Genomic DNA, 72,089 nt, shown 5'->3' with positions numbered 1-72,089 from the left:
TTCCAGGGATGGGGCAGCCACAGCTTCTCTGGGCAACCTGTGCCAGGGCCTAACCACCCTCACAGAGAAGAATTCTTTCCCAATATCCCATCTAACCCCACTCTCTGTCAGAGTGAAGCCATTCCCCCTTATTCTGTCACTCTAGGCCGTTGTTAATAGTCTCTCTCCATTGTTCCTGTAGCCCCTTCAGGTCCTCGAAGGCCACAATTAGGTCACCCCAGAGCCTTCTCTTCTCCAGGCTAAAAAATACCAATTCTCTCAGCCTTTCCTCACAGCAGAGCTGCTCTATCCCTCTGTTTACCTTGGTGCCTCCTCTGGACTTGCTCCAGCAGCTCTATGTCCTTTCTAAAGGAAGGACAGACTTTTAGCTTTTTAAGCAACAGTGGAAAACTTGCATTTGAAGTGCTGGTGGTGTGAGAAAGGTTTTTGTAAGTGGAATATCTGAGGGAAGAAATGTATAGCAAATTCAGCAATTAATACATACACTTAGAAGCCTGAATTTGAGACCTTTGCATTCCAAAGACTGTTTCCCCTTGACAACCATTAGATTGTGTTTCATACTATCACGTAAAGTGAGGGAGCAAAAGCTCAACAATCAACAACATGTACCCCAATGAAAAATGGCACATTACTACTCCAGTTAAATGCTTACAAATTGATGCTGTTTTACAAAAACCATGAAACAAAGAGAAATAGGTACCTTCTCTCCCCTTCTGAATGCAGGAATGATACTTCTCATGCTTTTCCCAACTTAAAACAGCAGATAGGACAAGCAATAGCAAAAACACAGATCCCCCAGTGTATTTTGCATTGAGTATCTCAAGATCACTAGAATTTCTGTCAAGAATTAAGCAAAAAAATTCTAATTATTTACAAGACAAAATAAAAATTAAGACCCCCTCCTTAACTATCAGATGTTGTCTTGGGCATGAGATGATTGTTTGGCACACCTTTGAAAGATACTTTGAAAGAAAAACCAGTAAAACTAAACTATTAAATATGTTAACATTAAAAACTGAAGTAAAAGGAAAATTATTAAAAAACACAAATATTAAAGCACAAAAAGACCATACTATATGCTAATGTTTAGAGATCACTGAAGCTGTATGTTTACAGATAGCATGCTATATTAACAATTTACAGTAGTTAGATAAAGGCCATAAACAACTAACTTCTGGGGTAATCTGAACATGTTGAAGTAAACTACTATCAAATCAACAAGGAAGGTACTATTATGAAAGCAGAAAATATATTCATAATTGCAGCTATGAGTGCAGAAATGCAGATGGGAATGTTAACAATACAGATAGCAAAAGATAGACATTTATCTGATAATGTAGTTTGTGATATACTTTATCTATTGAGCACGAAGTGTGAAATGCTGTGAGGGAGCTGATAGTATGAGATATGATTAATCAACATCAAGAAAATCATCTGCTGTATAAAAAAAAGCACCACTAAAACATTATATAAAGTGTGGGAATAAATAAACAGGGTTGAATTCGGATTGCTGTTGTATGGGAAGTTAAATAAAGCTGAAGGAAAAGAAGGTTAATAAACATAGATCAAAGCAAAGTTACAGCTTTATTGATGAAGATAATCTTAGCAAGAAGACCAAAACCACTGTGACAATGAAAACTGATATTTAGCATAACTGACAGTTTAACATTACTTTTCTCCTGCTAGGATGTAATCCATGCACCCTACTAGAGAAAATCAATTACTCTCAGAACCATGTATTTGTGGCTCAGAAAAGATGCTGCTTAAAAGAAAAATTGAGTAATCTGAATCCCTCTTACTTTATCATCTGAGCATGGCACAGCAGAAAGATTCAACTGCACAACTAATCATATATATAATCCCATTGTATCATTTGTGGCTATACATAAATTACATGTATATTGTGGCCCATTTCAAAATATATCTACTCTTTGAAATAGACTGTAAGTGTCAGAAACTTTGCTGATATCACTCTGACATGAAGTGGGGTACTTCTTTCACAAGATTTGAGGGATGCAAGAAAATAAGCCTACAAATACTTGCTTTTACTCATCTCACTCTTTTTAGTGAAAGAATTGCTGTACTTCAGTGAAAGATTTGCAAGCACTTCACAACATATTTTAAATCTAATTTAACTCAAATCACAGCTTTTTAACACCAGAGTAGTCCCTCTGCTTTCAGTGGGAGGGGATTCCTCACAGACTGGCTTCCAAACCTGGAACAGATGAATTTCAGACTTGGCACACAGTGGAAGCAAGTTCACCTTTGGAAACTTCAGGACATTGACACAACAGTAATTGCTGGAATTTGGGGAATTCATCAGTGTGCAGTCATGAAGCTGTTGGATGCCACGTTATATAGCAAGAAAGAATTTATGACCAGCTTAGAGGCTCTTTTTGGGGTCTTACCCAAAACTGCAAGCCTTTAAACCTGAATAACTGAGCACAGACATTGAAATGTTGTAGAGCAATGTGGTACCTAAAGGCTGGTGAAAACACTTGAGTTCAACTTCTTGAACACTGTGGAATTCAAAAAACAAAAAAACTAACTAACTATTCCAAATCAAGCTTAAAGAAATTAAAGTGTTAATTCCCTACCAAATCAGGGAAAATTGCTGATTTTCCAGGGTAGTGATTGCAGGCTCCTGGTAGGTTTGAAGTAAGAAGTGTCACAAGGGGCTTTTATAACTACAAAAGGAAAAAGGGAAAAGGTGAAGTTAAATTTACTCAGATAAAGTCGTGTGGTTTTCATTTGAAAGGGGGAAATCAGAGGAATTCTATAATTCATGGGGGGAAAAAGTATTGGAAGAAAGGATTTCAACACTGAAAATTTTACAGAAAGCTGAAGAGGGTACAACAGAAATGCTTTGTCTGTGCTCAGAAAACAGTAAGGATGGAAGATGCTTTTAAGGATTTAAAGAATCTTAAAAGTGTAAGTCACCAGGATTAGGTTCACTTAGCCCTCCTGTAACACTGCAGATACAGAGGCAACATGTTTACGTCAATTTTATTCTAATATAGAAGGGATAGAACTTATATAGGTGAGAATTATGTTTAGATAACTAAAGCTGGGATGACACAGTGGTATAATTTAAATACCAGTGTACAGGCCGAGGACACAGCACAGCTGCTACCATATTCTGTTAAGTCATTGACATGGTTTCTGATGCAGTTTTGATGCAAAAAATCCAACACTCTCAAAAGTTCCTGAGCATGAGGTAGTCCCATTACATGATATGAGCTCAGGCACAACTTGTGAGAGAAGAAATTTTAATTGTATGAATGAGATCTGTGCAGGTTGTCCATTTTGAACAGAGAAAAAGACTTGACCTGTTTTATCCATTAGTAGACGTGGAGCCAGTAAATCCCACATAGAGAGAATTAATGTTCTCTAAGAGCTGGGTATAATGAACCCTGCTTCCTAAGGGTAGAGGTACTGTAGCTGATTGATTTTCATGTCTAAGCAGTTGCAAAGTAGTGCTGAAGTTTTACTCTTGAGTTGTGCAAATATAAAACCTCCTTTTCTCTCATTTCCAACAGTGCATGAGCTCAGCTTTCTTCACAGCTCAGGTATTTGCAGTCCATCTCCTCTCGTCTCATTCCTATTTCTGTAAATATTAAAAAAATATAATAACATGTTAGACCTCTATTATCTGTAAAAATATGAAGACTCAAAAGTTATTATTGAAGGGGAGATACTGATAAGCAGACAGTGATTAATAATTGTGAAAAAACCAACCCAAATAGGAAAAGCAGAAATAGGAAAATAGGGGAGAATATGATATATGTTGTTCCTTTGACAATATAATAACAAAATTATCTCTGCTTGTCACCTCTCTGAAATCCATGCTGATAAACTTCTTTCACAACTGCTAGTATGTGTTTGCAAGTTATATAGTTTCCAAACGCTTCCAATCTCAATTTAAGATCCTTAAGACATTTTAACAGTAATATAGTCTTCCTTGAATATTTCTGAAAAGCAGCCACAAGAATAATTTAAAAACAACAGTACAGATCAGCACTACTCTTAAATTCCATCCATATGAATTTATTGAAATGCTAAACTAACCATCCTCTGCATAAGGATATTTTAGGTAGCTTTCAGGTTACTTTTCAATCAGTTTTGCCAGTTAGTCTGGAATAATTGAGGATGTGAATTCAAAGGAATTACATTTATTTTTACATATATATATATGACAATGTTCCCTTCAGAGTTTGTAGAAAGGACAAAAAGATTCAAGGTGTATATTTTCTTTAATATTCTCCATGTGGTCATAACAGTCTGCCATTATTTTAAACATTATTAGGTAAGACTTTTAGAATACTATTACATTTTTGCCAAGAAAAGATGATTTTTTTTCTTTCTTTTTTAAGTGCTTCATAGGGTCTGCATTAATTTAAGTACTTCTACAGGCTCAATGATTGTGAAGGTAGGGCAAATATAAGGACAATTTTTGTGCATTGGTAGATTTTATTTGTTCACACAGGCACACTTATGGCATGAAAATACATGGATCTTCAGAAGCACAGTCTTACAAATGTTTTTTTTCTTGAAGGTTGTCTTTCAGGATTTCAGTTGTGAAATTCCTGGCCCTGAGACAAGATTTTAAAACCAATACCACAGCGTGTTCCATGCATGTGCTCAGTGATGCTTCCAGCTGGTGAGGTCCTGTGGGCCAGGATGAACATGTAGGTAACAAAAAATGAAGTGGAAGAGCTGCCATCACAGATGAGGTTAAACACAGGGCAGAGTGTACATCTGAGATAACACACAAGTTTGTTTTTTTAAACTCCACTCTGACACCTTCACATTGACAGCTTGAGAAGAAGGTTGCTGTTTGCTCAAGAGTGTTTTCCCAGAATGAAATGAATGATGGAACAGAAACACATTATGGTTTAAAAAAAAGGGAATAATGCAATATTTTACTAATTAAACTGTATTTACAGAAAGTGTAGCTCTTGCTTTGAGATCTGAATAGTCACATTTTCTCTCAGAAGTGCTATCCCATTTCTTCTTAAAAGAAGTGCTGCAAAAGACCAGCTTTGGTGTAAAATGTATTTTTCCATAAGGCTGCAAAACACTACAGGAAGAACAATTAAAGTGAGTAGGCTTCATTAATTACAGAGTCTGATATTGCAGTAAAATGGCTGCATTTAGTGACAAATTATGCCTTGTTTTTCCTCCATCTCATGCCTGTTGCAGACATAAACACATATCGCCTTTCTTGCTTGTTCTGGGAGGCAGATACAGACTCATTAAGGCTCTTTCTTACCTCTAGGAGAAAATGGATTAGGCTTACATCTTCAATCAGAATTTAATATATGCAATGCTTCCTGCATTATTTTTCTTTGTGTGTGAAATAGGATCTTTGTTGGACCTCTCTACTTATTTCTCATTACAGGAATGTAAAGGACTTCACACACAGACTGCAACTCCTTAAGCTTGTGCAGATCAAGACCTATAGGATTAATAAGGGGATTTAAGGAATACACTATTACTGTTGATCGTATCTTCTATTTCCATATACCACATGAATGAAGCATAATGAGGACAAGCAGTAAACTTGCTGCTATACTTGGTATTCTGTGTTTTATAAGAGCTAGTTCTGAGATAAACCTGAACTGTGACCAGGGCTGCCAAGCTGTGAGTAGAGATGTCAGAAGAAACTTCATATTTTTTTTGCCTTGAACAAGAATTAATCACTCTCAAAGCTCTTGATGTGAGTTAGAAAGCATGGATGACATCAAATAGAATATTATTTACATACACGTGAAATTTTAGAAGTGTGATCTGGGCAAGAAACCAGGTGTCTGTATGCAGAACAGCATGAAATTCAGTTTTCACGTGCACAAAAAACATGAATTCAGAAGTAAATGTGTTAAATCCTCAGTATACAAATAAAAGCTTAGTACATACTGGGGAAAATCTTCCAATTCTTTATAAAAGTTGTATTAAAGTCAAGTCTTTTCATTATTACCATTATCAATACCAGGTAATAGCTTATGAACAGCTGAAGTTACATGTAAGAAAATGCTTACTTTTGAATGGTAAAAAGAGAATGAAAAATATAAATTAAGAGCATTTTTTAATGACTTCCCTGCTAATTTAAGATTGAAATGTGATCTTGTTACAGCTAAATGCACTTTTAAAACAAGTATTTCAGTACACAAAATTGAAAATCACCATCGATGTCGTTCCTTTAGTTTCGCCTCTTTTTAAAAATAAGTTTTTCTTACATTTCAAATTTTGATTTTTAAGATTTTAATTTTTTTATGTTTTATTTTTTGAAACATACTTCAAAGTACAAACATCCTGTAAATCCATTATCTGATAAATTTATCATTTCAAGCCAACAAATCCAGGAAAATTAAAGCATGTTGTTATTTTGAAGAGAAAAACTGTAGAACAAAGTGTAGAAGCTTACACATATTTTGATAATCCTCTGATAACTTCACACTAAATAGTACATGAATCAAAAGCTTTGCTTTTTGCAAGTTTTATTCTGAAGGACTACATTTTAAAAAAAAATATTTCTTTTTGTTTGACTCTTTTGCAATACTTTTAGGTATTTGAAAATCAAATAGCTTCAGATATTATGGAGGAAAAGCTTGTAGAACCACATATGATCTATTGGTGGTACAGGCTGGGGTTGGTGCTTTCTATTCCTGGAAATAAATCCAGTAATTTCTCAAGTCAGTGTCATGAAATCTTGAGTGTTCAGAATCTGCTCAATTTTGCTGGCATTTTCAGGGACAAGAATTGAGCAAAATACTATAAACTGATTGTACATTTAGTGAAAAAATGGCAGCAAAGTCTAATCTGTTATGCTACTGAGAAGAAAAAAATGCAGCCTTTTTGCTACTTATAATGATATTTTCTAATATTAACATTTTATGCAAACAAAATGAGTTCTATTAAATTCTTCATACAACATTGCATTCTGTTCTGGAAATGTTTTACCACAGTCTAATTTCCACTGCCCTTCACCAGATCTACAATTATTTACCATGTAAAATTAAATCTATTGTCCCAGAAAATAATTTCTTTAAAGAATTTACAGTCTATACCATTTCTTCTTAAAAGAACAAGACAGCCTTTTTTCTTTGTTTGAAACTGAAAAGTGTTATCGAAGAGTTATTAGAAAGAACATGGCCTTCCAGAACATACTGTGCTAATTAACCTTCAATACTTTGATTTTTTGCTGTCCATAGTGTAAAATATTTCATTTTGTGATGCTGAACATTGTGGAATAGTTAGATCAGTGATCAGGGTAATTTCAATCAAGAGAAGTGATATTCAATCAGACTTCTGATTTTGGATTTTAGAGCAAATGCCAGTGAAAACAAATCTTTTGTGAAAATATTTTATCAAACTAATTAAAGATTTGTAATGAAGTTTTGTGTGATGGCACAATTACATATGAAAGACATAGGACTTAGATATATCAAAATTTATGTTTCCCCAAGTCTTGAAATATTTTTTAAGGCTTTCTTTTATCATATACAATTTACATAAATTTTTTTCTAGGATAGGTCTCAAAATTTAACTTCATGTGAGGAATTACCATGAATAACCTGTATTGATTGTAATAAAGTTCAAAAGAATTGGGTAGTACATTTTTTAAGCAGTTTTTTATAAATAGTCTGCAGGAAAACATAAGACTGTTAAGCACTGAGTATAAAAATAGCTGATGGCAAGAAGTTGAAGAAACAGGACATAGATTTGAAATAAATTGTGTATTATATGCATTTTATCACAAATATCTACCATTTTAACAGTCCACCTAAACTGCAATGCATTCTGGATTGTTGAATATTTTTGAACACATTTTTTTTTCCATGGGACACTGAAAAAATGACCTGGTGTTGGAATGGATCTGAATCGTCCACCAATAGACAATGTCATTTAGTTTGCTTAGAAAAGTTCAAATGCTGAAATAATATAGCCTCAAAAATATTTTGTTTTAAAAACAGTTTAAAATTAATTCTTATATTGATAAATCTTCCTAAGAATGAGGAAAAATAGTAAGTTGGCTTTTCTCAGTTTTAGAAGGAGTTTCCTTATAGTCCCACATAATTTCATGTTTTCATTAGAGAATATGATAAGAGCTTTTTATCTGAAATTGTTATTTTTTAGTAGCTGTATTGAAGAGAGGTCCAAAGTGTAGAGGGAAAAAAAAAAAGACTTGAACAATAAGAGTTTACAGGTTTGCAGAGTTGATATGGTTTGAAGGTGGCTCCCTGCCAAGTCTCTAAACCTCACCACAAGAAGTCCCCCACCACCCCCCAAAACCAGGGAGAAGAGAAAAAAACCAAGAGAATCAAAACGAGAGAGACAGGTAAAGCAATATATATAAATATATTTACACTTATATTAGTTATATACAATTGAAATATATATACAATTTCACAAGGAAAAGGGAAGGGGAAAGGGAAAAAAAAGGAACAAAGCCAAAATAAAATATATATATCCCAACCAGTAGCCCAAGATCTAGCAACTAAAAGAATTAGAAAAAGAATGTCTTACTACTCTCCTTGGGACAACAGAAAGTCGCTCTGGAACGATTACCGGCAGCCTCTGTCTCCCAAGGTCGGCAAGACCTTACCAGGCCTCACTCCCCAACACGACAGACTCAACGGCAGGGAAACTCACACCTCCAAGCTGCCGGAAGGAAAGAGGCCCAAAGGCCGTTCCTCCTTTCTTCTTATACCCTGTCTTACGTAAAAATCGTAGGGAATACCAGGTAAACCTGGGCACTTCCTTAGTTACAAACTGGTCACCAAGGAAGGCCTAGACTAAACTACCACAAGAGTTTTAGTAGATGACAATCTCAGATGTAGCATTCTTTCTCCTGGCAGAGACAGGGAAAGATCATGTAGACATTTCTGCCCACAGTGGTGTGTAGTGCAGCATAATAATTAGCTTATTGTGGGGTTAACAATTTTTCTTCTAAAATACCTGCTCCCTTAAATTAGAAAGATAGCAGAAACCTGCGCAGAAAATTCCTTTTCAGTATCCTCCTCTCCATGGTAAATCAGCATACAATCTCCTTCCTGTTGGCTTCTGTATTTCAAGTTCCAATGAAAGGAAGTTTTAGTGAGGATAGCAGCAGTACAAATAATCTGTCTTCACAAATTGGCAATTTTAATTAAATGATTACAAAATATATTATTTCTTAATAGTTTGTGAGATTTCAACCTCAATTGGTTGGAAAAATGAAGTAAAAAAAAATGCTAATAATGCTAATAATGTTAATGCTAATAATACTACTAAAAATAAATAGCCTCAACTCACTAATACATGGCATTTGGATCATCCAGTCCCACCCCTGCCATGGGCAGCAACACCTCCCACTAGCCCAAGTTGCTCCAAGCCCTGTCCAGCCTGGCCTTGGACATTTCCAGGGATGGGGCAGCCACAGCTTCTCTGGGAAACCTGTGCCAGAGCCGCACCACCCTTACAGCCAATATGCTTTTGGTAGCCAGAATTTTCCTGAGAAAATAAACCTTCCTGATGAGCTTTCAAATACTTCAACAACATCTAGCTGACATTAACCAGTATACAATTTTCCTCTGAATTCCTATAAATAAACTCAACATGTTTAATAAAGAAGGAAAATTGCATATTTGTCTTGCAGGTTGGGATATTGGAAGGAATGGCAAACCTTCATTTTATAAATCCTGTTAACCTGGGGAAATCAGACCATATTCTTCAATTTTCAGCAAAACCACAGGAAAACTGTCTATACAGCCCTAAATTACCATCTTCTGGGAAAAAAAAAAAACCAACGAAAAAACCAAACCCAAAAGAAAACAAAGCAAAAAATAACAGAAGGGCTAAAGGAAGAAACAGGTGACTGCATGTGGGGATGTATATTTATCTATATGCATATTTATTTATGTGCATCCGCAGGCAATGCTTTATTTACAATTCTTTTGCAGGCAGAGATCTTTTTGCACCTGTTGTCCATCCCTTACTCATAAACAAAAATTAATATTTTGGGGAATAGCAGAGAATCACAGAATGTTTTGTGTTGGGAGGACCTGAAGAACATCCAGTTGCACCACCTGCCATGGGCAGGGGCACCTTTCCCTAGAGCAGCCCTTTGTGACACATCCGGTGCGGCCACTGTGACCTGGCTGGTGATGGTGGCTGAGAAAGTTCTGATGTCACAAAGGCCTCTGCCCGGGCTCCACGGGAGGCAGAAGCAGCCCAGGAAAGGGAGAGGCAAAAAACAAGGGAAGGAAGGAGGGGGAAAAAAAAAGAAAAAGAAGGAAAAAAAGAAAAAGGAAAAGGAAAAGGAAAAGGAAAAGAAAAAGAAAAAGAAAAAGAAAAAGAAAAAGAAAAAGAAAAAGAAAAAGAAAAAGAAAAAGAAAAAGAAAAAGAAAAAGAAAAAGAAAAAGAAAAAGAAAAAGAAAAAGAAAAAGAAAAAGAAAAAGAAGAAAAAGAAAAAGAAAAAGAAAAAGAAAAAGAAAAAGAAAAAGAAAAAGAAAAAGAAAAAGAAAAAGAAAAAGAAAAAGAAAAAGAAAAAGAAAAAGAAAAAGAAAAGAAAAAGAAAAAGAAAAAGAAAAAGAAAAAGAAAAAGAAAAAGAAAAAGAAAAAGAAAAAGAAAAAGAAAAAGAAAAAGAAAAAGAAAAAGAAAAAGAAAAAGAAAAAGAAAAAGAAAAAGAAAAAGAAAAAGAAAAAGAAAAAGAAAAAGAAAAAGAAAAAGAAAAAGAAAAAGAAAAAGAAAAAGAAGAAAAAGAAAAAGAAAAAGAAAAAGAAAAAGAAAAAGAAAAAGAAAAAGAAAAAGAAAAAGAAAAAGAAAAAGAAAAAGAAAAAGAAAAAGAAAAAGAAAAAGAAAAAGAAAAAGAAAAAGAAAAAGAAAAAGAAAAAGAAAAAGAAAAAGAAAAAGAAAAAGAAAAAGAAAAAGAAAGAAAAAGAAAAAGAAAAAAAAGAAAAAGAAAAAGAAAAAGAAAAAGAAAAAGAAAAAGAAAAAGAAAAAGAAAAAGAAAAAGAAAAAGAAAAAGAAAAAGAAAAAGAAAAAGAAAAAGAAAAAGAAAAAGAAAAAGAAAAAGAAAAAGAAAAAGAAAAAGAAAAAGAAAAAGGAAAAGAAAAAGAAAAAGAAAAAGAAAAAGAAAAAGAAAAAGAAAAAGAAAAAGAAAAAGAAAAAAGAGGAAAAATAAAAAGTAAACAAAAAGTAAAAAAAGAAAAAGAAAGGGGGAAGAAGAAAAAGTTAAAAAGATAAGTGTTAAATTCACAAAAAATCTATCTCTAAGAGAAAATGTAGTTTTTAAACACTGAAGATGTTTTGCCATAAAAGTGTCAGTTCCTACTTCTTAGACTGCACATATTTATTACACAGTGTAACTTACTAACAGTATGATTTATGGGAAATAGTTCACAATTCAGAATTTATGCGGGATGTTTCAAATTCTGGATGTCTCTGATGAGATAAGCCTTCTTAAAAGCCTTGCTTTACGTGTGTGACTGCTCAGGATTTCCTGAAAATCCATCTGCAGAACTGCAACCCTTTCCTCTCTTCAAAAAATACTACTAAGACCACTGCATTTGCAGTACTTAAAATGTTATTTTGCCAATAGAACTGGACCTGAGTAAAATACATTTATCAAAACTGGTAGCTATTTGGTTTAAAAAAACCTACCAGTTAATGTCACTGTGATGTATTAATTTTCTCCACAGTGGTTAATGAGGGCACGTAGAACAGTAGAGCCTGGGCTTATGACTGTAAAAGAGAGAAAAATATTCTAATTGGGTAAAAAAATATAGACTTATACATCATCAAAGTATTATTTCTATTCGGCTTCACTGTTCACTAACATAACCTCAGCAAATTAGGCCAAACTTCATACCTCCCTAGTAGAAGAAGCTTCAAAGTAACAACTCTATTTGGAAAAAAAAGTTTTGAATAAGTAAAAGGCTGCAAGTAGATAATAAGTTATATTCCTAAAAACGGCAGTATCTTTTATGAGGTACCTGTTCAGCAATTAGCACTGGTGCAAAAGCCTTCATGAATGGCTTTGGGAGCTTCTACATTAGAAATATCAAAACAATTCATTAATTACTAATGGTTAATGAATGCATTTCAAAAGGTTCTAATAAGTGAAGAAATCATGCCTCTTGTTACACACCCCAGATTTCCCAGATGAGTTTTGGATAAGCCCAGAACAAACAGAAACTGAAGGACAAGGATGGACCTAAAGCTCAACCCACCACTGTGTTTAGTGCCTCAGTCTCACCAAATTCCCAACCAAGGCACTTCAGCCTCACGTGTCTTTTTTGAACACACTTGTCTCTAAGTTCAAACCCAAGTTTTTGTAGTTAAGCAAGTCCCACCTATTAAAAATATCTGGCACGTAAATATTTTAAGGGTCTAAGTGAAGGCTTTCAATAGCACAGATACTCTTTCACTCTAGTTTACCCTTTCTGTTTTCCTCTTATTTGTCCCTTTTATCTCAATTTTCCTTCTATCCATCTCCACTCATTTAGCCCCTGAATGCCTCATCTTCCATCATTCAAAATCCCTTTTACCTCCTCTTTCAAGAAGGCTATAACTGGAATAGAACATTTACACATTGCTTTGGAGTTCTTGTAGAAAAATGTATGAACTTCTGACTGCCCAAGACAACAACTGGAAATGATGATGAACTTATGATTACAGAAGAAAAAGTTCTCTAAGGCTAAACAGCAATGGAATATTCAGCATTTCTAGCTTTAAAATATAATAAATCTGCATTTATTCTTTCTGATAGATTCTTTTGACGGAACAACAGTTTAGACTGACCTTAGTCTAGACTGATCCTAGTCAAACAAAAACCCCTGTATTTAAAAGATGTTTAGAGATTCAGTAACTAAATACTGGGAAATAAAAGACAAATATAGAAACTGAAATCCAGTCTCAAGGGTAACTGATAGAGAGGATGTTACAGGAATTGAGAGACCCTGGACATTTCTTAGGGAATAATTTAATAAATCCTGTAAATGGCAGAAGGCACCAGGCAGAAAGTTCTGAAGCCCCACGGAGAATCTTCCAAGAATTCATAACGCTGAAATAATATGCACTAACCAAGGTGAAGACTGAAAGATCTGTGGATAAGAGAAGCACCTTAGTGCCTGCAAGTGACTATAACACTCACTACAAAGCCAGTTAAAGACCTTCTTGGGTATCTTTTTTAGTGCCCTGTGCAGTGGTAAGATCTTGCTCCTTAGGAGGTCAGACACCACAGAAGATGCTGCACTCCTGTAAGATTCCTGACATTGGTATGGTAGAAAGAAACTAATCTGAGCCAAAGACAATGTGCTGGCAGGATTCAGCAAGAACATTTCAGCAATATCCTTCTGAAATCCAAAAGGAAAATGGAAAAGGGGAGGGGGAAGACTGTTTAAATAAAGATAAAGTTCAATATCAGCGAATGACAGACAGGTGAATTAGATAAAATTAATAGCAAGTGTGATAATTAAGAGGCTATAAAAATTTAGGTTGCAAGGAATAAAAGAACTTATTAAAGCCACAAATAAGCAAAACGGCTAGCCGGGCGACCGGAGGAAACCCCTTGTTCCTGCTGCAGTCCGCAAAAGGGAACAGCAAACAGCACTTCTTATACCCTCTTTCAGCCACCTCCCCCCAGTGTCATGTCATTAGTCCATTGGCTCTGGTTTCGCGGGCTAAGTCCTGTTTGGTTCCTCTGACGTGGGCTAATTCCAGGTTGGTTCCTCTTTTCGTGGGCTAGTTCTGTTGCTGAGCAGTATCAACCAATAGTCCAGTGGTCAATAGTCTCTATGGGCCGTGATGATGGAATTTTCCACTGGGGTAATGGTTTCTCAACTCGATCCTCGTGGTCGACCTTCCCCTGTTTGTCTCCATATTGTTTTCTATTAATATACTTAGAACAAGCACTTTTTAAAACAGCAAAAGATAACATTTCGAATCATCATTGCGTTGTGGTTAGTCCGCAGCTTAACAAATCTTGTGGTTAGTTATTACACAATACTTGAACTTGTGATTGTAACAAAGCATTTAATACAACATAATAACTTTATTAACCCCTTCAAATTTGATCTGCAAATTTACTCTGTGATTACTTATAACAGCAAGCAACTAAATTACCCTCTAAGCAGACACTGCCTTTTTGTTAAGTTCTGGTATTGTCAATAATAAACTAAGCACTGGTGCTTCTCTTCAACTATTAAATTTTGTTTGTGGGGCACTCACATTGGCAAAAAATCCATACCTCTGAAAGAATGGGAAAACATAAAGAGACAGAAAAGACTTGGGGAAAAAATTTAAAAGGGTTAGATTATGATTATAATTCACAAAATTCTAAAATATGTCCCCCTCATACTTGAGAAGGATAAGTTAGATTAATACAAATATTAAAAAGGTACTTATATAAATAAAGAGTGCACTTATGCATACATTGAAATAACAAATAAACATCATTGAACTACAGAATGGTTTGGGTTGGAAGCGACCTTAAAGCCCATCCAGTTCCACCCCCTGCCATGGGCAGGGACACCTTCCACTAGCCCAGGTTGCTGCAAGCCCCATCCAACCTGGCCTTGGACACTTCCAGGAATGGGGCAGCCATAGCTTCTCTGGGCAACCTAAGGGCCTCACCACCGCCACAGACAAGAATTTCTTCCTAATATCCAATCTAAACCTACTCTCTGTCAGTTTTAGGCCATTCCCCCTTGTCCTCTCACTCCAGGCCCTTGTAAATAGTCTCTCTCCATCTTTCTTGTTGGCTCTCTTCAGGTCCTGGAAGGTCCCAATTAGGTCACCTCAGAGCCTTCTGCTCTCCAGGCTGAACAATCCCAACTCTCCCAGCCTTTCCTCACAGCAGAGCTGCTCCATCCCTCTCATCATCTTGGTGCCTCCTCTGGAGTCACTCCAGCAGCTCCATGTCCTTGCTGTGCTGGGCCCCCAGGGCTGGAGGCAGCTCTGCAGGTGGGGTTTCACCTGAGGGGGCAGAGGGGCAGAATTCCCCCCTGCCCTGCTGCCCCCACTGTGGGATCAGCCCAGGGCACAGGGGATTTCTGTGCTGGGCTATGTCCAGCCTCTCCCCCACCAGCACCCTTAAGTCCTTCTCCCCAGGGCTGCTCCATCTGCTCATCCCCAGCCTGGATTGATCCCGGGGGTTGCTCTGACCCAGGTGCAGCACCAGCCCTTGGCCTTGTTAAACCTCAGAAGACTCCCAAGGGCCACTTCTGGAGCTTGTCCAGGTCCCTCTGGATGGCCCTGTCTTTCAGGTGTGTTACTGCACCATCAGCTTGGTGTCACCTGCAAACCTGCTGAGGGAGGCTTCAGTCCAATATAAATAATGAATCATGAAAACGATGCTTCTGTCTCTTTCTTTCAACAAGGTTTTTTGGAAAATTTATCAGATTAGAATGCTGATATAGCACCTGTTTGCATTGTGATTCTGCCATTCCTCTTCTTACTGTTAATCAGAACTTTGAGATATGACTTACAGTACATGATATGGTGATCAGTTACATTTTCGAGAGTGCAAATGAGATATAACCTCATTTTTCCTGAAGTTAATGTTAATCAGGAAAACTCTCATCAGCTCAGAAGAGGTGAAATTACATGTATAGGAACAAGAAAACACAGGACAGAAACATTCTGTTTAGATTCCTTTATTATTCAAATTACTTTCCCATCAGAATTTTGTTAAAACTCATTTTTCATCAGAGAACAGAAGTATGTCTTGCATCACTGAAGTGACAGGTCAGATGACAAAGAACATTAATGTTCTGAGCAGTGGCATATGTTGCCCAGAGCACTGTGGATCATCCTTGGAGTTATTCAAAAACTGTTGAGTTGTGGTCCTGGTCAGGACCTAACCTTCCACAGGTCACGCTGCCTGAGCAAGATGGGCAAAGTGACTTTCAGAGAGCCCTTCCATTCTGTGATTCTCTGATTTTTAGTGTCTTAGGGGCTAAAATTTAATGGTTCTGTAGTTCAAAATGTGTTATGGCTCTTAGCTATTAAAACTCCTTTCTCTTGGTAATTCACCCAGGTGTCATTAATTTAAAGGAAATAATTTTCAAAAATCCAAACCATTAATTCAGTATATTTTCAAAGTACTTTCAGTCTTAATGTCATCACAGACTCTCAGTGGTAACAAAATGTGATTGATGAAGTCATATGCATGCTGTTGTTTTGTGGTATGATCATAATCCCTCTGTCACATAATTATGATCTGAGCACAGAGTAATTGTCAATGACACAGTGTCAGGACTAGGACACAAAGCATTTTATCAAAAAGTGGTTCAGAACAAATTTCTGTGAGAAAGTCTTCACAGAATAAAAGTCAGTGGTGTAGATTGCATACTATTTTCAGTCTTTGAGGAGTTGTCATTTTCAAATTAATTTAATTGACAAAAAAAATAGCACATTCCTCTAAAAACATTTTTAAGAATAATTTCTAAGTGGTTGACCTTTAATTTAGTATGGTATTTTTTTCAAGTCAATTAGTAATAATGACCAGTTATATTTAAACTGAGAAATATGACATTTTGCTTGAACAAGAATCCTTAAAGCTTTTCTTTTTTATTCTCTAGAAGTGTTAATAATTACAGACAACTAAATGCTGTAGAAATAATCATTTTAGCATAGTGAAGTAGAAGTGTTCTTGTACAGGTGTACTAGCAGAGAATTATATCTCTTACATAAGAGAAAACAAGACCAAAAAATCACAGAATCCCAGAATGTTTTGGGTTGGAAGGGACCTTAAAACTCACTTCGTTCCCACCCCCTGCCATGGGCAAGGACACCTTCCTCTAGACCAGGTTGCTCCAAGACCCATCCAACCCTTTGGATTACAGAGAATTTCATTTATTTATTTTGCAATGTAGGAAATAATTCATAAGTCTAAGTTAGGTCTTGTGAACACAACATTATGATACAATTATTTCTGATCTACTGATCTCTTCTTCTTTCAGTCAAGTTTCCTAGTTAGAGAGCAGAGCAGTAGAGAATTTCAATCACATCTTATACTACAGAAGAATTTTTTTCTACTGTATTGTTCTCAGCTTTAGAAATGTATTGCCACAGTGCAGACACACAAGCCTTTGTCTACAGCTACAGTTTCACTGAATTCAAGGATGTTAGATACTCCTTATTGAAATATATAATTTCTGTACCCTTTTCACTTATTTTTCAATTATTATTCAATTTTTTATTTTTATTACTTTTTCAGTTATTGCCAGCCACAGAGGAACTTCTAAATGTATTCAGCCTACTAATGTGCCATTTGAAAATCAAAAGTTTGCTTTTAATTTGTTAGCACAGGCTGATGAAAAAATGGGAGATGAAAAAAAAGACAATTACAGGCCCAACAAAAGTTGAGAAATATTTGTAGACTTCTCCCAAATATGTAGTTAAGTATTCAGATGCAGTCAGCTGATAGACTTCTCTGAAATGCTGTCACTGTGTTGAATAGTAGCGCCTCATGCATAAAATCTTAAATACCTTTATAGTGACTGGACCAGAGTTCTCAGATAGCATCATTTTGTAGTATAACTTTCAGTCTTATTTAGGGATTTATCTCTGAGTAATATGAACATCCTCTACTAAGAGAAGGTTTGCTTATATTTAATTTTTTTTTAATTAAACTAATCTGTAATTCACTGTGAAAATACTTTGACCATGACAAAGACTTTTTAATGAGTCACTGCATTGTGCCCATGTAGTGGGAATGTGTCCTTGTGTCATTTGGTGAGAAGTAGTTGTTTCTCCTCAATCTCAAAAAAGTGCTGCTCAAATAATGCTAAAAGAAATGAGAAAAGGAAAAAAAATTCTGGCTTTCATCGGTGTTAATCAGAAGATTTGAAGGAGGTCATACAGTGGTCTGTAAGTTAAATTGAGAAGGTCTTCAGAAAATTGTTTCCCTTCCCTAGAGCTGAAGATCATCTTTCGTAATAATCTTATTACTTATAATTAATAATAATGCTAATAATTAGTAATTAATAACAAATACTTATAATTAGTTCTTTGTCACTGTTCGGGTCTACCAACATTGACATCAGTTTCTTCACATTACTTTCTTGAGTTTAAGGTTGTTCTTTTCCTTATTTCTCCCCTTCTTTCCCCCCTCAAGGCTTCTTCAAAATGTCAGTCACTGGGATTGAAACAGAAATAACTAAACAAATATTTTCATGACTGCTCCTGTGGGCCTGTATTTATGCAGGGGTGATCACTGTCCCATTGCCACTGACATATGGAAATCAAGAAGAATATACAAGTAAGAAACAGAAACGCACACTTCTGGAGTTCTAGTGAATTTCAGGGTGGCTTTTTTTTCATTAAAGTGATTGCTGTCCCCAGTAAAAGAGGAAGAATATCAACACAAAAACAGTTACACTCTGTGAGGGAGTGGCCAGAACAGCAGAAAAAAAGATGGAAATGGCTAAATCACTTCCCTTTTCTAAAGACTTATGACTAAATGACAATAAAACACAAATTGCTTGGATATCTGCCAGAGTTAGAGGCCAAGGTAAATCGATTTGAACATGGAGTTCAGAGTCTCTCAGCCAAATTGTGATACTTTACATGCTTAGTAATAGACTATTCTTTGTCTCTGCAATATGAGAGGTTGTATTACACTCTGGTTCTTGAGAAATGACTGTGGCAGTTTAAATTTTTTTTTTATTTTGCAATGAATAGCGAGTATAATGATTCTGTAGCACTTCCAGAGTACAGCAGATGCAAAACCTAGAGAAGAAAAGGGTATGAACTCCAAAAAAAAAATAATTCTAGAGTGAAATGCCAAAAGTAGAAAAAAGTGCAATACATGTGGAAAGTAAATACACATAAGTCATAGGTAGAAATGTATAAATAAAATTCAGCATACATTTCAAGCAACTTCATTGTCATGCTCATCTTCCTAATTAGGGAATATTAAGTATTACAATAAAATTGTTGGAGTTCGTATTTTACACTGATTCACATGGACTGAATAAAGTACGAATAGCAACTGCCAAGAGGGAAAAAATATATAAAAAAATGCAGATATTAAAAAAAATATGATCACAGGTATTTAATCTATAATAAAAATATTATTTAATTCTGTCTATAAAAACATTGTACCATATTGAAAGTGTATTGTTATAAAGGCATGGGATGACTGAATTTCAAATAGAAGTGCTTGAAGTGAAGAAAGAGTTAGTCACATCATAGGATTAAACTAAGATTATAAGTCAAATGAGCAGAATATGTATTTACAGTTTGGTGTGTTTTGTTGTTTCCATATAGCCAGTATAATGTTCTGCGGGACTGAAGTGAAGGAAATTAAACTGAATCATAGGTATTTGGGTTTTTTCATAGTCAAGTTTTACAGAGAATTCATCTAATGAGTCAGAGGGCTTAACCATGTCTCTGATGCCATATTTTCATCAAAGAAGAGGACATTGCCTAAATTGAACCTTTGGGTTTTAGGCTGCTTGCTGTTGTACTTTGCAGTCTGAACTTTGTAAATATTGCCTTGAGCAGCAGTTTGCAATTCCTATAAATGGTTTATGAGGGTGCTTAAATGTCAGCCTTCCCAAGAAACTGTTGGCATGGATGCATAGAGTGTGAGAGGAGGCATTGCAGGAAAAAACCCTTACACTGACAGGTAGGGTCTTGGTCCATCTTCATCAGATTTTCTTGGTCCATATTCATCAGATTTTGTCTTTACTATGTTGTTTTTATAAAGAGGAAGTCAGTTTAACTTTCTCAGTGCTTCTGGGTAAACTTTCAAGGGTGGTAGTCTACTCTAGACACAGAGTGCACAAAAACAGAGGTGAGCACTCAGAAAATGGAAGTGTATTCTGCAGCTGTCTACAACAGTCTCCTTCCAAATCATGGCTGTGTGTTCCTGAGAAAGTCCTATTTCTCTTAGTTTTCACTTCTGAGGAATCTAATGATTTCAGTCTTTGAAACGATAAGTTCAACCTCTGCTGGCAGAAGGAAAACACTTTCAGATATTAATTTCTGGGAAAATGACTCCCAAGAAATTCAAAGCCAGTAACATAAAACTAGTCAAATGAGTTTCACAAGTTTACTCAGAAAGGTTGCACATCCTCTCCCTTTCAAAAGCCAGAACAATCTATACATAACTCAGAATCAATTTGGACGGAGAAACTGCTTTTCCATACAGCTGCTCTTGAAGAAATCGGGAGTTAACCAACTCTTTACAGGTCAAAGCTTGGGCTAATAGATAGTGCACTGGGAATACAGCACTCACCTACTACAATAGTACATTGCTACCACTTTGCTATATGAAAACAGACAAAGCACACCACATTTCCAGCCCCAGAACATTCACCTGCAGCCTCCTAGGTCTCATAAAAAATAACAGAAGGGAAGCCCTCAAGAGAAGAATAGATAAAGGCACAAAAAACTAAAATTACATTTTCGTCTTCCTCCCTTGAACAGCACATGATAAATTGAAAGTCAGCTTTACTCTGTGAAATATGTAATATTATATAAAATAACTATGGCAGAGAACAGGAAATTGAACTATCATATCACAAGTTTAATCATTGAATTCTAGAAATTATTTGAATACTTAATTCTCTGTGAGACTCTGTCCCTGATCCTTATCCCAACAATAGCTGATATTGAAAACTTATTTCTTCAATACAAAATGCAGGAGGTTTCTGAACCTATAACTACTTTTCTGCACTTAGCTGGACTATGATTAAATCTTTATGCTCTGTTAAACAGTAAACAAATGTCTTCATGTCTTTTAAGGGATCTCTTCAACAAAAAGGATATCAAAGAAATTGAATGGCACGGTTGGAAAGTGATATCCAAAACTGAATATTATTTTTTGGTGTTTTAGAATACTAACAATTAAAAAACAAATTGCATTAATTATCTGAATTACATTAAGCTATTAAGACTATACCTATATTTAATGTATGAAAATATTGTCAAATATGTACATAAATTCAGATTTTTTGTATATGATTTTGCATGCAGAAGCAGTTGCTCACATAGATAGATGGTTTTATGCTAATTTTGGTTGATGGCATAATTTGTTTCCCTTTTCTCATTCAACCATATTTTTGATATGCCTACTACTACTGAGGACAGAGTTTACTTATTATCAATATGCTAACTTCAAATTAAAAGCACATCATGCAGAAGTGTCAGCTCTTATCCTTTACCCAACTGATTTCATAATATTAATTTAATTCTTTCAGAAAGCTGACAAAAGGTGAAATTAACAATTTAGGAAGGCAGATATTAATTAAAAATATGAAAGTTGTACCTTTTAATGGTTTTTATTTATTAATATATAATAAAAAAATATCTTCAACATTGTGACAAACAATTGGGCAAAATAACTGTTTCTTCAGTCTTTATGAAGAGCTACACCTGCAGTATATGCAAAAATATTTTTTCAGCAACATTCTTATACTTTCAGCTAATAATCCTAGATGCACATATCATGCATGATTTTATTGACAGGCAAATCTGATCATATTTCTATGGCCAAATCTTACACTCATACTGCATGGACATGAACACCCCTGTGTAGACTAGTTACCTCCATTATTCCAGGTTTGTTATTTCATAAAAAGCACGAGCCTGTTAACAAGAATGTCTTGCCTGTAAGCTTAAGGAGTAAAAAGAGTAAGAAGTAACTGCAACAGAAGTAATTAATTTGATGCATAATTATGACAGTATCACACAAGGTGTTTGGGAACATGCAAACTGACTGGATGTTTAATCAATTTTCTCCCGAGGCTGCTGTTCTGTTATTGCTGAAAATTCACACTTTCTCTTTTCAAAATGTTTTTTCTAATGTTTGTAAAATCAAATTGAATTAATTAGGGTGTTTCAAAGACCACCTCAGGTTTTGGTCCTAATACAGAATCATTTAGATTGGGCACTGCCCTGAGATCATGGTGCTGAGCTGGCAGGGAAAAAGGTAGACTGTAACTGTGAATCAAAAAAAAACCCTTTTCCTGGAAGTAATTTATGCTCTATAAGACAGTGTGGCTGTTTGAGCCACATTAGAAATCTAAAATCCAATTTCCAGGCTTCCCCCTACCCCTTCCCACAGTTTTATCTCAACACTGAAGAGAAACTTTCAGGCAAGAGGGTTCTATAGGGGAAAGGGGAAGTATATATATTTTATTACACAAAAAAATACTATAAAAGCTAAAGGCAACTATATATGTATTATTTTACACTTCTATCAGTCCCGTTAAGCCTTCTCCCTCAATTCAGTCCAGGAAAAAAAGACTCTTCAGGCTGATAGGTACCCAGTCTCTCTCTCGTGGGAGTGTTCGGGGAACCTGAACACTCCTCCACCAACCTCCAGCTGTTTGCTGAAGTCCTTTCTTCCTCACGAAGTCCAAGAGGGTAGCTCTGAGTCCATCCTCCTTGATTCTGTGTCAGTCTCTGCTTTGTCATTCTCTCTCTCACTCTCATACCTTGGTTCATAGCTGTAGTTCAGCTTATCACAGTACACATTTTGGAATCTTCGTTCCTGCTCCGTGTTTTCGGATGCCCCCAGTCAAACTTGGCAGGGCACCCCCCGAACCTCTCTCTCGCCCATCTCCAATTTCACTTGGGTTTTTTCTCCCTGGCACCGAGCCTCTTCTTCTGGCCTGTCTCTTGGCTCAGCTTCTAAATGCTAAGCCTTGCATCCACTCCCACTTACAGTGAGAGGAAAAGCCCATGCTCAGCTTTTGCTACAGGTGTTCGGTCCAGTTAAGAACTGTCCCGAGCTCTGCAGTCTGGCTGGAAAGGGTGGTGGGGGGGAAGAGGGCCTGGCCTCCTTGCAAGGAGCTTGCTTCTCTCTCTCCCTCTTACCTTCAGGTGTTGTGAATCCCTTCCTTCACAACACAAACTCACTCCAGTGCTACTCCAACCCTGACTTAGGCAGAGTTGTGGGGCTGCAGGGCTCCCCTTCCTCCCCCGGAGGGGGAAGAAGGAGGCCCTGCCACCCCTTGGCCTTCTACACCCACACACCCACACAGCAGCAGACAGACAGACCGATTGGCAACGACTCCCGCAGTTGTGTATATATGATTTTTCATCAGGAGCGAACAAGACGAGCGGTGATTGGCCTTCCAGGGAAAACTGCCCTGGCATCCAATCACCTCTAAGCCCCCGGGCTCCTGGGGGGGGCAATCTCAAACCATAACAGGCAGATTCAAAATTTATCTGAAGCTGACTTTCCTTCAGAATGGCAGAGTATATGGGGCTGCAAATTACTGATATCAGGCTATTTGTAACAAACCAAACAATGCAAAAGGTTTCTTATTTTTACTGTGAGTTGCTCATGTAATCCAGCTAAGATAAATGACTGTGTTTAGCTCAATGGATTCCTTGGCTCTGGCTCACCAGCACTCCCAAGACTATTTATTGCAGCAGTTTAAAATATTATCCATTTTGTAGTCTTCTAAATCATTTTCTTATCAGAAGATGATCTGTGAATTGCAAAAAAATATTGCAGTTGTGTAGTTCACGACAAAGTGAACTATTTCTATATTAGAAAATATAGAGGATGGTGAAACTAGGAGTAGGAATGCTACATAACAATCCTCAGACTAACGAGTGTGTAGACCCCAATGACAGACATTTACTGATGATGGGAACTGACAGTTTCCCATGAATTCAGCGGGGATCAAGGATGTTCAGCACTGACTAAAATTAAATCACACTTTTTTCACTTATTCTGCAAAGCCTACCATCCTTTAAAAAAAGTGTTATTTTCTTTTTTTGTCACTGAAGAAGGTTCCCAGTAAACTGTTTTTCTCAGCAAAAAGGGTTTACATCCTAAGGAATACAGGGGATAGATATTTCCACTGAACTGCTAATTAGGTGATTATGGTCAGTAAGAATAAAATTCTTTTTTTGTTTTTAGTTTTAATAACGAAAAAAGATGAATAGAAGCTTAACATTATGATAAAAAAATTGATAGGAAATGGGAACTGTGTTGCAAGTGCAAATATGCTGGAATTTTTTAAACCTTGACAAAAAAAAATCAGATATTTTAATTTACCTAGTTTTCTTACAATCTGCTGACAGTTTAAGTAGCTCTGTTCTAGCAGACTCAAGGAAAAAAATTCTCATATTAATTGTTTTGTCAGACACCGCTAATCATATGTGTTCATTGCTTGAACCACTATTATTTGTTTTGGAAATACACAGAAAAATTAAGCTTTTATACAATAAATTACACAGAATTAGTTGTAATATGTCCTTTCAGAAGAGGAAAAAAACTTTATGAATGAATCAGCAGGTTATTGGTTAACACAGTAACATATTTGTAAATCTAATAACAATATTTCATTTAAAAAGTGTATATTTCACATAGCAGAAGCAAATATAAATAAGTCTTTTTAATGCTATGTCTTTCCAGGAACTTTTGCATCATGAAATCAGGTTAAATATCTCAGATTCTAATACCTAATACTTAAAGGCTGTTTCCTTTCAGTAGTTATAACAACCTGATTTGTATCTAATTGAACATTAAAGTAGTGTGAAGTACTGGCTTCTTTGTTTTCCAAGACTGCAGTGTGGCTTTGCTGCTAGAAATATTGAATCAGTAAGCAGATGCAGTGACAAAAAAATTCAATTTTTCATAATTTGAAACAAAAGGCAGCAATATAGAAGAACGAGCATAAATATATGAGTTTAAAGAAAATCCACAGCAATTTTAAATTTTAATTCTCTAAGCAAAATATAATATTCAACCCAAGATCTTCCACAAAACTATTTATTTTCTCTAAATACAGAATTTTCCTTTTCCCTCCAGTGCGTCACCCATTGTCCTCTGCACGCTAAAATCAGACAAGTTGAAAAAACATAGAGAAGTACCTCTATTCTGAATTGGTTAAAATCTAGTTTTTCCACAGTTGTCGCTTAGATTAAATTATTTAATACACTTCATATTTTTGTTGAAATGCTCCTCAAAAGCAAATTTTATTCTCTGGAAAGGTAAGAAAATTTTTGCTAATAATTGTTCCATTATAGTCAGGTTTGAATTGCCTCAGCTTTATAGCCCATTTTTACCTATTAAGAGACAGCAAACACAGTGTCTGGGGCTTGTACATTTTCATTTGTTGCTCTTAGTAATTAATTTTCACTTTTAACAAAATAATAGATCTGAGTACTAACCGCTAGTCCCAGAGACTCTGCAAATAGTCTGAGCGTTTAACTACTGAGTTACCTGCAATTTGAAGACACTGAAGGCCAATTACACTTTATGCACATTTGTTGAACTCATTAGTCTTCTAAACAATTTTCCATTTGTCTTAATAGGATTAGAGGAAAAGATTTGTCTGGTGAGAGTGAAAGATTTAGACTATTTTATCAGAAAAAATACATGGAAAAAAAGGAGAATAAAAAATTCCTTAAATACAAAAAAGCAAATGTTTTGGTGCTGTAGGATGTCTCTGTAGGTGCTATAAAGACCTTGGAGCCTCTGCAGGTGCCAGAATAAAGTCTTCTAGAATTTTTTCAGTCCCACTGTGGTCCTGAAACACAAAAAGAACTGTTGCCCACAGAATATCACAGTGTTCCTAATCTTAAAATAGAAAAGCAGAGGTGTGGTATGCCAACCCATTCTACCCTCCTTGATGCAAGGAATTTTGATAAATATCAGCTACAGCCCTCAGAAAGGACTAAGTGAATGTCAGTAGCACATGCACATGAGTGTGTTTGCACATACCCCTCCATGGGCATTTTTGTATCTTAAATTGTACTCACAAAATCCCAGAATCATTGAGGCTGGAAAAGACCTCCCAGGTTATGTAGTTCACCCTGTACCTGATCCCCACCTTGTCAACCAGCCCAGAGCACTGAGAGCCACATCCAGTTGTTCATTGGACACCTCCAGGGATGGGGACTCCAACCCCTCTCTGGGCAGCCCCTTCCAATGCCTGACCACCCTTTCCAGCAAAAAATTCGTCCTGATGTCTAGCCTGATCCTCTCCTGGCACAGCTTGACACCGTTTCCCCTTGTCCTGCCCCTTGTTCCCTGGAAGCGGAGCCCAACCCCTCCCTGGTTCCACCCTCCTGTCAAGGAGTTGCAGAGAGTGGGAAGGTCCCCCCTGAGCCTCCTTTTCTCCAGGCTGGTTTCCCCCAGCTCCCTCAGCCGCTCATGGTGCTTCAGACCCTTCCCCAGCTCCGTTCCCTTCCCTGGACACGCTCCAGCCCCTCAATGTCTCTCTTGTCTGAGGGGCCCAGAACTGCCCCCAGCACTCGAGGTGTGTCCCCAGCACTGCCCAGCACAGGGACGGGCACTGCCCTGGGCCTGTGACACACCATGGCTGGGACAGCACAGGGACCATTGGCCTCTTGCCCACCTGGGCACACATGGATTCATGTCCAGCTGCTGTCATCAGCACCCCCAGGGCCTTTTCCAGTTTTCCAGCCCCTCTGCTCCAGCCAGGAGTGTTCCGTGGTGGTGGTGTGTCCTCCTCACTCTCCTTTTCCAAAAGTAACCATGTCCTCTATCTATGTGGTTTTAGCTGCTTGGGCACTATCTCTCCAACCTCTTCAATCTGCTGAAGAACACAAGAAATGGCAAGTAACACATGGCCAAAATATGTCTTCAACTATTTTCATCATAATCTAAAGGGGACGTAAAACACAATGGAGAGCATGTGTTCAGATCTCATTTCAGACCACATCTGCATGTTCTAGTTTTTTGTTTTGTTTTGGATTGGTTTTTGTTTGTTTGTTTGTTTTTTGGGGTATCTCCTTGTGTTTTGTTTTGCTGAGTTGGGCTTTGTTTCGTGGGTTTTTTTGGTGTTGTTTTTTCTTTTTAATATGACAAATGTAATTTTGAAGTCAATTTCTTTTAGATACATGGCCATAGCAATAAACAGTGCTATGCAGGAAAAGGTTTCTGTTTTGTTTTGATTTAGTTTAGTTTAGTTTAGCTGTTTTGTATTGTTTAAAATCACAGATTATGCTGTTTGTCAAACCATTTCCACTCCCACTCACTGTCCAGGAATTATATACACACATGACAAACACCTATTTCAAAAAAGAAGCAACCAGAGCTAAATTTTTTTAGATAAGGCCTTCCAAGGCTCTTTTACCTAAAAATAGTAGTAACCTGCTATTAAAAAAATAAATAAATGAAAAAAAATCTCAGCTTCATTTTCAGATCCTAGTGTTTGATACATAACATGGGAGCTATGGGCAGAAAGGAGGAGAAATCCTGTATAATGTGCAATTTTGATCTGCAGTCATTTAGAGACAATAAATATGAAACTCTTATTTTATGGAGATGTATCTTCAGGGTAGAAAAAAGCTTTAAGAACCACCTTCGAGTGATATAACTGATCATCATATCATGCTAGATTGAGCTGAATGTAAGTGCCACGCTGGCAGCACTCTGATTGCATTGCCTCTGCTCTTACCTAGCTAACAGATGTCATTTTATGTCAGCAGGAGACTTTTCCACATCCTCTGGCCTATTCACTAGTTCCAATTTACATGTTGCCACTGGACAAGACAATTCACAAACATTTGATGAACATTCATTGATAGGCTGACGAAACTGATTTCTCAGTCACTGGAGCTTCATATTGATTCATCTGGGAACTGGTCAGATGTGTGACAGCACTGAGATATACAAAAAATCTAATATTCAAAATAAAAGCATTAAAAAGCAGAGAAGAAATGGAAATTCTGAGTGTCTCCAAGTTCTTGTTTCTATATCAAGTTACACTGTACTACTAGAAGATAAATAATTATTGCTCTTACTGTGCACTGGGAATATAAATTTCAGCATGTATTCAGGAATTAATATTATTTAAATTTGTTTTATACTTACATAAAATGTTTCCAGGGTCATCTGTCATTTCTAAGGATGCAGATGTATTTGATCTCTGTCTCTTCCCTGACAGACTACTGACTACAGTAATGCTGTTTGTGGAGATGTTAAATATCTTCCTGTTCAGTTCATCCAGTGTCCAGCTGCTCAACTATTGGCAAAATCTCACCTAAATAGCCCCAGACTTCTATAATATCTCCTCCCTGACTGTCAGTTTATCACAGGATTGATTTTACCTGCAGGCAACTCTCCTCAGTGGCATTTTGCCACTGAGTGATCTGTGGATGGTTAGGTTTCTCTTTGTACGGACCGGAAAGTCTGAGGCTACACCATCACAGTGAGACACTTCAGCAGAAAACTGTTTATTCACTGATTTCAGTTTATATGACATGTGCCATGAATTGACTTGCTTTAATTGTTGGCTGTGGATGTGGGACAGATTTACCCTTGTTACATGGCAATCCTTACCAAATTCATTTAACTGCCAGGATTTTAAGACAGATAAATTAAAAAAACCCACAACTATTCCTTTTCCAGTTTCCTCTGAAGCACTTGTCTTATTACCACTTTCTTGTTTTTTGGTTTTTTTTTTCACTTGCTTCCTAATGGTTGGGTATTCAGGGACCCTCTGAACCTTTCAATCTGTCATGGAATCCCTTTCTCCTTGACCCACGTACAGCTCATTCTCAAAGGGCGGTATTCAACAGTTCCTTTTTTTTTTCTTCCTCTGCTTTCTAAATATTTTGACCCCTTCTTATCTTCTTGGATGCTTTTGCATTGAATACAACTATAAATAATTAATTAAACACTAATAACAAATCATTTATGCTTTGAATTTTTTTACACAGGTATTAAGAGGCCTAGAAAAGTCATGGTTGTTGCAACATCTCCTCCATCCTCCTTCTCCTGCCATGGAGCTCTTCGAAGCATGTCTGTAGTGGTATAAATTACAAAAAAAGGGTTACTTGAGATGGGGATGTTGACAAAGCATAGAGAAAGTTGAGATTCAGGGTTTCTTGCCTTTTTATTTCCTGCAGTTCCTGAGGATTAGAGAATTTACATCAGCATAGGAAGATTGTACACTTCAGTAAGGTGTTAATACCTTGAGGATGCAGTGAGGAAGGAGAAATATCACTGGAGGAATAAGTGATGCCTAAAATGACCAATTATGGGTCTAATTTTCTGTCCTGTTTCCAGTCAGAGTTATAAGCTGCAATATTTGGAATTTCCTGCCATCAGCTGTGTATTGCCAGAGGCATAGGCAGGCCTATTTGTATTTTGTCATGTAATTTTCAAATTATTTTATTTACTCCCAAAAGAATCATTCAGTGTAGTACAAATTCACAGTTTAACTGGATTTCTTGGTTGCTTCTCGCTCCAAGTTCCATTTAAATGTAAACATGTGGATCTGATCTGTCAAAACTTCTGTTGGGTTTGAAGCCTTATTCTTATTTCAGTCTCTATTTTGAGAATCCTCCTAGGCTTTTCCATGGTCTATCTCTTAACCCATACAGCACAATACAACTTTTCCTTGAGGGTTTTTTTTGTGTGTTTGTTTGTTTGTTTGCATTTTTTTAGCTGGAGTAATTTTGTCTTAAAGGACATGTTGCAATATGCATGTGCAAACATGAAGAAATATACAGCTTCCAGTGACTTTAAAAATTCGAGACTTACTTTGATAAAATAGAACATTAGTCCATTTTCTCACGTGAAAATGTTGATATTTAAGTTATTGTAATCCATTTCATAACAAAAAATAAATAAGATGAACTGGTGAGTTTCTTGGAGAGAATTATATATCTCCAGCAACACAACATTTTGACCATATCTCTGTTTTCTTACTTTCATTGCAGAAACACAAAACTTTGGACTCTCAGGCAGAAGAAAACTTGACTGCACTCGGGTTGAGCTGTTACATGAAAGAGTGTTCAGACTGTTCACTTCAGAATCTTGCCTCACTGTAAGTTACATGACAGCATTTTTCCAAACACAAAAAATTTTAATACATTGAAAGTTTTACAAGAATTCATCACTTTCTCGCTTTGTTAATTATAAATTCCGGAATCCTAGTTAAGTTTGTGAGAAGGGTGAGGAAAGGACAACCCTGTGGAGTCTGTGAGGAAGGGACAAGGACTTTTAAATAAAATAAGAGAAAACAAAATGTATGAAAGACTTTTAATATTATTAAAATAAGGTTCTTGATCCATTGAATTTGCCATGAATGATGAACATCTTTGTTAATTTAAAGACTTGTTTCAAGTTTTAAATCACATACAGTACAATCAGAAATTGAATTCCTTTCATTAATATTTCATTATAAATGAAGGGCAATCAAGGCACTTAGACCTTTGGACTTTTAATGAAATTTTTAAATAAACATTTTAGATTGCTACTCCAACGTATCCAAAAATTGAAAGCCTGCTCCCACACACTGCCTGGGTGATTGGAGAAGAGAAAAGCTACACAACCAAGGTTAGTAAGAGATGCATTTTCCTCTCAGGCCAGCAAATATACTGATGGTAGATTGAATTTTGCTAACTTCATCTCTGATGAAATAGATGTATTATATTCCTGTTACATAAATCTTAATACACAGGCTACACTCTCTATGTAATTATTCACAGTAGGGTTTTAGTAATGGTCAATTATACTATTGCATTTAAATACCTATTAGAAAGTTACCTGAGATAGTACATCAAATACCACTACACACTTAATAGGATGAGTATTTATACTCATAATATATGCTATAATATAATGAAGTAAAACCCGGTTGTTTTACTAGATCTTTTTTAATCAATGTATGCAGCTGAAGATACAACTTTTTTTCTTCTGAACACTTGAAATACAGAAGATAAGACTATGTAGCAGTTTATAGTCTAAATTACATTATGTAAACTGTCAATTTATGCATTCATATAAATCTAATATGAGCATTAGTTAAGGAAACAGTGATTTGCACTTTCAGTGACATTTTGAAATGTTTAAATACTCACAGATCAACACTACTTTCTACCATCAGCAATTATTTTTGTGTAAATAGTGTATGAAAATTCGAGTTTCATTCCATGACAACGAATTGGAGAAATTATAAGTAGAAAATGCAGGTTGTTCAATCAAGTTCTTCCTCATTCAACCTTTTCGTCATCCTCTGTTGCAGGTTTGCCATTGCTGTGTCTGCTTGTAGAAGAACAATTTGCAGCAGTGAACTCCTCATGGTTTCTTCCTCTCTGTTCAATCCACAGCACCATTAACCAAAACTTTAGATGGGTTATTAGAGAAAAGATTCCTCCCTCTGAGGGTAGTAAGGCCCTGGCACAGGTTGCCCAGAGAAGCCGTGGCTGCCCCATCCCTGGAAATGTCCAAAACCAGATTGGACAGTGCTTGGAGCAAACTTTGGGATAGTGGAAGCTGTATAATGTACATTCCAAAATATTAATTTTGAAATAATTTTGAAATCACAGACGTAGGTATTAGCTTGCGCGCAAACACACACACCTACACACTGGCATACAATAAGTTCATTTTGAAGAAGTAAGAGAACCTTTAGCTTGAGATGTGTTTATCCAAATACCAGCTGAGCTAAATGTGACAAGCTTTACATTCTGTATGTAAAAGTACATGCTTCTATCAGTTCAAGTTGCAGAAAGCAAAGATAAAAAACTTTAAAAGCATGAATTCTGATGTGCTTTTAATTGCCAAGGGAAATACAGGCAGACATGGATTTCTGGAGGCTACACACTTTCCTCTGGCTTGTTCAAGCATGCAAACAAATATATTGTTTTTTTTGGTTTGGGGTTTTTTTTTAAAATGTAAAGGAATAAAAAGTTAAGGTGGATGCCCCTTGCCAAAACCACAGCAGACATAAGAAGTAGAAGGACAATTTCAAAGCAGTGTGCAAGTCTATCAGCACGAAGCTTGTCTCAGTCTCCACACACCACTTTGAAAGATTTCCCAGAGGTTTTTGTCTGGTATTTTCTTATTCCTATAAAAGTGCTAAATGAAAGAAATGAAAAAAAAAAAAATAAAGTCTGAGAGAAAATGCTCTGTGCAAAATGAGACAATGAGCAAAGTATCTCTGGCTGGATAAACAGAGTTTTGGTGTGGGAAAGAGAAAAATGATTATTTGGTGAATATTTTGTTCTTTGAGAAAACATTTTTCAAGTGTTCAGCTTTGTCCAGAGGCAAATAATACCTTTGAGTAACAAACACTTTGACATTTGGCTGCAGTGAGTGGCTATAAACTCTTCAGAAGAGACAGGCAAGAAAGGAGAGGTGGTGGGGTATCTCTTAATATTAGGGAGTATTTTAATACCTGGAGTTCAAGGATGACGAGGGTAGGGTTGAGTGTTTTTTGGTAAAGATTAGGGGAAAAGCCAGCAAGGCAGATACTCTGGTGGAAATGTGTTACAGACAACCCAGCCAGGATGGAGAAGCACAAGAAATATTCTATAAGGAGTTGGTAGAAGTGTTACGATTGCTGGTTCCTGTTCGTGTGGGGCACTTCAGCTTAGCATGTGTCTACAGAAAATACAATGCAGGGACTTACTCTGGATATTGCCTTTAAAGACAATAAAAACTGTTTGTATAAAGACATTAGCAACAAAAGGAGGGTTCAGGAAGGTCTCCATCATTTATTTGATATAGGGGGGATTGTCACCAAGGATGAGGAAAAGGCTAAGGTACTTAATGCCTTCTCTGTCTCAGTCTTTAATAACAGGACCAGTTTTTCTTCTGAGCTGGAAGACAGGGATGCAGAGTAGAATGAAGCCCCTATAACACAAGAGAAAATGGTCAGTGACCTGCTACACCAATTGGACAGAGAGGAAGCAGTCTCAAGTTGCACAGGGGAAGTTTAGGTTGTTATCATGAAAAATTTCTTCAATGAAAAAGTTGTCCATCTTGGAACAGCTGCCCAGGGAGGTGGTGGAGTCCCTATCCCTGGATGGACTTAAAAGCCATGTGAATGTGGCACTTGGCGACATGAGTTAGTGGTGAACATGACAGTATTGGGGGAATGACTGGACTTAATGAGTTTAGAGGCAATTTTCAACTTAAACAATTCTACGATTCTATGGCTAGCTGAATAAAGTTGGACCTAGTCTGTTGTTAAAAGCTGCTTCAGAAGACCCTGATCTCTATAGACATGGGACAATTTTGAATGAATAAAGAGGGATAAGAGGGATTTTCCTCTCATAACTGCTAAAAACAACCTTTGAAGACACCAATATGAACACGCTCAAGGACTTCAAGGAGACCTACCAATGCTGTGGATGGCTTCCCTATTTCATGCTTGACTTTCCATTCTGTCAGTCATCAACACAGAAATAGCTCAGCAACAGAAATGTTATTAGGGTAAGGTGGTATAGAATGACAATAATATTTTGGAAAGGTATATAATTAGTTCCACTTCTGCAAAGAAGTAGGACCTTGACCAAATGCTGCCTGAATCAACATTTACTTTGCTTTCTGGAAAAAAAAAAAAAAAAAAAAAGGCAGGAAAACCCTTAGGTTTAGTTTTAGAGGTAAGTTACTAACTGCAGTATAATATTCATGGTCTAAATACAGAAAGAGGAGTAAAACTGCAGGATGAATCTGGTCCTCCTTAAATGGGTGAAAATTATTGTTATTGTAGCTCTACATCATCTTAAATTTAACCATTAAATACTTTTATGCAACAAGCAACAGTTTTACAACTGTTTTGTAATTATCTTATTTACAACTCCCATTTTTGTCCTATTGCCCACTCACAGGTGAAACTCTGTGAGACTATTCAAAAAAATGACGCTATGATATGACAGATTCATGACATGAATATGGCTCTTCAGTAGAGATTTATATACCTGAAATCTGTAGGATACTATGAGAATATTCTCTATATTTGACAGTTGCAGAGGAAACCTTACTAAAAAATGAAGGAAAAAAATCCAAATAAACCAAACCTGCTCTGGTTTTAGACATTTTCTTCTGATCTTGCTTATCTTGATAATTTACATTCTTGCATATTTGAGTTGTAAGTTCTGAGGATAACCCAGCAATTATTTTTCTAAAATCCTTTTTAAATTTTATTTAATTGTCTCAGTTTAATGCATAAGTTCAGACTTCAGTGAAAAGCTGTGCAAGATTGTATTAAAATATTCAAAATTCCCTTTAAACAATATCTTTAATGTCTTAACATCATAAAAGTGTGTAAAACAATGCGTTAACCTCAAACTGAAGTTTTTAAATGTAGGTCACCCTTATTTTCAGTAGTCCTCATTAGTCAAAACTGGGAATAATAAAACCCCAATTCACTGTAGTGAGTATTGGTTTTTTATAAAGTTATGTCTATCAGAAGAAGAAATAATTCAGTGTGGATATTCTCCAGTTGCTTCAAGAAAGCTGAAAGAGGTATTTTAATGACTGTATTCCTTGATGCCTTCGAATTTTTAGGAATTTTAGCTTTTTGTAGATTTTAATATAGCTGTATAATCTGTCACATTTTATAGTTGTAGTTAACAGTCACCAAACCCTATTTCTCTATTTCATATTGAATTTTTGAAATTCTTTAGGCTTATTTAGGTTCCTTTCAAGACAGAACTATAGCAAATACAACTTGTTTAAGAACATTTGCACCCTAGGCCTGAACAACAAGATACTATCACAGTCAAAGCAACCTTCAAGCCTGAAACCTTGGAGAAGATCCAAAGGCTGTAAGTGCTGTGAATAAGAGGAAGATGAAGAATAAAGGGGTCTTAGGACCTTTGACTAAGTTGCTGGGGAGGTGTGCCCAGGGGGCAGACCTGAGGGTGGGTGGTTCTCAGATCAGACCATAAATAGTGGAACCTGTGGACATGGGTGCATGCCTTTTTCGTACCCCTCATGCCAGAGGACCTTCATTAATGACCTACTCTATCGTCTTATCTCTACTAAATTTGCCTGGATTTTTTTCTGCTCCTGATCTTTTAAGGCAACACCTTTTGCTGTTATAATCATTTCGTTTCACTGCAATTATTTTGGTATTCTAAGAATTCATTAAAAACACTCTAGTTGTAGTTGTACTTATTTCAATAGTAAACAACCATAAAATAATGTGTAATATATCACATTACAATTTTAATGTAAGTACTAGGATATATATAACAGCTTTCATATGCATTTTTATGAATTTATCACATTAATTTAGAATACTAGCTTATCTCTTTATGCAAAAATAGAGAGATCTGTCTGTGATCATACAACTTAGTTGCCATGTTTTATAATTTAACAGCTTTTCAGTCTTCTCAAAACTATTCAAAGAAGAATGACAGAGCAGTCCACAGTTGAGCAATGAGGCGCAATTCTGTTAATTTACTCATTCAAGAAAACTCACCTTACATGAACAGTGACATTTGAATGAATTGCAGTGCTTTTTATGTTAACAAGGATCAGGAACCTGAACAAATGTAATAAAACTGAACCTACACAAGGGCTGTAAAACTACACTTACATGCACCTGTTGTCAAAATCACTTTATCTAGAAGGTTGAACACGGACTATGAAAGAAAAAGTGTTTTATTTTCTGAAAACAAAAGCATTAAACCAGAACTATTGTGAAAGATCTTTATGTTGTGTTTCAGACTCTTTATATTCCATAAATTGAATCAAAAATGGTTTGGTCAGGGAGGGACATTTAAAGGTCATCTAGTCCAACCCCTGTTATGAGCAGGGATATTTTCAACAAGATCAGGTGGCCCTGTCCAAACTGACCTTAAATATTTCCAGGAATGGGGCACCCACCACCTCTCTGAAGAACCTGTTCCAGTGTCTCACCACTCTCATCATAAAAAAATTCTTCCTTAGATTTGGTTTTACTCTCCCCTCTTTCAGTTTAAAACCATTATCCCTTGTCCTGTTACTGCAGGCCCTACTAAAATTTCTGTCCCCATCTTTATTGTAAGCCCCCTTTAAGCACTGGAAGGGGCTCTAAGGTCTCCCCAGAGTCTTCTCTTCTCCAAGTTGAACAACCTCAATTCTCTCAGACTTTCAATTAATTCATTGGTGGTTTAAACCAGCTAAAATATTGTACTGCAGACAAAGCAGTAAGAAAGGGCTTTTCTTTGAGACCTTAAAAAAGTTGTAAGATAGTTTCCACAGCAACTATGATATTACACAGCAATATAATTTCAGGACTCTTGAATTTATTTATTTATTTGTGCCTGCAGGTTTGCCTCTGGCATAAACCTTTGCTACTGAGTTGAAGCTTATGATACATGTCATACTTCTTTTTCCACTGCCAAATATAGATCTGACCAGCCAGCTTGAAAGGGAGGAATTCTCATAGCTGAAAGAAGAGGGGGAAAAAAGAAAAAAAAAAACCTCAGTGTCAAGCTTGCATCTACAAGGAGATGGACAGAAAAGTGAATACCCAGTTTTAAGAAATATAGATTTTTAGCTTGCATGCCAGGCTTAGGAAAAATCCACAGTGGTTTAGTTTAAACTCCATGTAGTGAATCACTTGTTTTACACACATAAGTGAAGGTTGTTACAAAATGACTGCTTCAGGATCTGAACTGTTCTGGAATGCAGAAAATATAGGAATAGGGAATATGAGGGAAAAAATAAAGAGCTAAGGAGAGGAGCTGCTGCAAATCTTGTTAAGGTCTGAAACATCTCAGAAACGAATTTTGATTATTTGCTATGGAGATAAATCTGTGTGGAATTGAATGAAATAGAAACTTACAGACTGTGCTTTCCAAAGGAAAGGTGATCTTTGCTGCTTCTCCTAAGTTCTTGAAGTGAGGTGTGAAGGAGTCAAGGATGAACCTTGTTTTCTTTGAATCAAGTTGCATATGGAAAAAAAGTAAAAACAGAACCCAACTGGGTACTGAAAGCAGAATTACACAGACATACAGGTTAATTTTCTTCTTCTTTCCCCCCCCCCCACCCGCCCCCAGTAATAATGGTGGCAATACAGGTGTGATGGTTTCACTCTAGGCCTTCCTGGAGACCAGCTTATAACCAGGAAGGAGCTAGGAAAGTGATCACGGAAGTATTCCCTGCTATTCCTTTACGTAACTTGAGGTATAAATAAAGCCAGCAGGAGGGACCTCCCCCTCTTCCTTTCCGGCGAGGTTCGAGAATGGTGGGTCCCTGTCTCGGTCTGGCTTATCTGGAGCCGAGGCCTACAGTGACTGCTGTTATCTGCCACACGTGAGGGGAGAGCGCTGGGCCGTGTCTAGCCATCCTGCCTGTTCAAAGGGATGTGGTGAGATTTTTGCTAGTTTGCCTTCAGTTTGCTGATTGACTTGCTCCGTCTTTGTCCCTTTTTTGTCCTTCTCCCTTCTCCCTCCCCCTCTTCCCTTTTTGGGGAGCTGTTTGGGATTTCTGGAGTTTGGTGTGTGGTATTCTCGTTGTGTGTATCTGTCTCACATGTAAAATATATATATGTATATATTTTTGCTATAGCTTTGGCTGCTTGGGTCGTTTCTTTTCTCTTCCCTCTCTGGGAAGCGGGTCCTTGTTGTCGAGTTTCGGGGGCTTGGCGGGAAGCCAGCTCAAAACTTGTACAACAGGTCTTCATATTGTTGGTGAGAGGCAGTTCTGACTAGAATATCCAGATCATAAAGAAGAATGCCAAAATGAAAAACAAAACAAAATGTTAGGCCTAGACTACTGAAACTTTTTCCTAAAATATACAAAGTTACTGTATTCTTTTATTTTTATGTTTACCTACCTATTTCTCTCTCTCTCTCTCTCTCCTCTTTATTCTTGCTTTATAAACTTCAGCCTGAGTTCCTGGCACAGTCCAGGTAACTGTGCCAACATATACTTGTATCTTCAGCAAAAAGTTGCTGATATTAATTGCATAGATTCTGAAACTGAGATTTGAAATAAAGATTCTGAAATCTGAGATTGTGATGACAACATAACATCAATCTTGTGTAGGTCCTGCCTTTACAAATTGTGAATCTTCAGCTGTGTCATGGTAGAACTTGGGAAATGTAAGTGGAAGATGTGAGGGTATGACTGTCAAGATGAATCAAAACCACATTTATGCATATTTAGTATTTTTGTCTTTGGAAAATGGGAAAAATCTAAACCAATAAAATATGAAATTAATACAGACAGGATTTTATTGATGAAGAAGTCACTGGAGATGGTTAAGATTAAATGATTTCCTGTTTTTTTAATCCTCATAGTAACGAGGATTAGTGCTCCAGTCACTGCTATTCCTGGTTTATCTTTATATCTTCTGCCTTTTCCTTATCTAACAGTCCATAATTATGATATATATTTTTGACATTTCCAAAGGACACATTTTGGTTTGCTTTTCATTTTCTTTTAGCTGAAAGAAAATATTTAACTGGTAAAAAACTCAAGGTTAATTCATAAAAACATTACTTGTCACAATGGCAGAATTTTTTTCAAACTGCTCTATCAACTGCTTTTATTAGAAGAAGCTGTTTCTTTGTGGAGGGTGCCAGAAATTCTTCCTGAGTCTAATGAAGACAATACACACTGAGAATTTTGCTCCATGTTCCTACGGTAGTCAGACTTTCCTGACTTCATGCGGCATCTGCACTGTTGCAGAAACTCTAAAGAAAAGCAGATCAAGCTTCCTTTCTTCCTTTTTTTGTGGAATACCCTTTAAAGGTACCATTTTGATTCAGTATAGATACTCCATTTGGAACAGTCTTTCTTGGATTTGTGGTTACTCACAAACTGCATTATGAGTTAGACTCTTTTTTCCCTTCCAGCTCCTCCCTTTAGCTGTTTGCTCATTTTAAAAGTTCTTTTTGCTTCAGAAGGAAGACTGCATGAGTTCTCCAAACAGTTAGGTGCTTGTAAAATAAAGGTGCACAAATCAAGTCTTCAATATTCATTTCCCTGTTGTGAAATGTTAAGGTCAAAGCAATGCCAGAACTGATTTTTAACATGTTAATGAAGGTATAGAATTATAAATGCCTCTTTAACTGTACATCAAATAAATTTTAAAATATGAATTATGCACCCATAAACACATGGGCATATTTGTGTGTAAGTTGCTTTATCAGGAAGAAGTTTAATAACATTGTTTTTAAGAATTCAAAAGAAATACAACTCAAAAGGGTGAGAATGAGTGCCAAATATGTACAGATTTAACTTCTTGATAAATGGTGAGTTTAATGTGAATGACTTGTAAAATGATTTCAGCTTCACAGAGAATTTAGTCCCCTACTAGTATCACTATTTGTGAAAAAAATTTCACAAATATTGAAAGAAGGCAGACTCTACGTAAACTCGTCTTAAAACAAGCTTCTCCCACCTCTACCCAAGTTCATGACCTCAAGCCTGCTTTAATCAGTGGAGAATGGAGAAACATAAAAACAATTAGGGCAGTAAGAAATCTTACAAGAAGGTGATCTAAAAAGAATCACTCTTTGCAGAATGCTGTGTGTTGAAGATGGAGAACATGATCTGAGATCAATGAGTGAAAATGGGTGTGTTATACATACATGTGCAGTGATTTCATAAGGTCAGAAAATAAATAGAGTTATTTTTGATCAGTACAGCATAATTAATACAACCCCACCCCCCCCCCCCCACTCTCAAATACTGTCTCCCTGCTTCAGAAAAGTCATATCACTTTTTATTCCTTTGATTTGTTCCACTCCCTCCAGCTCTGGTCATTATTCACCAAACCAAACCAGATATCCTTTTGAGACCTTAAGATTTGGCCCAATAGACTCACTGAGGACTTCAAACCGCGACCAGTTACCCTGTAGCTCTCACATCTGTGTTAGTGGGAAGTGGAGTCTCTGCAAATGTCATTTCAAGGCAGCTCTTTTGAAAAATGTTTCCAAACACCTGTAACCCAGCAAAGTATTTTAGAGTACCTGCAAGAATATTTTTATTGGATCAGTTTATCTTCACGGATAATCTTCAAATCCTGGTGTCTAGGAACAATGTCAAAAGGCAGTGCTTTTCCTTCTGCCTCTGAACCCTCTGTACAGGAGCGACAAAATAGATGTGCCAATGGAAAACAGAAAATCTCACTATAAAGAAATTTCAGACAGTAATCTCCCATGGAAATATTTCCTTCTCTCTACTATAGTAAAATAAAATGTGGAATAAAACTCCCTAGAAATGCAATAATAAATGTGATTTTCTTCTCTAACTCCCCCCTTTTTTCTAGATTTTTCTGACTAAGACAAAATGTCTACAATTAAACCATTTATCAGAAAAATGACTGAGTATTAGTCTAAAAAAATGTCCATCTTGTTTTTTTCTTAATTTTTTCTCTTAATAACTGAAATTACTTCATCTTCCTGCTGCAATATCAGTTTTATATAAGTTTTATATTTTGCTGCATTTTTTTTTCTGAGACAATTGCCTAATCTTTTTCACCGTTTCATCTGGTTGATGTTGTTAGTCACCTGGATAATTCTTTATTATTGGAGTTTCCTTGGCAGTACTACTGTATTTTATTTTATATCCAGTGCATTTCTCTCCATTACCACTGTACAAACATGCTGGTTTTTGCCAGAATGAAGATGGAAGTAACACTCTTGGTAGTCCCAGGCTGAAGTGAACTGTAACCAAGATAATTATAGTACTTTTTTGTGTTATTCTATCATGCGTTTGAATGAAATTACCTTATTATCACCTTTTGGGGGGGACTTTTCTGTTTAATAAAAAGAAAATTAGGTCAATCTTTTTTTTTTTTTTTTTTTTGCAACAGAAAAAGAACTGCAAAACACATTGCTCCAATTTCTTATAAAAATCTGAGATATAAGGCTACACTTACACACACATTTCCATCCTAAGACTTGATTCAGGGCTGTGTAGTAGCCCAGTGATGCTACCACCTTGGCATTAAAAGGTTCACACATAAGTTTCCAGCAGAAGATGTGGGAGAAGTTCTCTCACCTGAGGAACTTGAATGTGTATTAGTCTATGAGACCTGATGAGGAGTCCTGGTGGAGTTGGCTGATGCAGCTGCCCAGTCACTCTCTGTGATATTTGGGAAGTCCTGGAAATCGGATGAAGTCTCGGGTGAGTGGATAAAGTGGAAACATTGCAATCACCTTTAATAAGCATGAAAAGGAGGACCCTGGGAACTACTGCCCTGTCAGCCTCACCTCTGTGCCTAGAGAGATCATGGAACAGACTCTCCTGGGGGCTAAGCTAAGACACAAGAATTGGAAGGAGATTCTGGACAGCCAGGAATGTTTCACCAAGGGCAAATCCTGTCTGATCAACCCACTGGCCTTCTGATGATGAAGTAATTGCTCCATCATACAAGACATAGGTACATCAGTGAACAAGGGAAGAGCTATGGATGTCATCCATATGGACTTCTATAAGGCCATTGACATGATCTGTCACAATAACCCTCTCTGTAGCTAGGAGAGAGGTGAATTTGATACACTGTTCAGTGGATAAGGAATTGATGTTTGAGTCATATCCAGAAGGTTTGGTCAATGGCTCAGAGTCCTAATGGACATCAGTGACCAGTGGTGCCCTCAGGGACCCATACTGGGACCAGTGCTGCTTATTATCTTTATCAATTGCATAGACAGGGATTGATTGAGTGCATGCTCAGCAAGTCTGCAGACTTGACACCAAGCTGAGGGTGCAGGTGACACATGCTGGAGGAATGGAAAGCCATACAGAGGGACCTGGACAAGCTCAAGAACTGGAGCCATGGGAATACAGTGAGAGCAGTGGTGCCTTGTCACAAGTTGCCCTGAGGGGTGGTGGATGCCCCATCCCTGGAAACATTGAAGGTCAGACTGGATAGGACTCTGAGCAACCTGATTGTTGAAGATATTCCTGCTCATTGCAGGGGGCTGGACTAGAAAAACTGCAAACTTCTGATCCAAAACATTCTATGACTTTGTGATTTTATGATTCCACGATTGTGTTCCTAAGTGCCAAGAGCAAACTATTTTTAAAGGTGGATTCAGCGGTTATGCCCCAGTATTCTTGTTTTCTCAAGAGTGCAAGGAAAAGGAGTGTCATGAGACATACAATGGAAAAAAAAATTATGTTGATTAATATTGCTATTTCTGTTGATATTCATATCTCACAATAACAAATACACACACAACCTGCATATACAGTAGACAGAAAAAAAGAAAGCCAAGCTCACACTGTAACACCATACTCTGCTAGGTTGGATATGTGCTAATAGATTACCTTATGCACTCAATAGGGAAAGGTAAAGTTAAAGGAAGTTGCTTGGCAGAAGGATAAAATCAGTACCAAAACTAAAACTTGTGTTTAAAATGCCTAAAATCATGAAACTTGCTAATGAATAGTAGAAGATTTGTAATTCTATTATGAATATTTAATGGCAGGCTAGAGCAAAAAAAAAATGTTAAGAAGAAAAAAACTTGAGAAACTTCCAAAATTAAATGTTAAGAGTACCTAATAATACATATTTCTTGGCAATTCTTAAGAGTAGTAAAACAAAGTTTCTTATTATCTCACTGCCACCGTAAATGTGTGGAAAAGTTGAGAAACAATGGAAGTGCAGTGCTCAGTGGTCAAAAGAGGAAAAAAAATAGAGCCATTACACAGACATGTAGAGACCCCTAAGTTATAAAGTAAATATGGACAAATGCCATGTTCAAAATATTCATCATATCTGATATACCCAGGGAGTGATGCTTAGTCCAGAAAAGCACAGGATATTAGCTACATTTGTCTACCGTGAAGATAAAAGAACATTTTCATTATGTTGCGATACAATAATATGAAGTGCATTTTTTCTCCTTTTATTTTCTTTTTCTTTTTTTTTTCTTTTGAAAGATAAAAACACCTAGAGTACTTAAAGAAGAAAGGTGGTTGTGAGAAGAAACCCGTCTCCAGACCTGCACACTACTTCTTAAGTCAAATGTACAGTCTAAATTGACCCACTCTCATAAAACTGATTTTTGTAGAATCACAGAATGGGTTGAGTTGGAAGGGACCTTAGAGATCATCTCATTTCACCTCCTGCCATGAGCAGGGACACATTCCACTAGCCCAGGTTGCTCCATGCCCTGTCCAACCAGGCCTTGGACAATCCCAGGGATGGGGCAGCCACAGTTTCTCTGGGCAACCTGTGCCAGGGCCTCACCACCATCACAGACAAGAATTCCTTCCTGATATCCCATCTAACCCTGCCCTCTGTCAGTTGAAGCCATTCCCCCTTGTCCTGTCACTCCAGACCCATCTCTCTCCATGTTCCTTGTAGCCCCTTCAGGTCCTGGAAGGCCACAATTAGGTCACCCCAAAGCTTCCCTTCTCCAGGCAGAAGAATCCCAACTCTCCCAGCCTTTCCTCACAGCAGAGCTGCTCCATCCCTCCAATCATCTTGATACCTCCTCTGGACTTGCTCCAGCAGCTCCATGTCCTTCCTGGGCCCCCAGAGCTGGACTTAAAAGAGAAATTAGATTTGCCTTCTCTCTCCCTTCTGTAATGTTGACTTCAACCCTCTGTAGAACTGCTATTACATTCTTCTCTGATCTATATGTTTAAGAGTATAAAGGAAATCAGATCTAGTACCTGGAGATAAGGTATCTACTTTCTGCTGCACAACATCTATTGATGCAAATAAAAGCTTTGGCTATGTAATGTCTTATTAACCAGCTTTGGCAATATATTTTTAAGCACTAATCTCAGGACTAAAATCTGAAATTTAAACACAGGAAAAAAACCTCATAAATGCATTGTGGATGAAGTCACATTTTTGAGGAAAAGGTTTGATCCTCAGTGGAAAGAATAAAATAAAGCACAGTTCTTATCAAAAAGTCATAAATGGCAGTGAGCCATTGATTTTTCTGCAGGTGAGGGATGAGGATGTAACACAGGTGTGCCATTCTGATCAGTGTCCTTTCAAAATATCACACATCTGGATAGCACATTATACAGAAGAGGACAGTCCTGCAAGGGCATGATTAATAAGTGGCATTTTTCTGACAGTCAGCTTGTAATGTGCATTTTAGCTCCAACTACTCCATAATGCACATTCTGAAAAATATAGCTTATTTTCCTTTGTTGGTTCAGTTTTACTGTTTACATGACTTCTGAAAATGGATTTGCTAGGCCCAAGTTGTCCAGGTGCTTATGAAATTTTGTCATGGATGTCTTGACTATAGACATATGGGAAAGCTGTGTTCAAGGAGAGAACTGGAGTCAATAGTTCTAAACTTGTGGCCATTGACACAAGCCATACCCTTTCCCCCATGAAACTCTTTTTATCATTACTCAATAGGACCAGTTGCTACTGAATGAATTTGTCATATTTGAAAACACAAAGCCACTTGCACACGTAAAAATAAAACTATTTGGAAGGAATATTCCCCTCTACTTGGTAATCTCTTCTGTGGGTTGTTGTCTCATGCTCAACCAGAAATGCTGTTCTTAACAAATTCCGTCATTTTCTCAGCTTAGAAAAACATTTGAGCATATAAAATCAAATAGAAATTACAAATGCTTCTTAATAACATTGCAACTCATGAGAAACTTGGTCTTAAGTATTCCACAGATCTTGTTCTGCGGTATCACATGGGTATCATAAGACACAAATTGGTGAGTTAATATACAGAAGGTAAAAAGAGTTTTACAGCAATTTGTTAGAGGTGTATTAAAACCGTCAGAAGACAGAAGAACCTTTAGGACTTCTTGACGCTGGAATAACTATTGTCAAAGACAGTGAAAAAGAAAAGAAAAAGAAAAGAAAACAAATAAAAAGAGAAATTATGGCTCAGTTAGTACAAAAGGTCCTTTGAAGAATAAAAAATTATGAATTAGTAAGAAGCAAAAGGAGAAGTTGGGAGAAGCAGCAAACCATTCCTCTCTGAAAATGCTGTGCAGAATCACGCTTTTGTAATTGTGTGCAAACCTTCAGCTGCCTGACAGAGAACTTAAAAGTGTTACAGCTCCTTTCCTCATCTGCCCTCTCCTCATTTGCCCTCTACACACTACTGCCAAAAATCATTGAATGCTTTCACATGACAATTTCCATGGCTGGTTTATAATGTCTCTGAGGACATGGTTTAATTGGCATCACCAAATGACCTGAGCACTTCTAACCACAAAAAATATTTTCAGATTGCACTGATAAGGGTATCTTCTTTTTTTTTTATGCTGCAAATCCACTTGATAACAGGAAGCTCACTATTAGCTTTGTCAGCTGAACTGCCATTTCCCATCATTAAAAAAAAAACAAAGCAAAAAACAACAAAACCAAACCAAACCAAAAAAACCCCTAAAATCCTTGCTCTTTGCCAGCAGTGCCAGAGCCTGATAGACTGCAAATGAGCCTTCTGTTTTTCCAAGGACATCTGTTGCCTTTGTCATATTAAAACTAACTCCAATTCACTTGCATACTTTTAAATTAACTGAAGCTATAGTCATAAAGGACAACCATTTAGCAGAACTCAACAACCAGATATTATCAGTATGCTGTAACCGTGTCATGTTCATCAGGGCTTCATCCCTTTCATAACCTGCATGAGCTGATCTAGAACAAACTACAAATTGTTGTAATTTAATTGATAAAATTATACTATGCCTTGGCTCCTCAACCTGTTTTCTACTAACCTTCCAAAGAACAAGCAACAGAATAAGGCTGAAGAAATTCTAGGTGCAAATTAGTTGCCTGGCTTTTTGTATTAGGTTTACTTTTTTGTCTGTTTGGATTTTAGGTGGTTTTTTTTGAGATTTTTTGTTTTCTTTTGGTATGGTTTTTAATATTTCTTGGTATATGTCTATCACAATTAATTTGACTAGTTCAAATGTGATTCTGATTTACTTCATTTTTTTTTTATAATAACTCTTTTAGTCTGTGTTAGTCTAAGGTTTTTCTGTGGAGCTTAGAAAAGGTTTGCCTGAAAAAGAAACAGAAAGTTACCTAAGCATATGTATTTGTATAAAGTTGCTCACATTTTATAAACTTGCTGCTTTTGTTCTTGGCTTTGTAAATATGTTCAGCTTCTAGTGAAGTCATCAGAAAACTCCAAAGGCCTAATTTGAATTCAACATGAAAAGCAGTTCAGTGTAATCAATTACCTTCAACTTGCTCTAAACACAGTTGCTGCAATAAGTAGCTGTTTCCAAAGACAAAAATACATATTTAATATGGATTTTGCCCGGAAAGCATCTAAGGGTTGTAGAAGAATGAGTTTTGTCAGTCTAAAATGATATAGTTTAAACAAAATTAGTGAGCTGTTAGCTATTGAGATTTCTTTCTTTTCTGTACAATGTGTTAGACTGTCAGCTCTAGAAAAATCTTAAACTGATTATTTCCAAAATGATGCTGTTAACTCTCTCATCACTATTTGAAACTGACATTTCTCTGCATCTGGAATCCTTGTGCTATATTTGCTTTTTCTACAGATAAACATGTAGGTGGAAATTACTAGAAATTTTACAGCATATTATTCAGAATTTTACAGAATCAGTGAGAGTGTTTTCTATGTAGATAATATCAGAAGCCACTTGGACAAAAGAATTGGCAAGCAAGGAACTGATGACCTGGAAACAAAGACAGTTTTACTAGTTCTGAGCCAAAACTAGTGTTAACCTAAACTCATGCAACAAATAGAAAAGGAGACAAACTAAGAATCAGCTACCTGTCATGACTGTGAGTGGACAGAATAAATTAGTTACAGATTTATACGGAATGAATGATGAGGCAGGAGGACAGAAGGAAGAAAACAATAGGAAATAAAGTCCTCACCTAAAATCATAAAGGATGTGGATCTTGAGTCAAGATGGAAACATGAAATGTGAAATATGCATCCCGTGTAGGGAAATCAAAACCACTTTAAAATTTTATTATTAATTAAAAATATGTTTGCCAAAGCTATTTAGAGTGTGTGTTTCTAAATTTCAGAATTACCCTTCAATTTATGCAATGTCAATGTTTGTGTTTTTACACCCAAACTGACTACACTTATGGATTTCCTGTTCTGCCTTTTTCTCCCTAGGTATTCTTCTGACATTCCACAATGCAAATTTTGAGTAATCACTGGTAAAATCTTCAGCAACACTTGACTCTTTTTAATCCTCTGTTTTGTCAACTTTCTCGTTCTTTCTTCTTCACATCAAGGCTCATACAATCATACTCTTCTCACACTTGTGTCTTTATATGCACTTTGTAGTTCCTGTAGTCGTCTTATTTCACTATTATTTTGTCTGTTCATAAAAATTCTCCTTTCATACTATAAATAAACCTCTACTGCTTTTTAAAAAGCAACCTCCAAGATAAAAAAAATATAACATGCAATTCATTCCACCAACAACCAGCAATCTGGTAAGTAATAATTGTGGTACCTGCATCATATTTCAAAGAAAGTTGCTGCTTACATAAAGGGTAAATAATTATAGGTTGATTAGGAATGTAAATTTTTTAAGGATAATTTAGTCAAGAGATTAAAAATTATGGATTAAAAAAAATTAGATTGGAAAAAACTGGATCATAAAATGACAGATTTTTACATGGACAGTTTTTAGCATGTATAAAAGCCAGAAAAATCATGCACGTAGAGGCACAATATAATTCTCAAATGTTCCATCAATTTAATGGCACTTCAAAAAGTCATTTTCAAATCATCTTAGGGGGAAAAAGAAAAAAAAAAAAGGAAAAAAGAAAAAAAAGAAAAAATAGATATGTAGAGAAGGGCAAGAAATATGGTTCATCAGTTTTGAAAGAAAACAGAAATTAAGGTCCCATTCTCCTTAGAAAGAATAGCACACACTATACTGTGCACATATGCAGTACCAGCGGATTAACAAGGTAATTTAACTTAATAATTGAGTAAGGTGGAACATAACTGAGATTAGAAGAATTGTTAAACCTACTGAAAGGTAAATAAGGAATGGTCTATTTACTACAATAAAAATGCACAATTAACAAGTCAAAATTCTCAACTTTATCTTTCTTAACTGAATGTTAAACTTCTTAGAGCAGGACATTTTTTCATGTTCTTCTGCAACTAAGGGCTGAGTCCTCCACTGCTCAAACATGATGAATAATACATCAGTCCTTGGTCATCCTGGGTCAATAAAACTATTTTGGGGCTAAAACAATATTTACTATGAGATTTGGACTGTTTGCAATATAAATGGCTAGGGAGCTTATTTTAATCTGAATTATAAACTAAAGCTTTTGTTGTAAGCTGAAGTATAAGCCTCTATTATACCCTAGAGAATTTAATATTGTTGTATTAATACATATCTAGTCCCATTAATATTGTTCTAAAAATTAAAATTACCCTATAGAATAAAGTTATTTCAGGCTTCACTCGAGTGCTAAGAAATTCCCTTTATCTTCTCTTACTTGTTTTGGGAAAATGTTATACATACTTTTGACAAGACAAGAGGCTCTCAAAAATGCATTTATTTTAGTAACATAAATGTCACTCATACCTACAGTGTAATAGTAATATTCTATGTATGCTTATGTAAAGATTAATTTTACATTAATGTAAAACTGCAGCAAAATTCAGACACTTACATTGTGGTAATCTGAAACCTGAATTTGAATTGAAACAAGGAAGAAAAACAATGAAAGTGTCATTAAACTTCCATGAAAGCTTAAGCCCTTAATAACTGTGTAAGAGAGGTGTAGGAAATGCAGCACAACCTGTCCCTAAATATGAGAGATGAGAGGGCAGTGGTGCTCTAGAGAAGGACCCTTGAAATCCTGTGTCAAGGACATGAACACAAGAAAAGATTATATCAACATGATGATTTTTTTAGTCCTGGCATCAGCCTGTGATTCAGAAACATGGAGCAGCCTTTCTGGGCTCTTTGATGCCAGCCTGATTCCACAGATCAGCAAGTTATTGATTTTTTTTATTCAATATACAAAGAAAAGAGGGTTTTTTAGGAGCAGAGAAAATCTGATTGAGTGAAGAGGAGACATCCAAAGAAACCCACAACGTGAGGAATTATTTTGGCCTTCATCAAGGAAGCTTGATTTCTCTAGCAGAATTAAAATAATAAAAAATTAAAACATTTTCATTGTGTAGGCTTAGAATTTAGGACTCGTAGGTCATCAATCTCCAATTTTTACCTAAAAGGAATGTTCTGATTTTTTGAAAATGTCATATCAGTGGGAAAAAAAAAGTAAAAAGTAAACATAAAATCTGTCTGTCTCTCTCTCTCTTTTCTCCTATTCTCCCCCACCCACCATGGATTGAACTTACCTTGCAAAGAAATAGTTGCCTTTAAACTGAAGAATTTCATGTTTATTGCATCCTTGAAACACTTTCCATAATGCCTGTATCTCAAATCTGAATAGAGACATCTCCTGTGTTAGAGGATATGTGTTGCCTGACTTCCTTTCCCTCAGTTACTCTCAGAAATATAGTCTCTCAAATATTATGGACAAAGAAAGAGGACATAAAGGTACCTGGTTCAGCCAGGCACGGCCTTTATATGTCCTTTTATTGTCCCAATACATTAAAAAAAGGCAGAATTTCTTACGTAGTCTTCTTGTGATATTTGTGAGTGGCTGTTCATTGAAACTATTCATTCAGACAAAACAACAATTTTACACCAACTTCAGTTAATACAAAAGTGGCTGCTGGAAACAGAATTTCCATTGTGAGGGAATAGCAATACACTTTCTTTTCCATATTCATGTCTAAAAATCTTGCTTAAATAATTCATTCTTCAGTGTACCATGCAGCAACATATTCAAAGGCAGTTGCCTGCTCAGTATATTCTTCACTCTTAACATTTTTCTTCTATTAACTGAATAAAAGCTCTGAAAGCCCAACAGTCTCTGCTACAATCGTGAAGTGCTCTTCTGGCCTGATAGCAGTAGTGTTAACAAAATGTATGCTTAACAAATATAACAGATTTTTTTTTAGAAGGCTTATAATCATTCAACAGGAATTGGAAATTTCTTGCTAAATGGCAGAAGGTCTCTTTGTTAAAAAAAAAGGGTTTTAAGCAAAAGTTAGGACGCTTTAAAATGCGAGCATACATATATAAACAAATATATATACAAATTATAATGGGGAGAAACTGAGAAGAGTAAGGCAAGAAACAACTATATGAGCATTATATTGGCATTGTCTACTGGATTGTGATCTACTGGATTAGAAACTGTGTACAGAAACTTTGTTCAGAATTTATAGGGGCAGGTGGTTTTCATTTGAGTGTGCTGAAAGAGCAGGGCCACTATGCCCTGAGAAATGTCATACACTGAGGAGAGGGCCTTGATGGCTGAAGATGACATCTTTAAGAGAAGCAAGCACAAGCGTTTGAGGAATTATGGTCTAATTAATCTCAGTCTTCAAAACATCCCACCTACGTTTTTTATTTTAGTCCATTTCCAAGTTCATTAGAAAATTAGACAAAAATAAATAGTCAATACAGATTTGCCAGCAACAAATCATTCATGACCACACTGATTGCAAGAGATTCTGATGATGAACAGCAGTAATGCAAGATACCATGATTAATAATGTCTTTAATACTCAAGGGCATTCCTATTTGGAAGCCGTGGAGATATGGACAGAGAGGACAAACTGTTTAGTAGAAGGAAAGCTGCCTGAACCACCAGGTTCAAATCAGAACCTTGATATCCAGCTATGGGCCCCTAAGAAGCAAATTAATCCAGGCATTTTGCTTCTGAGGACAGTATGGCTTAATACAGAATCACAGACTGGTTAAAGATGGAAAAGACCATGGAGGCTCAGCTGATCCCACCTCCCTGCTGCAGCAGGGTCATCCCAGAGCACATGGCACAGGATTGTATCCAGATGGCTCTGGAATATCCCCAGTAAGGGAGGCTCCACACCCTCTCTGGTCTCTGTTCAGTGCTCAGTCACTGCATAGCAAAGAAGTTCTTCCTCATGTTCAGGTGGAACTTCCTGTGCATCAGTTCCTGGCCATTCCTCTTGCCCCATTGCTGGGCCCCCCCGAGCAGAGCCTCATCCATCCTCTGACCCCTCCCTGCAGACTCTGACAGACACTGGTGAGGTTCCCTCTCGGTGTCTCCTCTGGAGGCTGAACAGCCCCAGCTCCCTCAGCCTTTCCTGGTCTCAGGGATGCTCCAGTCCCTTCAGCATCTCCACAGCCTCTGCTGGACCCACTCCAGGAGTTCCATGTCCTTCCTATCCTGAGGAGCCCAGAGCTGGACACATCACTGCGGATGTGCCTCACCAGGGTTGAGCAGAGAGGCAGGATCCTGACCTGCTGGAAATGCTCTTTCCAATGTATTTCAGTATCTCACTGGCCTTCTTTGCCCCCAGGGCCCAGTGGTGGCTCAGGGATATATTGTTGTCCAGAATGAATAGAGAGAGAGAAAGAAAGAGAGAGAGATATTAAAACACATTACATATTTATTTATGTTTTTTATACAAAACATTATATATTTATTTGTGTTTATTTATGTAATGCATTATACATATACACATGTCTACATCTAAAATACATTAGTCATTGACAGAGACAATGAAGAAGAAAGCACTCTCAAATATTCTCAGCTGACAATAGATTTTGGTGAAAGGTTTAACATTCCAAATGGTAGAATTTGGTCCAGAGAAACTTTGGAAACTCTACTACTGGTCTTACAGAAACCTCATGAATTTCAACAAGCAGAAGTGCAGTTTTGCATCTGGGCCAGAATGACTTTGTGGTGCGGATTAGAAGTGTAGAGGCTGATTGGATGGATTCTCTGATGATAAAGATTAGGAAGCTTGAGTGTTCACTAGGTTAAAAATGAGTGAAAAGCATGTTCTCATGTTCAATAAGGAAAACTGCACAGACAGGAGGCCAGGGGAAGTTATTCTCTACCTCTGATCAGTACCAATTGCGAAATAACTGGAACACTCTGTACAGTTTTTGGTATACCATTTTTAGAGCAATGATGAGTTTGTTCAGCAGAGGTTAGGGCAAAAGATCTGCCTTGTGAGAATAATTTAAAGGAGCCGTTAAAAAGCCTGTTTATTCTGGGAGAATGCAGCCTAGGAATTAAAGGATCCAGCAGCAACCTACAACTAGATATGGGAAAGATGCTGAAGATGCACTTGTGAGCTAATTATGCCCTCTGTGAAGGTTTAGGTAAACTTTCCAGATGCATTATACAAGAGCATGCTGTGCCTTTTTCCCTGTTTGTTTGTTTGTTTTGTTTGGGGATTTTTTTGGTGTTTTTTTCATAATGTCTGTAATTTTTAGGTTTTTCACTGATTTGACTCTACTGACCTGAGATTTTCACAGTTCTATCCTTTTGAAAATTCATCTGAATTTTATTTCATCTGCATCTTAATTATCAGTTATTCAAAATCAAAGACCTCTTGAAACTCTTTCTAATTGACTCTTTCTTGTTACTAAACAAAATATCTTCCTTACTCATAAAAGGGTTGAGTGTCTAGATGACCAGGTAGAACAGCATAAGCAGTATCTTATATTAATGTGGGTCTCTAGTGTTGACTTATCAACTTCAAAATTCAGATCTATTTACCTTTTTTAGACCTATTATTGTTTATCTATATGAGAATCTTCCCTTTTTATCCAGTGATGATTTATATATTTTTTTAGATGTTTTCATAAAAAGTGTAGCTGAATGAACTTCTGAAAATGCTAAGTAGATTTAGAATAGCTGGATATTCTCCTTCTTCAAACTCTTACTATTACCTCAAAGAATTCCATTAGGTTTGCAAGATGCAGAAGTGCACAAAATGACATTGCTTTTTTTTCAGAATATCAACCCTATAGTCATTAGTTAAACAAGAGGATAGACACTGGAGTTTATGATTCAACAATTTTATTTTTTATTTCTTTTAGAGCACGTAGATAAATAGGATAGGGTACTGACAAGCTGTAAATGTTCTTTCTCACAGAGATTATCTTCTATAAATAAGCCTTTCTCATGAAAATAAAAGCTTGTATTAGATGAACAAGCTCCAATAACTTTTATTTCCAGCTCTCACAGTTTGGGGGGGTTTTTGTTGACAAAAGTTTTAATTTTGCACTTAAACAATTAACTAGATATATAATAGATTTACATGTAATAAATATTAATCTTAGTTAAATCATCCAACTTCAGTGGAGCTAATTGAGATTTAGTGCCTGAATTCAAGCTGTCAGTGTAGACAGTGAAATACTTGTAAATAAATCTCATCTGATACAATTCAAATCATAATTTATATTATTCTCCTTCCTGAATGAGAGGTTTCATTTTAGATTTAATTAAATTCAGATAAAAAAAAATAACCAAAAAGTTATTTTTACTGAGAAAATGCTGTATCTTTCCCACTTGCTTATTTCTGTTAACATAGGACGAAGCTTAAGGGGGTCATTATCATTTTATGTGGAGGACAGAACTAATGGGGGTCTTGCAAAATGTGAAATAATGTAGTGTCTTAAAAGACAGCAGACTGCAGAAGAAATACAGAAAATGTATATTAAAATGAACTGTCAATTTCAAAAAGCTCGGAACAAAACTCTATTGATAAAACTAAGCTTGAAGATTTTAACTAAAGCCATATTTCCAACAAAATTGTGCTTAGAGAATTAAAAGAAGGAAAGGAAGGGAAGGAAGGAAGGAGGGAAGGAAGGAAGGGAAGGGGGGAAGGAAGGAAGGAAGTGAAGGAAGGGAGAGAGGGAGGGAGGGAGGAAGGGAGGGAAGAAAGAAGGAGAAGGCAATGCTTCCAGATTTACAAAGCTGTCTAAATTGGCAAGATTAAAGAAAAGTGTGAAATTTCATGTAAATTAATGAGTGGCATTGACCTAGAGGGGGACTGGTAAATCTGAAATTTTTCCACTCAAAAATGACAGGGTGAAGACTGAAATTATTAAAAGACATAATACGTTTCTAGAATAAAGAGCTTACAAAAATACAAGAAAGCTTTCACATTCACTTGCCTTGCTAGTGAGAAGGAAAAGTGCATAAAACTCTGCCAAACTAAGTTATATTTAAAATTTTTAACAATTTTTCTCTTGAAAAATAGATTAATCTAGATATATTTCAAATGAGCTCATGAAGAAGTACATTAATTTGCTTAATGTTTTTATGGTGTCCAGCCATTTAAAGCCGAGATCTCACGGATCATATATACCATGAGTTCAGATCCTTGGCTGGCAAGTATCTGGCTCAGCCAAGGAATAATATGTTATCAGTGTAGGCCTCCATCTGTTCTTGACCTTTGAAACAAGGTTGTTATATGAGACTGATGAAGCTCGGAATGATTTTCTTCTGTAACCATCATCATCCCATACAACACCCAATTATTTGCCCACTTAATGAATTTTATGCATCCTTTGACACTTCCTATTTATCAGTTACTGCCCTTCAAGTGAATCATAGGAATTTGAAATAATGGAATATTAAAGGTAAAGCAGCACAGGAGTATCATTGTTGCTCACACAGTCACTACTCAACAATATAATCTAATTTGTTCACAAAAGTTTCTTCCTGTAGCCCTGAGGTGCACAAGGGCACAAACTCTTTGTTTCATGCACTTAATAGTGTTCAGTAGCCACATTTTTTTACATTCAGTTAGCCACTTATATTTACAACTGACACTACAGTAACAGTTACTGGAACTGATAGAAATGAAAACAACAATAATCCATAGGAAGAAAAAAAATATTTTTTTTCTCCTTCTACTAGAGAAGTTCTAAAATATTTTGCAAGTGCCATTATCACCCAACTCAATTAGAAATGGTAGGTTGTTAAAGATGCTCTCTTTAAACTAAACTCTTCCATCATTAATTTATTGATCATAGTGCAGTCCAACTTTTTTTCAAATTGTTATTTTACATATTGATTCTTGTGCTTGAAAGTAATGTCTCCCTGTTGCCTATTTTATACAAAATCATAAAATTCTAGTGTAACATGAACCTGATTTTTTTGTGCAACCCATTTAATAAGATTCAAAAGTTCCTTATACATTGTTTGTCAAGGTTAAATTCTGGAGAAAAGAAAATAACTCCATCTTTCTTTTGGCAAAATTCAGAGTCAGCTAAGAGCTCTAATGCAGCAATTTAGAAGAGGTTGTAACTTAAAGAAAGCCTATTGACTTTGAGACACTGAGAAACATCCCATAAAGATTCAATTAAATCAAAAATACTTGCGTAAGATCATGAGTTGTGTTGATGTTGGAGTACTCCTGATATGTGCTTAATTGACAGAATAGTGAATTAGGAGAAAAGCTTCTGTGTTTTTAATTGACCAAATTTAGATTTGTCAAGTTTTATCTGTATTTTGTTTCTGGAAAGGAATCACTAAAACAACAAGTAAATTTACTGCCACAGATGACAGGTCTAGCATGGAAGAGAACAGAATTTTTCCATGAAAGATGAGTACTAAAAGCAAAATGTTTTGTGCTATAATGTCAATGACACAAGGCAGACTTTGAACAGAACTTGCTCCATTTTAACATGGAAATCCTAAAATTCAGGTTCCCATAGACCCAGAGATCACAAAGAATTTGTAAAGTAGAATTCAAATTGTGTAGGCAAAATAGGAACATCGGAGTTTGACAGGTTTTTCCAGGGGAACATTGTGTATTAAAATCTAATTACAATTGTCCTGTGGGTAGTCTATGTTTTGACTTAAATTGTTGAGTTTTTTGGGTTTTGTTGGTATGGGTTTTTTTTAATAGAAGCTTTTTGTTCCACTGAGTGACCAACTGCAACATGAATTTAACCTTTATTGGATTACAATTTATATATATATATAAGTATGTATATATGGGACCTCATCCACGAGTCACAGTTCTGTAAGATACAAAAATTTCTTGATTACAAAGGTTTTGCAGAACTACTGTTCTTCTCATGTACCTTATTTCTCTGCAGGCCAGGTCTCTAACATTTTGACTCACTTGCTCTACCTGTAGAGTATCTATGAGGTAGATTCTCAAAACCTTCTCAACTTACTGTATCTTATACTCAAATAATAACATATATTAGTTTAATAAATGAAAAGGCTTTGAAATAAAAGTTGCCTATTATTTAGACCCTCACACTGCTTTTGATAATCAAGTGTATCTTGCTAAGGCATGACATGATTGCTTCATGGTATGACTGCTTTGAGAGTTTTAATTTTTCTTCTTGTATTTGCCATACCTTGTACCTCATTTTGTTGACTCTAATGGAACAATAACATAATTGCTCTGTTGTAAAATAATATTCTACTTGACTTTTTTTGACCTCTCTGGAATGCTACAAAATTCCAAATCTCAAATACAATCTTCAGACTTTTCCAGTTTACCTTTTTTCTTTTTTTAACTGGGGTTCAATGAGTGAATACTGGAAGGCAATAAAAATTGAAAAATCACCCATTCTAATAATGAAGCTGTAGATTATTTCAGGGGAAAAAACCCAACCAACCAAACAAAAAGGCATCAGAATTTGAAAGGAGCTTCTTGTGCATTCTTCCTTCCACAGTGATTTTATGGCTGTGTGTAAATAACAGACCTGAATATAACATCCTTCAAGTTTTCCAGAAAGAAAGATGAACCTGTTGACTTTCATGATGTCAGCTGATAGTTACATAGCCTTTTATATTTTAGGCTGGATCAGCAACAAGTTTTTAGCATGTCTGTTTCCTATTCCTTAGTTAATACCAGGGAGTAATCTCAGAACTGTGGCCTTAGGGTTTTTTTGATTTTTCTGATGTTTCTAATTTTTATAGGTTTTAGAAGTAGTTACATAGTAAATGCAGAGTTTAGAAGCGGCTGTGTTTATTCCCTTACTCTTTAACACAGTAGCTACACAGATCCCCAACCCTCTTACCCCATTCCATGTTCCCCGTATCAATTTCTCCCTAAATTCCATTAGCATATTTAGTCTTCTTTTCAAGGTAGGTCTTCTTCTGTTTGAGAACATCTGCTCCCTAGCCTGACCCGCAAGATATAACCAAGGACTGTGTGCACTGTGTGCTCTGAGAAGACCAAGATGATGAAGAGAGGGTCCCAATACGATCCCAGAACCAATTCCTGAGGGGTGGGTCAGGGGGTGGAATGGGGTAAAGGCCGGGGGTGGATGATTCAAGGATTGGATGGACATTATCATAAAATTGTAACACTGGGTCAGGGAGTAGCACAAGTGGCTTGTAACCCCAAAGTCTAAGAGGCATCATTAAAACCTTCCCTCACCCTACCTCCAAAATTAGGTTGCCCCAGAGTTTTTTTCTCCCTGAATTTTCTTTTAGGCAACAGAATAGATAACTTAAATTCTTCTTGCTAGAACATTTTTCCAGTCACTAGTGGGTATTCAGTCTGCAGGAACAGATGGAGTTGAAATAAACCTTTGCATCCCATGTGCAGAGGTCAGCACCAACATTTTCTATCTACAGATCCTCTCCTATTGTACAACTATTTGGTAATATAAGCTCTTTTTGTTACTGAAGTTGCATTTCCTCCAAATATAGTAATGGATGACCACAAGAGAAAGATTTCAACTTTAAAGTCTCCATCTTTTGCAGGATATAAAACAAAACTTCATTCTCCTAGCTGAATGATTTCAAACTTTTCAGGTTTAAAATGCATAGGTAGGCAATGAGAACCTTCATCAGATCTGTAGATTGTTGATCTACAAGTCAATAAAAACTTGAAAGATGGATACATTATCTTTATTACTATAAAAAAGTGTTTTCTGATGAGCCCCTTTTATGCTGCAAAAATTCCTGTGCAACAGGAAAAAAAATGAGCAAATTTTATCAGACTGTGAAAAAACAAATCAGACTAACATTTTTGTCTGAGATTCTCTTCTTCTATTTTCATGATGGCTTTTCACACTGAGAATTTGACAAAGCTAGACTTGTATATTGGTGCTTTTAAGGTGCTTTAACCATATATTTGACGCAGGTTAGTATTGCTTACTACTGACTTGAGGAACAAAACACAAAAATATGTGTTATATTTCTAAAAAATAATATGTATGTTGAGAATGAGCTACAAAGGAAAATAGACTTTCCCTGAAAAATATTGTGAACAGCTTCTAAATCCATTCACAAGGCACTTTAGGAAGGTACTAATAAAAGACTTGTTTACACATATAAATCATCATTATTGTCTTTCTTTTGAAGCATGAGAACAAGTTGCCAGGGTGACACCTCATGCAAACTCAGGGTTCAAACATCCAGGTATCGAACAGATAAAATAACTGGAAGATAACATTCCTGTAATACTTATTTCCTGACACACAAATGTGAAAGATTTTGATTTATTTTTCTCCTTCAGGGGTTACTGCCTTGGGTTCCCTGTCATGTGCGGGCACAGGAGCACATTAAGCCCAAGCAGAGAGAGGCACATGACAACCTTTTTTTTGTCTACTTTCTACACTGTTCCAAATGCATTTTCTCATCTACATGTGTAAAAGCAGATGAAATATAATCACTGACTGTGTAGGTGACTGAGCCAGGGAAAGTTTATTACTCTACTGTTTCATTTTGCTTTAAAATTCAGATGCATTCTTTTGTTTTAAGGCTTTAAAAAAAAAAAAAATCAAGAATTTGCAAAACGTCTTGGGAAGTAAGATAGTCATTGAATGTAGTATGTGGCTACACTTTTCAGCAGAGGGGGGAAAATGAAGATGATTCCAGTGCACAGATATTAATCTAGGAGGATGAGGTGTTTTAGAAAAAATGAAGAAAAATTTAGTTATTCTCTACAAAGTAGTAAAGGACATGACTATTAAACCTTAAAATTATGTGTTATAAAATAGTATGAAATTCCACATTAGTTGCAAATATGTAAATGTATCCAGTTCCCACACAAAACTTCCATTTAGAACATGGAGGAGTAGTAATTTCAGTTGAACACATGAGGTCTCTGCCCACTTAAATGCTGATGTAGAAACAAAGATTCATCCCAAGGGCAAATAAAATCTGAAAAACACACAGGAAGTAATTCCTTCAAATCAAATCCTTGCTTTAGTCATATCTTCTTTATATCCAGATCACTATACATTATTTCTCCCTCTTTTTGAAAGTTCATTGAATACAATGAAATCAACTTTTTAAAATCTGTTGAGTTCGGTTTACTTCCCTTCTTTTTGATATTAGGTCCTGGCCACCTTGTCCTGGGCACCAGAATAAGAAACATAATACGTCAGAAATATCAGAGTAGACTACAGATTTATTACATTATATCAGAATAGTCCAGTAATGGCACATCCAACATAGATCTTAATTTATTTTATAACCATTTCCATACAATAAAGGCCTGTTCTCAGTTACCATCTCCCTATGCCCTCTCCTACCTTCAATCTCTTAACATGGCATTTTTTAAGGCCACAGATTTTCCCTTCATAATGTGACGAATGAGACAAAAAAGAGGCAAAACCTCTTTACTATAATAAATTCCACATGATTATCCCTACAGTATTTTCTGAAATTTCCTGTTCTTATGTTGTTTGAAATTTCACTCTGGTGAGGAAACAGATTGCCAACTGAATAAATACGGAGACTAAGAACTTGCTGTCTTGAGAAAATATTAATGTAGCTAATTAATTTACTTAGTGTAGAAGATTAAAAAAAAAGATTAATATAATCTATTAGTACACTGCTAGCTTTGAAGCATCACATCATGTCAAGTTCACAACAAAATTCTCAAAGCTAAAAATAATAAAAAGTAATTTTAAAAATACTATCAAAAGTTTAAGAGAACTAACATATCAGAAAATATTACAGAATTCTGTCACTTTTAATAACGGAAGAACAATTTTTAGAAACAGCTTATTAATGTGCATAATTTACAAATAAAAACTAATAGAGAGATCACAAAATACAGATATTAACATATTAAAGGAATCACAACCCAGGAGCTAAAATTATAAATATATTGTTGCTTCAGTGTTCATGATATGATTTCTGAAGCAAAAATACACAGATGAAAGCCAAATAATATTTTAACTGAGAGATATAAACTTAGATATCTGCACATAACTTGCAAGAAAACAAGGAATTAGTTTTTAACATAAGATTAACAAAAAAAACCCTCTAGGATTTGAGTGGACAGGAGATTTGTCTGCCAGCTTTTCTACTATTCACAATTATAAATGTATTAAGAGTGATGAAAATAGTCTATGAATAGTTTATTGGTGCTCTATTTCAAAACTAAAATTGAAATACATGATTGCCTTAATAAGACAAAATGAGATGTAAGATATGTTTGCCTTCTTTTGCTACTCTTTTCTGGAGTTAAATAATAATTAACCTGTAAGGGATGGTAGAATTTCATTTTTTGTTGTTGGTAGTGATGGTTTTTAACAAAAATAAAGAGCTGAAAAGTTATAAACCCCTCTGCTTTCATTCTATTTTATCACACTACAACCAAATCAAAAGAAAAAAAACCTCTGGAAGAAGAGTCAACACTGTTGTAATTTCAAGTGGAAAAAGAATTTCATACAAAGCATGAATTATTTTTCCAGGTTGAACTGAGCTTACTCCAAGCCATTTGCTGACTAATTTATTAATCCAGAATTCACTGTATCTGCACTCTCCTGAAGAATTGTTCCCATGAAGTGTTTTATATCTTGCCTGCACTTCAAAATGCTGTCTTCATCATGAATTACCAATGTCTGCTCAGCTGATGTGGAGCTTTTTTCCTTGGACTGTGACAACATCTCCATTTGAAGCACATCAGTACCGAACTAAAAGCAGATACTGCCAATAGTTATATGAGAACCCCCTCCAAATGTGATTATAAATGATCCTCAAATGCTGACTTTATTAATAGTAATCAGCTTATACAAGTGAGGAATTTGTGTTTCCTTCCTACATCCTCTCAGGATCTTTCAAGGTTGAAATATGTCAAGACTGTACATTAGAGATACTCTCACAGTAAATAAGCAACAAAAATGCTTATTAATGGGCTTCAAAATTAAATTATGACAAAATAACCCTCTGAATCAGTCAAAGTGACCACATTGTCAGGGGTGATGCTGGTAAAGCAGCGCAAAACCACATCTATTTGGTGGTTTCACAGCGATTTACAAGCACATACTTTTAATTCTCAGAATTATTTTCCTGTTCTGCAATGTATAGATAACTCTTCTGCCTCAAAAGCACTTTGAGTTCTTCATGAACACTTGTCCTTATGCAAATATTGCTATTTCTAGAAGAACAAATATCATGACACTATATTTGTTAAAAAACTTCTGACAAACCAAACACTTAAAAAAATTTTACATATCAGTATTACAAAAGTCCCGACAATGCACTAATAGTTACTGAGAAGTAACTAATTTTTAAAAATATTTCAGCTCTTACTTTATAGGAAGACTGAAAAAAAAAATTAATTACACGTCTAAAAGTTAGCAGTGGACACATAAACTTAAATCAACTGTTTGGTTATTTATCTGCAGTTTCCAGACACACATCAATATAATTTTGTGAATTTTTACACTTCTAGCTAGATATATCCTGAGCTCTAATTTCTGCAACAGTTTCTTACCATTGTGTTTCTATCCTTAAATGCTGATGACCTGAAATTCTCATAGATTTCCTTATTGCAAAGCCAAGATCTCTCTCTTGAACGGCAATATTTAGTTTACATGTACAGTTTTATCCAAAAGATTAAGGTTGCTTTCCCACCTTCTTTGGATCTCTGCGATCACTTTCTCCCCAGGATGAGAACTAATCACATTTTCTTTAAACTTCATAAAAGTTAGTCAAGTTTCCTGTCTTTAAAATTGGAATTTTGTCTGATATTTTTCGGATATTTCTTGGATTACTTACAAAAAGAGTGAAATCTAAATCATCATCATGGCTGGGCTTCGCGAACGAAGATTTGGGAAGGCTCTATCCACATTTGCTACAGGCACGCTGGTGGCTTATGAGGCCAATACGTGACAGACATATCCGATTGCAAAAGGCACAGCAGAAAGACTCCTTAGATGGTGTATTCTGCAATACACGGTTCTTTCTGCGTTGCCTTTTTTCCTCGAGGGTGATCCTGCGTGTGTTCTCAAAGGAGACAGCTGCGTTATAGATGGTGTGTCTCCAGGCCTCCCGATTTGAGGCCAGAGTAGACCAGTTATGGTGATCAATATGGCCAAGGCTGAGATGTTGTTTCAGGGAGTCCTTGTATCTTTTCTTCGGGGCTCCTCTCATGCGGCAGCCGGTGGCAAGTTCACCGTAAAGCAAGATCTTAGGGAGGCGGTGGTCCTTCATCCTGGAGACATGACCTGCCCAACGCAGCTGTGTTCTCATCAGCATGGCCTCAATACTTGTGATAGCTGCTTACTCTAGAACAGATGTGTTGGTCACATAGTCTGACCAGTGGATGTTTAGAATTGTACGGAGGCAGCGTTGATGGAAGCGTTCTAAGAGACGCAGGTGGTGGCGGTAGATCATAGGTCCTTATTAAAATGAGACTGTTTTATTTTGGATACTTATTTTGTGAAGATAATATTTAACACTGCTTTATAGGCTATAAAAGCTCTTTCTGAACAATAAAGTAACAATAAATGTTCTCTTAAAATAAGCTATACCCCGGGCAGTGGTGATGAGACATTTACTTTTAACAAAAAAAATATATCACCAACAAGTAATATATTTATCTGAAATTAAAAACCAGACAAAACCCAAACAAACTAACAAACAAAATACTAAAAGGAGGAGGGTAAGAAAAATGTGCTAATAACAGCTGGGTTAAACTCAGGTTATCATACTAGTTGTTTCAAAAAACATTTTTCAGAATTCAATTCAGATTAATTTGGCCTGTAAAGAACATGTGAAAGCTCAATAAAAAGAAATTACTTACAAGAGGAGAAAAAAATACCCACTTATTGACAACTAATCTAACTTAAAAATTAACATATTTCAGCCACTCTAGAATTTTAGATGCCAAAAAATATAAACATCAAATTGGACCACTAAGAAGTTCCATAAACTTGTTAAGAATTAAATTAACACAATAATAAAAAATATTTAATATTTCCTTTTGCTTGTGAAATGAGAAAGGGGCCTATATTTTTAGGGGAATATTTTGTATCTCTGTCTTTGGGAAGTGATCAATTACAACTTGATTCAATGAACCAGAATTGGATACCCTAAGATTAAAATATCCCAGAAAACTTGAGACTTAAAAGGTTGGTCTTGAGTTAAGAAATTGGGCTTATGCAGGAAATTTTTCTGATCTTGAAGACGTGACAAGACTGAGAGTACAAGAAATGTAAATCAATGCTGTTATATGTCCAAAAACCATCGGTTTTGTTTTCTTTTGAAAGAATTAAGAAAATTTGGATAATTGATGAAGTATATCTATACTTTTCCAAGGGAGTTAGCTTATTTCCTTATGATTTTTTTATCTAAGTTTTCATTTAATTGAAAAACAACAAAAAAGGAGTTAATTTAGAGGTTTAAGAAGTGGTTTATTGGTGAATCAAAATGTTAGTAGTAACATCAAGTATCTATGAGCAAAACCAGTTCCATGGCATTTCTGTAGAAATTGGTTCATGGTCCAATACAAATACAAACAAACCAAACCAAAAACAAACCAAACCAAACCAAAAAAAACCAAAATGAAACCAAAACAAAACCCCCCAAACAAACAAACAAAACCAACCAAATAAATCCCAAAACCAACAACCCACCTGCCCCTCAGCTAATAGCAATACAAAAGAAGAATGCTTGCATGACTGATTTAGAAGATGAGAATTCTTTCCTGAAATGTGACAGACCAATGGAGGGGTCAGAACAGAAGAGTTGACTGAAAGAGAACAGAAACATAGGATTTATTCTCTGCAAAACACTAAGTTGCCACAGAGAAACCACAACAAAAGCAAATTAGGTACTTGCATTATGAAGGGAGGTTGTGTATAGTTCCTGAATGTATAAAAAGAGAATATTTTATAGATATTGGAAAATTACATTGTTACCTCAGAATTCTTAAATTACCTTATAGTCTCTCTAACACCTTATTTTTTAATTTTTCCTCTACAACATAAAATATTATCAGCTACACAGTTATAAAACACACCACTGCAAGATCTTGTGATTTAGTGGTACCTTCTATATTCATATTCATATTCCTAGATTCAGACTTTTAAAGACCATGTTCTTTATTCCAATGGCAGACATTTTAGGCTCAAAAAATGGATTTGAAACATGCAATAAGCTGTACTAATGAATCTAGTGATCCCTTCTGGTCTCAGATGCTATGAATTATTAAATATTCTAGGCGACTGAAATAATTGCCAGCAGAAATAATTTCCATCACTGCAAAGTTCATCAAAATATCCCACTTGCAGTTTGTTCTAACTGTGGTTGGAGCTGTCAAAACCACTCAGAGACAAAAAACAGAGTGTGATATGAAGAGAATTTTTGTATAAAGCTCTCTTGCATGGGGATGCTATTATTTTTAAAGCAATTCAAAGGAAATATAAGTATTTGGAATACTTAATTATTAATTAAGTAGTCCCATACATGTACCTCTTCAAAGAGCTTCGGAATTCACTACTCTAGTACATTTATCCCTCATCAGAAAGGACAATGAGAAATACACGGTCCAGTTTCCATTTAAAAGGAGAACTGGTCACATTCAACTAAACTTGTCTGACACAAACTACTTCATATATTGAGTTATCCCTTATAATTTGCTTGTGTTCCTTCAGAAACCATCTTGAGAGAAAACAAACTGTGGGGAGTAGGGTTTTAAGCTGAAAAACAAAGTAAACTTTAACAAGTCTGTTCTTGGAATGAGACAGATAGGATAAGGAAGGAAGTCACTCTTCAATGACTTAATATGTCACCCTATAAATTTTGGGGCAAAATGTGGATATTAGATTAGGGAAGCAAGATGGATGTAGAATCTGGTCCAGGGAAGACAGAAGCTCAAACTACACGTGAAAGTCCACAGTGTAGGTTATTATAATTTATAATGCATTTTGTGGTGGGGGAAAACAGTTTTCCCCCTGAAGTAATAAAATGGTAAACCCCCAGGGGGTGGTGACCCTCTGGGTTTGAACCAATGAGTGCTTCTGCAAAATATAAACATATCACATTTAGACTGGAAAAGAAGGTAGTTGTAGTTGTTGTTGGAGAGGTGGCCATGTTATAAAGCCACGAGGAGAGGGGTCCGTAGCCCCACTGGGGGCTGAGCCCCCCCCAGCCCCGACTGGAGGGCTACAGGGCCTTAGAACAGTGTAAGACTGGGCTAAGTGTCTGTAGCTGAAAGTTGAAGAAGTTTCCTCCACTGTGAGTGGGCAGATGGAGCAGCAGCAGAGACAGCAGCGTACAGAGAAATGGTGGCAGAGAGCCAAGAGATAAGAACTGAAGAAGCAGCAAAAAGGAATGCAGCTGAGCAGGAAGACACAGAGTTGTCTGAGAGATGAGAGCCAGCAGCAGAGAGAGAACTAAGCTCTGAAGAGAGAGACAGAGTTTAGGTAAGAACTGAATGAAAACCCCCAAACTCCTTTTGTGACCTCTCCTAAGTGGAGAGGATGGACTCCTACTGAATGGAAGTCCTAAAATGCAGCATGCACTGCAGAGAGGAGTTGAAAAGCTCAAAACTTTCCCGGAGCTGGACTGGGATGGCCAAAAGAATGCGGAGGAGGGCTTTCGCCCCCCCCTCTGCTTTGATACAGAGCACAGAGCTCTGCAAAGGAGACTTGAATCCCGTGAAGATAGAGACCGTCACGAAGACCCCCGTGCTTCGTGATATGACGTGGTGAAGTGACCTTTGTCCAGGTGAATGCAGCCCATGGGAGATAAGACCCTCGCTTGGAGACAAAGGGCCGAGGGGCTTGGATACCCCTTGTGTGTACTGGCAGAGATCCAGCTACAGCTGCTGCATAAGAGAAGAGAGCCTGCTGCCTTAGAGACATTGCTGCTCTGAGAGTGGAAAGGATCTCTTCCTTCTTCCCTCCTGGACTTTTATTTGGAAGGGAGAAGAGATTTGATCCATTGTAAATACTGCTTTATCACAACAGAGATAGTTAAGATTGTATATGATGTATTATACTATTTATTTGTACAGTGTTTGTAATATAACCCTCTCCCCCCATTTTGAGTCTCATGTGGTGTCTGGAAAACCCATCTCAGACTGGGTTGAGATGTGGGAGGGGGGCTAGGACTCAAGAATTGGATTTTGGGATTCTCAAGCCATGCTAATTTAAAAGATAGCAACATAAGTTTCTTTAAATCCAGTAATACATTTCTTCCAAAAAGTTTTAAGATTCTAAAAATGCAAAACAGTTATAAAGAAAGGTGATTGCAGCATCTTTGATGCTGCTTCTTTTACACTCTCCTACTATAGTCATTAATCCTGATTTGTAGAAGATGCCTGAATACAGGTTGTGACCTATCAGTTAAAAAAAAAAAACAACTTTACAAGGGGAACAAAAGTTCAAGAGGTGCAACACTTCAGAAGCTGCACCTGTTTGAAACTATATCTAACTCTTTGATGTATTTCAGTAAAATTAACTAAGAATTAAATGAATTTTTAGGACAGAAATTATTTACTCATAACATTAATCACAAACTAGTATTTGATTAAATATTGATCCTTTGGAAGTAATTTGACTAATAGCATTTTGAATTTCATTTTGATCAACATTGTTTCTACCAAATAAATAAATAATCCTAAGAAAAAGATTTTTGCTACCTGTCATCATCACCAAAGTTTTTAATTTAAAATTCCCTTTCTCTGCTAATTTAAAGATGGAACTTACTCCTTAGTAGGCAAACAGGCACCTAGCAAACATACCTCTTTTTTTGTACATGTGTAATTTGCTTTTTAGGTTATTCTCAGACATTTTCCTAAAAACATTGTAGCAATTTCTTTAGGAAGCTGGATTATTCCTGGAGCTGTAAGAATGACCCAACATATGGACAATGAAGTAAAATTCAGCTGACATTGTCACCTGTCCCCATAATAACAAAATAAGTTTTCTTGTATAGTTTAGTTTCTGCTCAGGTAAAATATCATAAATTTTAGTCAAGGAAAAAAAAAAGATAAATCTAAACATATTTATTCTAAAAAAATATATAGTACAAATTATAAATAAAATTATCTCTTTGTGTAATAGCGGTAATAATCTGAAAACAAAAAATATTTCCCTTAAAAACACCCTCTGTATCTCAGATTCTTTGGCTTTTCCAAAAGTCATTGTGTTTCAACTAAAGCATCAATAAAAACTAAGCAGCATAACTTTAATAAACCAATTCAACATTTTCCAATAGAAATTTTTTCTTTCATCAAATGTAAATTCTGGTGCCAAAGCCAAATTAAAATGAAATTCCAAAGAGATTCAAGAAAGTTCATTTTAATTTTCATATGTTGGGAAATGTATTATCCACTGTGCTACTTTTCAAAACAAAAATAAAAAAACATATTACAGGTGGAGGGGAGGAAAAACAGAAAACAAAGAAACAATCATAAAAGAAAGAACCTACAGTATATTTTATTCTCAAAACAAACAGAAACCACACACAGAATATTGTCTTTGATTAAATCTTTGTAAGGAACAAGGAATTTTATTGTGCTGCACATTGTTAGAGTCATTTCAATAGAATTGAAATGCATTAATAGTCAATTGAAATGCAATTTAGTTTTACTACCAATGGGCTCTAGAGTCTCCTAGACAATAGACATGATGAAAGTAATATATGTTGTTTATCATGGTGAGTTTTCAAGCAGTGAAAGAAATTTCAAGCAGTGGTCATCATTAGTCAACCACAAAAAAGACAGTTGGAAATCAAAAAAGCCACAGTGATGGAGAGGAGAACAAGGAGTTTTTGATTTTCATTATGCACATTTAGGGAAAATACTGTAATAGTTACTTCATTTGTGTGCTGAAAATTATTTCAAAGGCAGTTTGGAATTTAATCTACCTCACTTTTAAAATTAAATAGTCCAGATTTTCAAAACTATTTTATTAGTCACGTTACAATTTTGAACTATTTGCATAATACTGAAGAAAATTAATAACAAAAAACCTAAACAAACATGGCTTCTGAATCTGAGGAGGAAACAGATGTCACTTTCACTTAAATAATGTTTTGACTGAAACAATCAATATCTTGGGAGGGGAGGGAGCTCTTTAATAAGTAATAGTGTGAGCATTTTCAGCATCTGGATGAGTTACACCACATCTGCTGAACAGATGAAGCAGTGAGATAATTCTGAAATTCAGCAATAGTCAGTCTTAGAATGCCTTATCTAATTCATGTCACGTTCTCTTGGGTAGATGAATGCTATTTAGTGGCATGATGTGTAATTAAAGAGTGGCATGAAGTTTTACTTTTCTATCATCCTAAATTCTCTTTCCCTGCACCTGGAAAATAAACTTTCCTGAGTTTCATCTTTGCCAAGGATATACTTGGCATTAGAAACAAAACTGAGTGACATGGGGTCAAACATAGGGTGATGAACAGCATCCGGGTATGAACTTCTGGTTTCACCATCCACACAGCCAAAATTATTTTGGAATAAGATAACATTCATAGCCAGTATATCTGCCCAAATCCTTTTAGAGAAAGATTCCTCAGACACCACAAAAAACAAAAACCAAACAAAAACAAAACAAAAGACCAAACAAAAAAACGCAACAAAACCATCACCACCAAAAAAACCCAAAAAACCCCCAATAAAACAAAAAAACCCCAAACAAGCAAGCAAACAAAAAAAAGCAGAATAGAGAGAGAACAACTGCAATATCCTTCTAAAGTATTATTAATATTATTATTATTATTAATAAAATATATAGTGTTTCTTGGCATCAACTTCTCCAGGATTTTCCAACACCATTCATTGTTTTTTGATAGAACACTTAGTTATTTAACATCACAGAATTGTAAAATCAAGGGTTTTTTTGAATGCAAACAGCCTGAGTAAGGGGGCTTAAGTGTATGTATCTATTTAGTACTAGAACAGTCAGAACTTTATATTCAAGGTTATTTAGACTCTAAAGAGAATTTCTGGGAAGCTTTCTTGAGAGGAAGTCATATGAGGAGCAGCTGAGGATGCTGGGAGGGCTCATCCTGGTGAAAAGAAGTAAAGATGATGGGGAAGGTGGAATCTATTATTTCCTGAGTACTGAACGGCTTTTCAGTTTATTCCATTTGAACCTGGTCTCTCACACCTGCATTAAGACTTATTCCACTATGATAATATTCCTTTTCACTAATATTGGTTGAGTACATCATATTAAAAGAAATGCAGGCAATCTGACTTATGGATCCTGTGCAGGAGAAATTATAGCAGCTATCCAGAATTCACATGGAAAGCAGCCAGCACCACTCACAAAACAATTTGGCTCACATATGCTTTGCCATTTCATGTGGTTGCTTTATAAAGCATCACGATAACCTGTTTGACATTCAGAGCATCTTGCTTTGTCACCTTGGTGGACCCTGTTCTAAAATATCATTCTGGACCTAAATAGTTATTTGAAAAGTACACATATTTAAAAATGTGGCTGTCTGTGTCCTCCCATGTTGTTGTTGTTGTTATTATTATTTTTTAAAAAGACCAAGTTTTTTCAGTATATTTGAGGGTTTTTTTGCTAACTGGAATCGTGGAGGCTTCCTGATGGCACTGCTCTCTAATGGTGGGGGTCAGAATCCATAAAAATTCACTTTCTACCAGAACTTCACTGTCACTTGACACAATTCCTTAAATCTAAATATATGCTTTACAAAACCACTGAGTTTTATGATTGGCCAGTGTTTCTGTGGATACTCCCATGAAGAAGCAACAATGGCTCTCCACTTCTGTGAATTACCTACTGCACATTCAGTACAAAACCTGTGTGTGTTTCCATAAAATAAAGAAAAAATACTCCTTACAGGTTTAATTTAAGTCAGCTGATATAAGACTAAGACTAGCCTCAAACTTCAAATAAAAGTCATCAGTAAGTTCCAGCTTTAGCTAACTAATATCTGTAGACCCAAAAACAGGTAAATGTCACCAGTACTGATCAATGGCACATTGGTGGAGACAGGAATTTCTTCTCATGCCACTGACTGCACCTGATGATTCACCACACTTCTTCATCTGACTGATTTTGACAGAAACCAGAACTTTTCACATGTCAGATGAAAAGGTGTCATAACAGATCACGCACAACTTAATTTCAAATAATTCTTTAGTGCCTGGTGTAAGCAAGAATTTAATACTCCCAGACAATGGAGATATGTGTTGAATTAATTTTATTGAATTTTTTCCTTTTGTGTGTATCTCTGTGTGTTTGTGTATTGGAGTGACAGAACAAGCCAGAAAGATTTATAGACCTTATTTTCTAATAAGCCTTACAAAGGTCAGAATTTTCAACCACCTGGAATCTAAAAAGCAATAAAATGTACAGACAACTCTCTCTTAAAAGTAATAATAATATTCAATATTGTTTTCATGACTATCTCTTAAAATTACCTTCTTTTTTAAATTCCTTTTTCCTCCCACTAAATTCAATTTTTTTAACCCCACTATATTCAGTAGTTTTAATAGAAACATACTTTTGGTTCAGGAAGGTAAACAGAATTTCTTATCCATCTTTTATATTGTTTTCATTCCTTTTGTTTCCATTAAACAAAATCCATTTGAAAATGTCAGACCTTAAGTTTGCCTTAATAAAACTATCAGGAAAAAAATAGAAGGGAAAGAAAAACGTTCTACAACATGAAGATGGCAAAGAGTAGACAGAACAAAAAAAACCAAAACAAACCAACCAACTAAACAAAACAAAACTAAAGCAAAGCAAACAAAAAAGAAAATTATATTGGTTCTATATATTAAGTGAAACAAATTAAATTAAAATGTAAGTTGTTTTGAAAATTTACACTAATTATAGCAGAATTCCATAGGATCTTATCCAGCGATATCAAAAGATGAGTGAGATCAAATTCCACTTTTCCATGAAAACTATCTCCAAAAACAACAGCACTGCTATTAAAGAAGGAAATAAACACCAAGACAAATTAACATGCAAGTCTATTTACAGCCGTACAACTTAACTTCTTGGTGAACAATTTAAATCAGCTTCAGACAGGCAGCCCATGTTTATTTGCCCAAATAAACCCAGAACTATTCAGAAAGCAATACTGAAAATGAAAACACAAGTAAAAGAAAAACTGAAAGGATTGAATGCAACCTGACTGGGGAAAAAAAACAACGAAAACACAACGAAAATCAAAACTAAATTAAGCAAAGCTGAGAAAAAGTGATTTGGAAATTATTGTAGAAATGAGAAATAAAAAGCATTTTTGAAATTTACAGAAATTTAAATGTCATTTACTCAGACTCTTACTTACTTACAATTCATACAGGGAACATCTACACTGCAAATTAGTTATGGTTGGTTTTACTACATTAGGCCATCTATTCCACAACATTTGTTGCAGGAGAAGCATGTGGATGCTACAACAAGGCTGATCAGGTACATTTTACCTCACATTTGTTCCAGCAGTGTTTAAAAATAAACACTGAAGACTGAAGAGATACCCTTCTGTCAAACTAACCCTTCACCCTGGACTGTACATAGACTGTTTCTTTCTCCATATAAGATGAAACTGGATTCCTATAGAAAATAGAGAAATCTAGAAATTTGGTACCAAAACAAGGAGGTACAAAATAATATTACTAGCAAAGCAAGTTAGATAGCCGAATAGGTGTTTTGGTTTTGTTTTTTTTTTCAATTTCTATTCCTGGAGATAAAGGTCCTATGTTCATTATTTCAAAACAAATACTAGGTATATAAATTCATGATTTAGAAACAAGATAAGGAAAATATTCTTGTTGTTCACATCAATCTAATAAGCCAATGGGTAGAGTAGTATATTTTGGTACATTTTTGTCTGGCCACTCTTTTATTACTGTATTAAAACAAACCCCAGCCTGGCAATCAGGATGAAAAATGATTATTTCCTACAGTTCATCTCCCTGTAGAATGACAACAGTTCCTAGGAAAGGGAGGGCTGCAATGGTAACGCAGGTTTTAGATGGTAACTTAGAATCTCAGACTGGTTTAGGCTGGGAGGGACCTTAAAGATCATCCCATTGCAACCCCCTGCCATGGGCAGGGACACATTCCACTAGACATTAAAAGGGAAAATTTTGGGTAGAAATGTGTGTGGCTGCATATACCACAAGAAAAACCACAAGAGAGGAGAAAAAAATTGAGAAGAACAATTAGGAGCACAAAATGCTGTGAAAGGTAGATGTGCTGCAAATTACTAATTATCAAGAATATAGTCACAAAATGGATACATAACACAAAATATTTAGTTTACATGATCAAAAACAGAAGCAGAAGGTTAATATATTGCAAATTAATTTTTAACTTTCCTTAAGCTGCCCTTTTTTTTACAAGCTGCAACAAGCTTGTATAAGATAACTCCGAGACACATGGCAGATAAATCTGTATTCTGCCACTGTATGTCATCAT

At 36.0% G+C, this 72,089-nt stretch overlaps 2 long non-coding RNA genes across 3 annotated transcripts; one reads left to right on the top strand and one right to left on the bottom strand.

Annotated features, from left to right (window-relative positions):
* Positions 1–1,570: 1,570 nt before the first annotated feature.
* Positions 1,571–8,426, bottom strand: LOC135406907 (uncharacterized). The gene is made up of 2 exons (XR_010426570.1): positions 4,536–8,426; positions 1,571–3,607 (listed from the first exon to the last, which is right to left on the bottom strand). It is a non-coding gene; the product is annotated as an uncharacterized LOC135406907 (long non-coding RNA).
* Positions 8,427–23,786: 15,360 nt separating this feature from the next.
* Positions 23,787–42,939, top strand: LOC135407858 (uncharacterized). 2 transcript variants are annotated; one of them, XR_010427051.1, is made up of 5 exons: positions 23,787–28,730; positions 29,654–29,760; positions 30,186–30,272; positions 30,961–36,735; positions 37,334–42,939. It is a non-coding gene; the product is annotated as an uncharacterized LOC135407858 (long non-coding RNA). The 2 variants fall into 2 exon arrangements; XR_010427050.1 differs by having other exon boundaries at positions 23,787–29,760.
* Positions 42,940–72,089: the final 29,150 nt, after the last annotated feature.

Source organism: Pseudopipra pipra, chromosome Z (assembly GCF_036250125.1).
Source record: "Pseudopipra pipra isolate bDixPip1 chromosome Z, bDixPip1.hap1, whole genome shotgun sequence".
In the NCBI taxonomy this organism is placed as follows: domain Eukaryota; kingdom Metazoa; phylum Chordata; class Aves; order Passeriformes; family Pipridae; genus Pseudopipra; species Pseudopipra pipra.
This window is presented reverse-complemented; position numbering and strand designations above follow the sequence as displayed.